The 56,989-nt window shown below is 39.4% G+C and overlaps 1 protein-coding gene across 4 annotated transcripts; it reads right to left on the bottom strand.

Moving 5' to 3' along the window:
- Nucleotides 1–939: 939 nt before the first annotated feature.
- On the bottom strand, nt 940–46,782 carry TBC1D9 (TBC1 domain family member 9). Of its 4 annotated transcripts, none has more exons than XM_062493935.1 (21): nt 46,656–46,782; nt 32,773–32,883; nt 28,158–28,276; nt 26,252–26,480; nt 25,002–25,263; nt 23,673–23,880; nt 20,724–20,930; nt 20,337–20,507; nt 19,741–19,891; nt 17,996–18,210; nt 16,460–16,577; nt 15,246–15,531; nt 14,399–14,528; nt 10,327–10,425; nt 10,127–10,195; nt 8,628–8,868; nt 5,353–5,418; nt 3,999–4,085; nt 3,011–3,096; nt 2,782–2,874; nt 940–1,814 (listed from the first exon to the last, which is right to left on the bottom strand). In XM_062493935.1, exons 1-21 carry the CDS (start codon nt 46,780–46,782, stop codon nt 1,092–1,094), a joined length of 3,798 nt encoding a protein of 1,265 aa, XP_062349919.1. In that variant the 3' UTR covers nt 940–1,091. The 4 variants fall into 4 exon arrangements, with proteins under 4 accessions (XP_062349919.1, XP_062349920.1, XP_062349922.1 ...); XM_062493936.1 differs by having other exon boundaries at nt 2,782–2,882; nt 3,022–3,096; XM_062493938.1 differs by lacking the exon at nt 3,011–3,096 and having other exon boundaries at nt 2,782–2,872; nt 3,986–4,085.
- Between the last annotated feature and the right edge of the window lie 10,207 nt (nt 46,783–56,989).

Here is a 56,989-nt window from a genome sequence, read left to right as displayed (position 1 = left end):
AACATTCAGTAACATTATCTTGCAAACTTTTTTTTCATTACTGCTGCTTTACACTGTAGTAAATAAAGACTTATGCAATACAGGTTTTTATTTTCTTAATCTAACAAGGATATAATAGGTTGGTGGTAAAGGTTAGTTTTAAGAACTAAGCTATATTTGCTGTAGATCCAGCATTAGAAGTAGATACATATATGTACTTCTTTTTTCTAAGTTTTTAAAAACAGACTTCAAATTTTGAAAAGAGACTCTACCAATCTGTTCTGGGACCTGCATATATTGTCTTTGGAGAGCACCAGCAAAGCTTCCAAGCCCAGTGGTTAGGAATACAGCCCTGGGCAGGATCATGCTGGAGATTTTCCTTTGATGGCCACAATTGGGAAAGGGATTTCTCTCTGCTGAACCCAGGGGAAGGCAAATGGGCAGAAACCATCACATTTATCCACATTTGCCTGATGTGGCAGCTAGGCTGGGATGGTCTTATCACTTTCACTTGAGCATACCAATCTCAGGCAGAGGAAGTTAGGAGCCAGGCAGGTGTCACTAAAATGTTCTTTCATATATTCAGAAAAGTAAAATCAAAGCATACATTCAAAGCCTCTTTGGAAAAAAACTATATGAAATAAAATTATGCTTCAAGGATGTTGCCTGGAACGGATTTTCACCTGAGGTCCTGTTCAGGTTGACAGTGTCCCTTTAAATTTTAGGTTCTTCCCATTTAGTTATTTTTCTTTCCAAGCATCAGATCTCTATATATGTCTATTTTAAAAATGCACATAAATATTGGCATTAAGATTACATTTAGAAATTAAGAACTAATCTTTACCATTATACACTGACAGCAATATTAGTAATACACACACTTCACTGACAAGCGTTATGTTTTTTTTCTGTATTTTGAATAAAATCTGCATGTGTAACATTTCCCACAGAAAGAGTGATTATACTTGAAGATAGTTATGTTTGCACACAGCATAACATAACATTTTCACATTAGTGAAAACAACTATGTTTTGAAAATACCAGGGCCTCTGCCAGGTACTCATAAACAGAGAATAGAAAGAAAAAAATGAAATAAAAAACCTGATTGCCTTTTATCCCGACATAGTAGAGATTTCATAGTCACTGGCCGAGGTTATTGGCTTTCCCCTCATTCTGACGTTCTTAGCATTAGTAATCCTAGCCATCATGGACACAGGCTTGTCAAAGTACCTGACCAGAGCTGGCTCAGTCAAAAGGGAGGCTAAAAATTGTTCAAAGGTGATGGCCCAGTCCCTGTCAATGCTCGTGCTCCTGCGGAGGGCAGGGGCGCGGCCGCTCCGCACCAGAACCGTGTCTTCCCCGATGTCCTCGCAGTGCAGCTTCTCCTCCTCGTGGGAGCCCGCGCTCAGCACCGAGTACGAGGACATGGAACTGTCGTCCTTCGTGTCGTCGTCGGAAATGAGCATGGAAGAGCAAGCTCCGTTGTCCCTGGGAGAAGAGTCTTCCAGCTTAATGTCTTCCATCTGCATGCCCAGGGCGCTGTCGGCGCCAGCAGCCTCCTCCTCGCTGGCCACCAGGCTGTCCCGGAAGGCCTTGTGCTGTTCCAGGGGGTACTGATGGGGCTCCTTCTTCTGGAACAGCTCGCTCTGAATGGCTTTGCTGCAGTTGTTGCTGCTGTCTGTGTCGCTGGGGGGCTGCATGCTGAAGAGCTTCCCAACCTCCCCGATCTCCAGGAGCAAGCTGGTCACGGCAGCCGTAGCGTGGTACAGGTCCTGCTCGTTGGGGTCCTCACTGAACATGTTGTACATTGTCTTGCACAGCTCAATGAACTGCCCCTAAACACAGGGGGAAGGAACATTAACAAGAGCAGGAAAAAAAACATAATCATGCTGACGTCTTCCAAATCAGTTTTAGAAGTCTGGGATTGAGGCAGGACACAAGAGTTTTTGTGACTAAAATGAAATTTGAAATAACCCAGGTGCAGTCTAGGAAGCATTTTCTATGACCGGGCAGTCAGATAAGTTACATCTCTCAAAGGTATTTAGAATAAATTATTGGATGTTTTGTCCAACACATCACAAGTAGAATTCTCTGCAGCCACAGGAGGGCAAAAGAGGATGAGCAGTGAGACACTTTACATTCATTTTGGTAGACTTTCTTGTAGGAACGATGCTAAGTATAACTAAGGGTTTGTTAAAACTGATGAGAAGTAATGAAAAATGAAGACCTGCAGCACTCCTTAGCTGACAGGAGTAATTTAGTCTTAGTCACTAAGACTTAGATACGAATCTTCTGAAATTCAAAACTGATGAATTAAATAGGAAGATTTGCTCAGGGCTACCCTCAAGTAAGAATTATTGTTCAAAAATCACCTATTCTAGGAAACAAACCTTCCCTACATGCTCTGGAGGAATCAGCTATCCAAAAATGGCTCTCCTCCTGTGGATCTAAGGGGATTGAGACTAGCACTACAAATTGCAAAACATAAAATACTACTTTCAGGTTATGCTTATTACAGATTAAGAGCTGGCTGGTGATATTCAGTGTCACATCCTTTGTCTAGAGATCAAAATATGTTTTACCATTCCTATATGTGTTTATCTCATTTTTGGGATGTTTTGGGAGCTGAATGCCAGTTAAAGTATTTTGTAAACAATAACCTTCTGCAATCAGCTGACTGCTACTCTGGAAAAAAACGTAACTGCTCAAAATAAAACCTTTGTTCAGTGTTAATACATTGAATATTTACAGATATATGAAGAAGGTTTAAATGCAATGAAAAATAAGTGTCAACAGAAGTACCTGATTCAGCTTGGGCAAGTCCTTTGTGTTTTTTGCTTTGGATTTATTCTCTTGACTCCACATTCTCAGGTAATTTCGATTCTCTTGTGAGCTCTTCTTGCCTATTGCCAACAAATTACCCAGAGATGGAGGGAAAAGTCCATGAAGAAACCTTAAATTATTACCTTTATTCCCCATTTTCAAAAGGAGTATCTTTACATGAAATGGAAGATGTAACTTACATGGAGACACCAAGCATACCTTTGTCTGTTTTCAGACTCACTGTAACAAACCCATCATCTACTCCATGTTTGTTCCTGCTGTCTAGGCCAACAACTAGGAAGTGGAGGGGCAGGGGAAGAGAGAGATCAGTGTGGGTTTAGACACAGACATTGTTTTCACATGTACAGTGCAAAATAACAAAATGTTCACAAATATTTACAAACTCTGTGAAAAAAGCAGAGTAAAAATTACAGGAATAAATGATGATTTTTGCTTATTCTTAAACCTGCCAATAAATTCTATTTAATTTATAACACTACTGAGGCTGGGACAATCTTAGATTTTGTCCACATAGAACAATGATTCACCCTTGCTAACACAGCACACCTCCTGGCATGATATATATTTGGTGATTATACTAGTGCATCTTCTGAGAGGCTTCAAGGCCTCTCAGGACTTGAAATTGCCATTTTCAGACTATTAACTCTTACCTGCATTTTCAAACAACTTTCCTTCCACTTATAACCTGAAGGATGGGCTATATTTTTCCTGAATCAGAAGGAAACTTCACATCAGGTATCACAAGAAAGAGAAAGCCATTTAAAGCAGCAGCGATGAGACACTGGCTCTCGTTAGGGCACGTAAGGTTTTAAACTGCTGAACAACATTTTGATGTATCTCTTGCTCTCAGTTTTTTTAGAATGTTTTAAGTTCTGATCCAAATACATTTTGAAAGACAATCTATTTATTCTTATTCTCCACAAAAGTACTTCTCCTACTACACACTTCTGGCATTCTTCTTCAAGTAGTTCTGCCATGCACAATTCAGGGGGACTCAGAGTGCACATGCCTTCACCTCTAAAGCCATCAACACATACACAAATGCTTCATAGTTCTTTTTACAGAGAATACTTTGCTAGCAAAGATTCATCCAATTAAAAAGTAGCTTCCTAAAAAGACAAGTTGATTGAAATGCATAACCTCACCTTCTCATGCCCAAGACAAAAGATGCCTACCATGTGTACAGTCTGGTGTGATGTCCTCAAAAAAGTACTGAGTAGCTTCAAAAGCAGAGTCTGGCTCTTCTTGCTCAGGGGATGGATCTAAGCAACACAGTAAGATTATTTAATTAAAAATTCCACCCTTTCATTAAAAACTGAAATATATTTTCATTGATACATTTAGAATGTCAATTTCTGGAAGTAAAAGTATGAGGGTGCCCTGGGCTAGGAATCATCTCTTTTTAACCCGCAGAAGATGAACAGCTGGACCTGAGTTATCTCCTTCCCAACATCCAATATTGTCCCACAAGGAGCTCTTTGCTTTCAGAGGCTGGCTTACCCATCTTCCCATGCCTACTTCCATTACTTTCTTCTGGGCAGCTCAGTGTGTCCTAAGCAGGGTTTGATCTCTTTCCCACCTGGAAACAGTGTGTCACCATTTGGTATGAGCCTACCAGTCCCTAGAGATGAGAAGCTGCATTCTTAAAAACAGGTGTTTTTTGTAATAGTTCAATTTCTTTTTAAATTGTAAGTATTTTTAGAAAGTATTTTAAGTACTTTTTCCCAGTTAGATTACTGAATCACTCAGGCCTACCTCCAAGCAAAGCCAACTGGGAACAATCAGCAATGATCAAAGCATAAAAAGATGAATGTCCCCTCAAAGTTTTTAGATATGCTTACCACAGCATGTAAATGTGAACAAGAATTAAACTATCCAAGCAGATGCAATGCTCTTAAGTGCAGGTTCAGTGACAACAGCAGTAAGGTCTTTATGGCATGTGTGTGACAAACCAGAGAGGACACAGTACAGTACAGCATTTTCAGAACTGTTCTGAGGTGTTTTCATCCCCTCTCCACCCTTAACTGCTTCTCTCACTTAGCTGAATCCAGGTTTGTACAGATCCCTGGAAAACAAATCTATGAAATGATCTGGAGCCTCCCTCTGCCAACAGTTGTGTCAGCCCAGAGGGGAAACCAAGAAAAAATCCTGGAGAAAGAAATGAGGAGCCAGGACATGCAGGAACATTTTAAACTAGCTTAATTTTCAAACTCTTAAATAGAGTGCACTATGTATGGTAAAATATGTTGAAGAACACTGGATTTATGCCTGGAGGGTATCACCAACCCCAGTTTAACAGGCAAGAGACACTTATATGTTTGTGGAGGGAGCAGTTGAGGGCTGTGAGAGTGCTTTCTGACTTTCCAAATCTATCTGGTTAGAGTAGAAGCTTCCTTATTTTACTGCTGCATAAACAGCTACAACAATTCCCACAGATTAATTTTTAATTGGGAAAGCCAATCATAAACAACTCTGCTCCAAATTCCTGTTCTCAGCAAAACAAGAGCTATTTTAACATCATTTACTTACCAGGCAAAACATGCATTTTATACAGTAGCTTCAGCTTCTCTGTAAGATCTCCATGGCATGCTGCACCTAAACAACATTACATGCAGTACATTACCAGGCAGCATTCCGTGCCATTTTATTTGTTATTGCCACAGTATTTTGGTTTAGAAGCTGCTACATTCACTCTGGGAAGTACTGTACCCCTTTACAGCTCAAGATCATAAGGCAGTCACTTGACTTCTATGATCATACAGTAAAAACAGTAAGAGAACCCAGACAAATCTACCCTGAATTTCGTACTTCAATCTTGGGTCCTTTATTAAATGCCTATTTTATAACACTCCATCTATGGTTATGGCATTATCACTCAGAAAGGCCTCCAGCTGGAACTTAACAAGACCTTTTTGTGTGGACTTTAAACTTTCTGATCTGAGGATCCAATAACAGCATCACATGTCTCAGAGCCATAAGATATTTACAAAGAAAAAAAAGAAGAGAGAGAAATTCAAGTAAACAGCATTTATCATAGCTTAGCCATGGGCTAAACTGATGTTCAGGCAATACTTTCTAGTGATTTTTCCACATCAACCCCTATTTGTTTCTGGACTACACTAGAATTAGCTGTATGAAATCCAAGAGGTCTATTGAAGCCCCTCCTTCCAATTAATTAAATGGACAGTAGTTAATTTTAAAAGAACCAAACAACCAATAATCAGACTTTTTCATATATCTCACTTGTTGTGACATGCCATCCATAAATAGATGAAGTAACTTTCAATAATTTGATTGTCCAGAGATTTATTTACCTTATAGGTGACCATGTCAACTTACCTCTGCTATGCAAACTACAAAGTGTGGTGTTGCTAGTACTAACAATCAGTCTCTTGAAAAGCTTAACACTCCAATAAATACAGGTGTTAAGCCAAAAAACTGAACATGTCTACATTAGCCATTTTGCTTTAACAAGGTCTTTTTTAAGCAAAAAAACCCCGTTGTGTTCCTATCTAGTGGATCACACCATGCAGATAATGTGTTCTCTTCTGGTAAAGGCAACATGAATTAACCAAGGGACAGAATAGGCTGCACTTCTACATCCTCCATCAACAGGGAACTGCAAAATAGGATTCAGGGCACAGGGTGACAGGTGTAGGCTTGTTCTTCTCTGTCCTCAGGTATGAAGAGAATTGAAAAAGCTCCATAGTTACTATTTGATATAAATCTGTGTGTGCTTACTGATGCACACTTTTCCTTCCTCTAATGTGTCCCTTTTCCTTGCTGCTCAAAATTAGGATGAGCATTGCCAGAAGGTCAAGGGAGGTGATCTTGCCCCTGAAAGGCTTGGAGAAGTGGTGAGGTTACCACTTTGCTTTTTGAATATCCTCTTGCATTCTGTGGCTGAAAAAAACATCTGCAAAAAAAAAAAAAACCCCACAACACAACAGAAACAACAACAACAACAACAAACAACAACAACAACAACAACAAAAACAAAAACAAAAAAACGACACACACAACAAAACAAAACAAAACCACTCAGGTACTCCTTGCAAGACACAGCTTTCATGGTGCTGACTTCAACAGGAGGCTGTGACAAGTAGTGCAGTCAGCAGCAGCCACTGGAGAAGTGGGAGAGCTGTGTGCTCTGAGAGTATTGCAAAAACATGATGGGAGGCAGGAGGGTACTTTGAATCCATGTAGAAATCTCTGTAGCTTACTTGGGTGTGCAGTCAACAACTGTCATGCTATAATCCAGTGTGCTACAGGAGTGTAGGGGAGCTTTGTAAAGAGTGGATAACCCAAAGAGTTCCTAACCAAGGCTGAAAAACCTCTTCTGAGCAGCACAACTCATTGGGAAAACCACTCCTACATTTGGACTATATATTACTGTGACAGGGCACAGAGTAAACATAAAGAATATGCCAGGTTGTTCCATCTTTGCTCAGCTGAGGCCCTAGAGGCACCTGAAGTAGGAAGTTCTTGAGCTATTTGTTGTAGGGACAATGAAAAAGAAATGGAATTATTAAAAGTCCTGGGTCATGGTGAAATATGCTCAAACAACTCCATTGTTCTTTTGTTGACTGTGTTGTCCTTCCTACCACTCATGTGCTTCTCAATGAAAAAAGGGGTCAGCAGGGTTGACTAACTTTTTAGGGAGAAAAAAAGGTTTTCAAATCCTAACACACTGGGCTTAGTTTCTGAAAAACATGAGTTTTCAGAATGAACATTTCTGACTGCTTTTCCCATTGAAGATTTTAGTTCAGTCATGCTGGCTTATAGCCCACATTTGTGCATTTTACATTCACGTCTGTTCACAGTGCTCAAGACTAGTCCTTGTTCTTATTACTTGTTATTGGTTCCAAAATATGCTGTCTCAGTCAAGAGCTGGTTAACTGTTATTAACAGCATCCTGTAAACGGGAAGAGCAGTTAATTCCTGGGTCCTCAAAAGGCCATGGAGTGTTACCTGACAAACAGTACCTCAAATACAAATCACTGCATCGTGGGAAACACTGGGATTTTTTGGGTGGCGTGAAGGGGAGGTGTGCAGCCAGTTTTACTGTCACAGCTATTTTGCTGTGAGAACAGGTGCTACTACATCTGTACAGAGGTTTTAATGCAAGGCTGCATTTGGAGCCCTAGTGCTTAAACATACTGTTACAAAGAATAGCTGAAAGCCAGACTGGGACACCTTTTCACTCTAAAAAAGGAAGAAAATGTAGAGCTGGAGTAAATTCCAGGTTGCCATGAAATGACACATGGTAGATGGTGAGATGTTAGTCACTTACAGCAAACAACCCCTGCTATGTTTGAAAAAAGGAATGGCCAGCTCCTGCCTCATTTTTGCTTCCTCACATTAATCCTGGGACTCGCAGTGTCGACTTTCAGGTCCTGAAATCTTGTTCTCAAGATTAAAAACACTCAGCCTTCCTCTCTCTGACCTGCACTTTCACTTTCTCCTTTTCAGGGGACTTCCAATCTGTTTTCTGCAGTCTTGGTTACTGATTTCAGAAGCAACAAGGTAGTACCTCACATTCTAACTATGCCTAGGGGAAATACACCATTAAGCATCCGTGTTGCAGTTAATTTTTGTGTTGAGAGTTAGCAGCCAGTGAAATCCTCAGATCCTAACAGATCTGTTCATGTGTCGTCCTTTTCCCAGTGTGATACACCACTGGCTAATGCAGGTTCACCTACTAAACCCCAGAGGGAACCACTGTCAGAGGCATGAGAAAATGAGCTGAACAGAAACAAACCACTTTGTCGTGTTAGTTTGAAAGTGCTGTGGATCCTCCTTACTTAATCCAGAGACGAATTCACGGAAGTTGATGAGCAGATCTCCATTTTCATCCAGCAGCCTGAACAAGCGGGCAGCCAAAATATCAGAGTGAGTTCCACAGGCCCAGGGGAAGAGGAGGGCAAACATGCCCTTGAACTGCTCAAAGTCAATGCGGTACTGCTCCAGGTACGGCAGGCTGGGGTCGTGCCGCTCCGTGGCGTTGCTGTTCCCTCCCCAGTAGCAGCTTGTCAGGTGTTCTGCCTGAACAGAAGGTAAACACCACGAGATTGTCAGCACCTCTGTCAACAATTCATCACTCTCCATGATAAAAAAATTCCAAACAGCTCTTCCACATGCATTCTTTAAACATGCAAGAAAACAGATACACTTCAATTTAGCCAGAGCCCTTCCACTACTGGAAGAGGTTTCTCTTCTAACCAGCATAAAAAAGTATCCCTCCATTAAAAAAAAAAAAAAAAAGATACAGCAAAACTATTTCCGCCTTCCAGGCAGTTGAGACACGAAATACCTGTTTTGGCCAGAGCTGTGACTTCACAGGCTTGTTGTGCTAAGTCACCCTCTACACCCTCTTCATGCAGTCAAGTCAGAAGTCTCATGAAATTTTATTTAATCTTTAATCATATGAAAATAAGTGTTTACTTGAAATATTTTTGTAGATTCTCAAAAATACTGAATAATGTACTATTCTTTCAGTCTTACTGAAGTCAGTGGAGATTGTGGAGCTGATTTTGGCAGAATCTAATTCAAAACAATTCAGAAGCTTAGAGAAAAAGATCCCAGCACTGCACAATGATCAACCAGGGAGGACTGTCTGACTTCATGCAAGACTGAAAGAAGGCACTGCAGGATTTGGACAACTTGGACCTGGCATTACAGATGGGAAATTAAAAGGAAATAAATTCTTTATCATATTAAAAATAAAGATCTCATTATAACAAAACAGAGGAATAATTTGTTTTAAGACATTGTGCATGAAGGTGAAGCTAACACATTTAAATGCTCACCTTTAATTCTGTGGATCTAATGGCACTGCTGTGCAACCAACTTAAGAAGACACATCATTTTGTGACATTAAATTCCCATGTAATACATTAAACAATGGCAAAAATCAGCTATTGTGATACAAAAGTATTAACTGTCTGAAATATAGAATAATTGTGATAAATTCCAAAACTTGGGTCAGGTAGAGAGAGACATGTTTAGCTTCTAATGACTGATCAAAAGCCTTCATCCAATTTTTCACTTTATTTTTTTATCAGTACATACTTTTTTCCATGGACAAATCAATTAATGAATTATACTTTTCCCAATGTTTTAAAAACTGCTTGAGTTTAGGGGTTTTTTTTGTATATCAATAATACAGCAGCTAATTCAAGTTTGTATCAAGATACCCAATAAAACTGACAGACTTGACCTGGTGCTTAGGAAAGACAGAGTCCCACATCAAAAAATGAACATTTACACTTCCTGGAGGCACATGATCTTCATTTAGCTTTACCTTGAAAAGTGCATATAGTTCCTCCAGTTCATCGATAGTAAAAGAAGTCTCTGTCACAATAGTTCGCACCTTTTGAAACACAACATTAACAGTTACAGATTTGAAATCCATGAAATCCATGAAAATCACTGAAAAGCTAAGCTAAACTTCAGAAACTGATCGAACTTATTATTTGCAAAGAAGATTATTTCAGTACTGACCACATTGCGTTTTGTAGTATCTTCGAGGGTTTGGATGACTTTCAGTCTTTGTTTGAATCTCATTTGTTCAATTAAATCTGCCCGGATACTTCCAAATTTCTTGAAAGAGAAAAAGTAGTACATTATTGTCTGTGTATTAATATTCAGAATATTTAGCTTGCCTTTAATCTATTAGGGAAATCAATTTAATTAGATGATGTACCACAAATGAAACTGCTGCTAACACATTTTTCTAACACACTACAAAAATTACAAAGACTTTAGGAACATATCACTAGATTTTATTTTTCCCAAGAACATATTTTAATTTGAAAGGTCCTTATTCAATTTCAATCTCTCTCATTTCAAACTATAATCTCAGTAGTTAGAAACTTCTCTTGGCAAATCTGTGAATAGATCATTTCATAAGTCCTCCTGCAGAGTTTTATTTTAGCTTGTCCTGTAATGTCTCATAATCATAACAGAAAGAGGATATTAAACTAACTGAATCTCTGATGGCTGAGACAGTACAGCAGTCCTTACATTCTGAGGATCTGAAACCAAGCAGCAAAAATATAATTTCCACTAGGATAACATTCTCTTTAATAACCAAGGTCTTATTTTCAGAAATTATTTTCATAATGCACGTAACAGTGTCAGGGAGCTCCTGCAAATACTACAAAAGCATCATAGGAGGAAAACCTAGTAGGAATAATATTCCATGTTTTCATATGCAGAGGAATGCCTAATCCCCAAGATTCATTTTTGTAGAAGTATCAGAAGCAGAAGTTTCTTGCCATCCAAAATCCACACACTTAGGAATGCACAGATGATCAGCAGGAACAATAATGCCAGACATCAGCTATAACACATGTAAAGCATAAAGGGGGTGGCACAAACACACTTTGATACAAGATGGATTTACAATTCCAGTGCAAATACATCTACATAAGTATAACTTTTTCATGTCTCCCCTGCCCCTGTTGTTCTCAGGCAGTGAAAAGTTACCAGGTTTGTGGGTGCTGGCCTTTCAGGCACTTGGCTTTGTGGTTTCTCACATAAACCTTTACTTTCCAGCTGGCATAAAAAGATTAGGAGAGAACCTCAGACTTTTTCCACAGGCTTTATTGTTGTCTGTGAAGGGGTCAGGTTACAAATCCAAAGATGGGGGATCACACGTGTAATTTTATAGGGTTTGGGGGGATCACAAGTAAACCAATAAAAAACAAGGTTAACACATTTTAGTCAACATTATCTTTCTTTGCTTGGGGGAACCAATTATAAAGAATCAAACCTAACCAATAATATTCTAAAAAGATAAGAGGAAGAGCTTACATTTTTTCTAGCATGAGTCATTCTAAGTAAGTTTTTCTTATCTCAGAGAAAGTGCCAGGGGGGCCTCACAAGGGTGTCTGCAGAGGGATTAGTCTCCTTTACACATAAGCAAGTCGTAATATGCTGGCACATTCTTGTAAAATGAAATTAATGCTAAAGCTGCATTTATCTATAAAGGTGTTCACCTGTATCCTGTACCTTGGCAGTAAAGAGGTGCTTCATGTACTTGTGATCATGTTGCAAATAAAGAAGTGTTTTGACAAAAACGGAATATAGATAAACATTCATGAATATCAATAATCACAGAGGTCACAAAACCTTGAAAAGACAGATCTTTTGTGACTCTGAGGCTACACCTATTCCAGTAATCAGAGTTTATTCACTGGTCTTGGGGCCAAATAAGTAGGTCTGTTCACATCCATAAAAACTAAAACTCACGTGGTCTACAAAAAAGGAAGGCTGCAGGTGATCACCTTCTGGGAATGGTCCTTTGTCCACGCTAAGTTTCAAATTGTACAAGGAGTTGTTGGAAGGATGTCACCTGTTCAAGGTCAAAACTGCATCAAACCATTCCACAGCAGAAACCTTTCCTTTCAATGTGAGCTCTTTATTCAAAATGGCCAAGATCTAGATACCACTGTACACACAGCTGAAGTGTTAAAGGCCTGTTTTTCTTCCTAATCAGCTAACACACAAATTAAATGAGATAAACATATAACAGCTCTGATTATGAGTCTACACTCCACAGACAGCTAGTGAGTTATGCACAGGCTTCTAAAACTGCAGTTATTATGCATTACTTCAGTCACTTCTACTATAATTATTATGTCACCGGGATCTATAGCTTCTGAATTAAATGCAAAACTGAATGAAAGGATAAGAGACTTCTTACTAAAAACTATTTCCAGTAAATTTAGAAAGTACTGGCAGTCTAAAATGTGCTTGTTATGTATAATCTCTTATTCAAAGATATTTTTTTCTTTGAAAGTAGAAAGTCTGCTTAGTATCATCACAGAGAGGGGTGCTAATCACTTATTTACTAATAAATTCCTCTGCATCACTTCAACTTTGACTGGAGACTTCTCATATATGCATCTGACATGACTGCCTAAGAGCTGGACAGTGTCAGAGCACGATGGAAAATAGGTCTTGATAAAAATTCAAATATTGTGCCTTTGCCAGTGCCATCAAGTTCTCAGACTCACCACATTTCCATGACAAATATCACAGAGCAGTCTGGAAGGGACAAAGTTTTTCCCTCTCCTTGGGGGTTGTGTGTGTATGTGTGAGGGAAGGCAAAGGTCTCCAAAAAACCCCATGTTTTCTTCAGCTGTAAGTCTTCCTATTATTTTTAAATGATAAATGTCTACAAGATTAAAAATAGATGGTTACCCAGCAAGTATTCTTAGCAGTTTAAATTCTAAAAAATAACAAAAATATGCTCATTTAGTTGAGACTTCATTCTTTGTAGCTGTAACAAAGCTATTAGTGAGTTCCCAGCCCTGAGTGCACATAACTAATGAAGAAACCTAACAGGTGTTAACAGATGCCCTAAAGATTTTCAATCTTAATAGTTTACTAAAGAATTGTTGGGTTTTTAAAAAATAAATTACTTAACAGAAATTCACTTGAGACTAATTCTTTCATTGCAACCAGCTCCTGGCTTTGCTCACAGTTCCTCACTCCCCATGCTACTTGTTTTGCTTAATTATATTGAAGTGCAGTTGGTTATTCACCTAGAAGGAAGTACAAGGTTCTGCGCTGCAGAAGTCAAGTTATTAATTTTAAAGCAGTTAAGCCAATGCAAGCAGTCTTCATGATGAGGAAAATGGAAAAATGCAAGGGAAACACAACTTCACATAAATGCCTTCCTGGCTATTCTGACATCTACCAAACATCCATCTACCCTGATGCACTTTTCCCTTCAGCACAGAATACACTAAGGACTGCCTACTTCCTCATTAAATGTGGCTGTGTTAAATCAAGGGGGGTTTAGGGGCACACAAAGTGCCTTTGAGAAAGCCATGCTACTGCTAAGTATAAATCCTGAATTAAAATTACTCATTCACCACACATGTCAATGGAAGGGAATAATGGAAATCAAGGAGAAAAAAATCTTTACAGTTTTTCCTTAATTTTTATAAAATATGGGTATGTCAGTGCAACCATAAGAGATATTTTAACTGACGTTTGCTTTTTTAAAATTTAAGAACAATTAAACCCGTCTACAGATTTTAGTCGGTTTTGCAGGCTTTGTCCTGTCCTTTAATAGGTATTAGTTATTACCAGCTCCTTTCACTTGAATTTTTTTTTTTTAGCTTTGGTGATAGTAGAGAATATAGTGGCCCATGGTCACAATCCAATCAGCACTTTCAGGACAAGGAAATGCAAAAGAAACAAAGTTTCACTGATAATAGAAAGGTCTTCTGAAATCATACATATTTCACTACTATTTCAGTTTGGAAAAAGCACAAAAAAGCTTAAATAAGAATTAACTCTTTTCAAGTTAAAAGTTCAGCCTTTTGTTTGTACATCACTTTTTGTCTGTGGGCTGCTCTCCTTTGAGACCTCAGACTTCTCTATGAAACAGCTCCAATTAAAAGTTTTGGTTAAAAGAAGAAGAGCCTTCACAGAGGAGTCTGCTTTTCTTTTTATGTTCTTTCTGTTTCAAGCAAAGCCAAACTACAAAGTATCAAATTCCTCTGTGAAGCAGAAGTTCTGGCGATTGGCAAGTTTCTGTTAAGAAATCTTATCCTACCTCATAGGAAGACCTGATTAACCTGAAGATATCCACCTCGGGATAAGGCTCTACGTCATCACTGAGCAGGGAGTGAAGATGAGGAATGGGAGGAAGAGTGCTGTCCTTATTAGTTACGCTGTCCAAATATCTGGTGGGGGGGGGGAAATGAGAAACCCAAAATAAATTTGCATGTCCTCCCTTCTGAGGGTTAACAGCATAAGAGTTACATATTGATTATTACATGTAAAAGTGATCAAGCCATTCTCTAGGAAGAGTTAAGGTTATGCTACTGAAATTTGTTAGGAAAAAATTCCAAAGTTCCAGCAGCATCTTGAAAACCAAACACTGCTACCAAGAACAAGAAAATCAGAGGTAACACTCAGCAGCATTAGTTCTGATTAAGTGACTCAAGCCACTCTATCTATCAACACCCTTTTTCACTGAAATCTATTTGTTCAATATCCTACCTAATTCTTCTGAGTCCTACTTAGTTTATTCCCAAAACAATTTTCCTTGACATCAGGGCTTTTTCTTAGTAACATTTTAAAGGTAGCAGGCTGAAGTAATGTAACTCATATAATCCACTAAAATAATGAATCAAGTTAAATTTCTATAACTAGGTTTGGGAAATTTATTTTAATGTCTCGAAAGAAGAATTTATATCAAGTTGCTCACTTAGCATTATTTTAAAACAATATAAGGAGTACCTTACATGGATGAAAGGGGACTATAAGCATGTAAAAGATTTACATATATGGTACTGGTTTAAATTTAGTATTTCAACGTAGAATATAACGCAGGAAAGCAAGCAAAAAAACCCCAACCAAACAAACATGAAGATACTTAAAAATTCTGTAATAAATACCTTCCCAAGACAGTCATGGCTTCTCCATCATCTTTACAGTTAAGCAGCTTGTCTACATTAGCTTCGAGGACAGCTAGTGCTAACTGAAATATCACCTTTATTCCTTCACAGAAGAAACAATCCACAACTACCACAGCACTTTCAAATGGCATTACACTGAGGAAAAGAGTGAGGAACCAGGACAGGGAGATGGTGGAGATTACACCCAAGTCCTGCATGCAGTCATAAAGCTGTGGAATGTAGTCACGAGCCAGCTCTTCAAAGACACCTTGATCCACCAATGCTCCTGTTGAAGATAAATAAGGTTGAATTAATTCAGGAGCAGCTGATACATTGCCATTTAGGGGAGGGGAAATAAAATCTATATATTCTATGTATATAAATAGAAAGCCTAAGAATAATTTGCACAGTGCTTATGAACATTTTCTCACTTTCAAATGAGTAACAGATTCCATTACACTACTGAGCTATACATACAAATAGAACTGTAATAAGTTCTCTGTTTTAATTACACACTCCAAAATAAATCAAAAAGGATTAATTTGGTCTAGTACCAGCAGAAGTTAGTGGCTCGATATTACCATTACTAATTGGAGTAAGACCTCAGCATCACCTGTTGAATGAGGCCAGGGTGCCTGTGAGGGTCTAGATTTCCTTCAAGAGAACCCCATATTATACATTCCCAAGCCATAACATCAGTGTTTTAACCAGGCCGGGAAGAATAATTTCATCAGGCTGAGTATCTCAAGTATTTGTGAGATACAGTAAAAAACAGATTCCATGATAAACTAAAGTCTCTCTCTTCCACATACACAAGGAAGCTCATCTGACAACAACAGCTTTCTGATACTTGTGCCCTTTCACATCAGAGGTACAGGCACAGAGACTTTTACCGCAAACTGCTAAAGCTCCTGTTTCTACCTTACCATAATCAGCTAACTGGATCATCTAAAACTCAAATTTTAGCCTCCCATCTGTTCTTAAAAATCTACTTTGCTTAAGCCCACTTCTGAATGCCATCTGATCCTAACTAAGTTATAAACTACTAACCATAAGATTACCTCTTTAGGAAATTGCCTTTATTCTCCTCAGCAAGCTGTCTTGTCACTAGCATGCACAGATGCACCTACCCATACATTTGTTTCAGTACAAATAACAGCAGTTAATTTGGCTATTTTATGTAATGTCATTTCAAAAATGTCCCCACAGCATACCAACAACTCTTGTGTTGTAGTAGTCAGGCAGCATACGCTCACACAGAGCCACCAGCAGCCAGAAAGCTTCCTCCTCTTTTGCATAAAGGAGGAGCACTGAAGTGACAATATTCATAGCCTAAAAGAAATGGAAATATAATTATTCAATATCTAGCACCATACCTGGGCAGTTAAGTGCTTAGGAAATTAGCTACATCTCCCCCTGCAGATCCCAGACTGTTCAAGTACTTCCCTGTAAAAACAGCAGTGTTTCCCAGAGCTCAAAGAAAGTCTTAAGAAAGCCTCAAATCACAAAAAACTGTAAAGTTTCTCTTTAGTTTTGTTGTTGTTGTTGCTTCACTGGGGTTATTTGGTGGGTTTTTTGGGTTGGTTGGTTTTGTGTTGCAAATTTTTTTTAAGAAATCAGATTTTTCTTTCTAATCAAGGGCTGACTCAGGTCTGCAAGCATCCCTATGCTATTCTTCCATCGGTGCTCTTGGGCAGTCTGGGTCTGGTGCAGCCCAAACACCACCCACAGCACTAGTGATGTGCTTGAATTCTCACTGTAGCTGAACCAAATCTCAATGTTATTAGTTACTGTGACAGCTTTAGGGACCAGAACTGAAATGTTGTTCTACTGCTCCTCTGTTAAATAATCTTTACAAATGTTGTAGCTATTACTTAGTACCACAGGTTTTACTAAATAATTTATGATGGCATCTGTTAGAACTGCTGTACTTACTCATGCTGTATCTAGAGGTCTTAACAGTCAGACATTAATCAAGCTTCTTAATACAAATTAATTTTGTTTTCCTCTTTGCAAAAGTATGTAAGAAGGTAAAAAAAGGCCCAGGTGATAAACCAAAATTACATAGTAAGAAAGAATGATTTAGGACCATAAACTGAAGTGACCTGAATTATCAGAACCATAAAACCACTCACTGAGGTCAACATTAACTCCACAGAAATATGTTTGGAATTCACAGTGATGTTATCTCCTAGGATGCTTTATTTTTTGCCAAGTGTTTGGGGTTTTTTTGCTTGGTTTTTTGGTTTGGTTTATTTTCATTGTTTTAGTGATGGTACGGCAGGAAAGAGGAAAGAGGTTCTGCAGGGTTATAACTATTACATTGAATAATAACGCATAATAAGATGGATAGATAAAAATGGATAAAAAATTTAAGGCTGAACACGAAGTGTTTTGGTTATGAGGGGATTCTTTGTTACTAACAAAAGAACCTTTCTTCTGGGCCCATTGCCATTTTCAGCTCTGTTAACATCTGTCTACTTTCTAGATTGATGAGCAGAAAATATCCTTACAGAAAACATCTCTCAATGTGTGCTGCTAATGCTGCTGTTAGAGCAGGTCCTTGTGTGACATCCCTCTGGCCTCAGCATTCCTGCCTCTCTGCAGCACTGAGGCGTGAGCTCCCAGCAACATCCACACCTCAGTGTGTTTCACACAGCCAAATCCTTGAACGCATGACTGAAGAAACAAGACTGCAAGGGAACAACTGGAATTCCAGAAATTGAAGGAGTGCAAGGCATTTCAATTACCTGACAATATCCTATGTTTGGATTTCTGAAAGCATAAGCTGTCAGGACTCTCCTTAAAGCAGCAATACCCATCTCGTTCTGGAATGCAGGGTGTTCTGGAAGGGAGCGGTGCAGATCCCTCTCTATCTCTTCTGTAGCAAGATTGTATTTTCCCATTGATTTCTCCACTAGGTCCTCATAATAGCCAGGATGAGTGGCCATTTCATTAATGGCTCCTAGGAGTAGGAGAAGAGTATTAAAACCAGGAGAAAATGGAAGGTTTAGCAGGCACAGTATTCCAACATGATGATCTACTCCCCTTCCATTCCTAATATCACCAAGAACTTCGAAAGCAAATATGAAAATATTCTTTTTTTAAAGGTGGAAAAAAAAGTATATGCTTTGGTGATTATCACCCCTTCATGTCTTCTCTATTTTTATAATGAGGTTAAAATCTCTCTCAACCAGAACAAAACAGGAGGCATGAAGAACAAACCAACTGTGCAGTCACATGGTATCATGAGCTCCCTCTGCAGCTGGCTGTGGGTTTAGTTATCCTAAATAACTCAAAACCTGTCTCTGAGAAAGCTACTTGCCCTGAGGACTGAGTAGATTAATGTTTGGCTGCAGAGAGTATGATACATAAGCCAAAAACAAGAGACAGAAACTCTTGAGCTCTATTCCCACTTCTGACAATGACTCTGTCATCTTGGGCAGGGCACTCAGCCTTAGGGATACCACTACCTGCTCATAGAGCTGCTGTGAGATTTCACTACTGACTTTACAGCTTCTTCAGAAACAAAAATCAACTGTCAGTAGCACAAAGTAATCTACATAGATAACATGAATTATAGATACACAGTGAAAATTAGTCCAAACTAGCTAAGAAATCAAGGACACAAAACAGGACACAAAACAGAGCTGCTCATTCCTGTGTGTGTCTTCTGAAAACTTTCCCTTAGTGCCCAGCAGCAAAGAGAAAATGTACATGACTAGGGAAGAAATAGAAAGCAAACCTGAAAGCACCATTAGGTCATCAGATAAAGGCTCATATCATAAACATATGTGTTCATATCATAAGTGGTTTGGGTAGCTGTGGCAAATATCTTGGGGAGGGTACAACTAAAGAAAGTATATGGTGGTAGGCTATGAAGAAAGCCTGAGGAAGGATTGATTTCCATATAACTAGTAATAAAATTCTTCAACTTCAAAAAAACCAAAACTTTAAGTGGGCACAGATCTAGAGAATCCATTATGGCACAGAATCCAGACAAATATTTCCTCACCATTTTTCACATAATAGAAGCACCTAATAAAATGTTAAGAGTAGCTTTTTTTTTAATTACCATCAAAAAAAAAAAAGGACAGTGGTTTCATGCAACATGCCTAAACTTTGGAATTCCTTGCAGCAATTGCTATGAAGGCCAAAAGCTTAACTGGATCCAGAAATTATTAAATAAGTGGGAATTAGGCTTGCTGGTGGTTGCTGAACATCTAGAAGGCCCCTAAACTACTGGCTTTTGGTTACAGAGTGTGTGTTCTGCTTTTTATATGTTCTTCCCTAATTATGTGAGCCTGTTTGAGAAAGGGTATTTGCCGGTCAGAACAGAAATCTTGCCTAAACTTGTCTTGTGCTAACAAGCACAGCCTTACTTACTCCAAACACTTTCCAGCACTTATTATGTGCACCTTTAATCATTTTTAAATTCCTTTCTTCCCTCATGCTTTTGCTTATATCCCACAGACACGTTCAAAGGAAAACCTACCTGAAAAGAGCAGCCAAAGTTCCCCTCTCATGCTTTCTGGAATGCCCTTTAGCACAAGGTCTCTTGTTTTCTCTGTACGATACATACACACCCCCTGGCCATATTCAGCAAAGTGAATCTTCCAGGCCTGTTCCTTCAGGAACTCCTTGGCCTAAAAGCAAAGAAATGCAGGCAAAAAGATGCAGCTTCTCTTTCTAACACTCTGACCCACTAAAATCTTGAGTGCTAAAAAGCCTGTAATATCCTAACCTTCCAAGTGAGCAGGAAATAACTTGGCTACAGTCCAGTTACCTTCTTAATGGGCTGCCTCCTCCCATTTCCTAGTTTCTATGCCAGTAGACCTTGCTGTTAAGAGAAGCAGTTATACTTAAGAGCTGGAATTCAACCTCCCCTTGAATTACATCCAACTTTGCTTCTATGTAGCAAAGTTATTTGTCTTGGTAAAACATGTTCCAGCCTTTACTTCTGTGAAAAATACTGCTTCTTCTTAACTGTCTGGCAGAATGAAATTCTTCTGGGTTAGTAACATGGGTTTTAAGGCAAACATAATTTAACAGCCTTTTCAGTCAGGTGGAGCACTCAGAGGTGTATTTTACCAGCTTGGGGTTGAACTCCTCAGGTGACCTGCGCCGATACATTGTCATCAGAGCTTGAGTTGCTGTTGGAATGCCATTATCATTGAGGTTGAATTGTCGCTCTCCCTCTGACTCAGAGCTCAGGCTTTTGTGAGGGCTGGCAGAAATTAAACTACTTGACCTTGTAAACACCTGTAGAAAGCAGACACAAGCAATAAAGATGACCCAGTGTCTGGACCTCTCACTTCACTTTACTTAAAAATTTATACATGCTAACAAAAACATATGGCAGCAGAAATTAAACCAGTAGAGAGTAGTGCAACAGCTTCACAAAAACTTAAAGGTGTTTCCCCTCCCCACACCAGTTAAAATCTACTCCTAGTAAATTATTCATGTTCCTTCACATACCTCATCATCTGAGCTGATATAGCTTCCAGAAATATTTTTATCCAAGTATATTTTTGAAGTGGTTTGTTGCAGAAAGTCTGAGATCCTTTGTACAAGGAAGTCTCTGTCTTTCAAGTTGGCAAAGAGGAATGTCATTCTGTTTTTCGTGCTGATAGACAGGGGGCTAGGCAGCACACTGGAGCTGTCTGCCTTTTCCACTATTGTCACCTAGGAAAAAACAGTTGCTACAGCTTAAGACCTTTAGTTATTCAAGCTTCTTGGTCTAAGAAACCATCTTAACACAATAAACCCATGCTCCTTCCACCCTTATATCAAATCTTTATGGGCACCCCTTTGCCAGAAAACATGGGTTTCATGCAAAGGTTTATAAGCCTGAAAGATGATGGCTGTAATCCCTCAAACAACTGGTTTCAGTACATTTTCCATCAAAACTCCTCTGCACTACTTAGCTGATTTTTCTCAGGCCATATTTTAAAAGAATCAGTAAAACAAAATTTCATCTGTGGGAAACAAATTTATCAGCTTTTTTGTAGGACTTCCAAATCCCTCTCCTGCCTCCTAACATTGTCAGCACAGATTGAATCTACAGAAACCTTGGCCTACCCTTTACTGACAATACATGAGAGTAGATATTTTTTGAGATGATGCTCCTCTACAACTGTATTATAGTTGCATGCTTTGAAAACTGTTGCATAGTGTTATTCTAACTGTATTTTCACAATACACAGGAACTTGCAACAAAGGCAAATTAACCCCATGTTGTGCCTTACAAAGGAAAATATCTAACCCTGTGAGGTGGAGGCTTCTGTTTGGTCTTCAGTCAGGGACATGGTCACTCATCTAACTGAGCTCCAACCTGTGAACAGTACTCATACCACAATCTACTGAGAACAGGGAACTAGTTCCCTGAGGTTTTGGTAAAGCACATCAACACAAAGAAATCTCAGGGATAAGTCACACATACACTGTTGATGAATTCTATAACAGCAGTGTGTCCTAAACATTAACCTTAAAACCATATCAATCCATCAAGTTTGTGCATTTCATCCATTGAAAATAACATAAATCACAACTGTACATACTTTTAACCACTGCTTTCACAACTTTAGATGATTCCTTAGGTAACGAAAACTGACTTACTGCCTTCAGAATAGAAAGTGGCACACTGAATTTTGCTAGGACTTTTACTTTTGCTCCTTTAACCCTTTTAAAAACAGAAATCAATGGTAAGACATGAGCACTATAATATGAATAGCTCTCTAGATAAATGGATAGGGAAACCATTTTTCATGCATTCTCTTTGAAGACTTAATGACTGCAGTGCACTGCTCAGGTGCTAAACCACTTCTCCCCTCTTCCTTCTATTTTTCTGTTAACTACAAATCTACTAGTTATTTGTTAACTTAATGTGCTTCACTAATAGCATATTGAAGTAAGCTAGAGTGTTCCCTATGTTTTCTGTTCCACTTAAAAACTGTTTGAGCACAGTCAGCACAAAAGACAGACAAGTTCTAAAGGCATGGGATAGACATAAGAGCAAGCTTAAATATATCTCTGCTGTAATGAGAGCTGATATCCACTTATTTCCTACTCAACAGAGACACACACACATCTGAAGTGCTTTGTCTTGGAGAGGGCACCTGCTGAAGCTGCAGTGAGTAGTGCAGTCAGCCACTGAAAAATATCTTTCTCCATCATAATTTGTGAATCAATGTTTTGCTACTGTCATCTGTCAAAACACCTCCAGGATATTACAGAACACTGGAATTAACCTAGGGCTTAAGCCAAGGCTTTAGTTAAATAAAAAGCTTTCCTTTAATTACTAATGGTACTGATCAGTTGTTCTGAGGACTGGCACTACCCCCTGGTTTACAGCTCTCCTTGCTGCTGCTGAGACTTGAAGATGTTCACACAGAAGCACTTATTCCATCAGCTACTTCTGTCTCTTAAAGCTTTAGAGCTGCTCTGAATCCCATGCTGCTGTGACTGTGGCTATCAAAAGCAGTTGCTGAATCTGCATCCAGGAAAAGAGGTCCTTTTAAATGAAGACTTTGATTCCTCTTCCACCACTTGACCTGCAGGACTGCCATTCCCTTTGATTTTCAGACAAACAGTGCAACCATAATTGAATGCTTCATCCCAAATAAACGAAGTTGTTGCAACAAGCTGCTGAGAAGCTGTTCTTCAAAATTTCTGAACAAGTAATGATGTGTGTGGGAAAACAATGCCTTGACATATTCTGTGGTTTTTCAGTCAAGCCTAACTGTCCTTGGTCACATCAGCTTTGCTACTACTTCCAAAACTTACTTAACACAGTTTTCCATTAACCCACAAATCAAGTCAACATAAATACTCCCCAACATAATTATTTTTTTTATTGCATCAAAGAAACTCTTCTTACTGATGATCTACCTTAAGTTACTGGATTTAAAAAGGGAAACACACCAATTTGAAAAATACTGACAAAATATTTTCCATGTAAAAGAATAAACAATTACAAGTCTGTGTGAAGAGGCAATCCAAAACTTTAGGATTATGAATCTTTTTACAACTGACAAAAGCAAATTTTAATCTGACAGATTCTTAGCAGAATTCCCACTCATCAATCTAGGAAGTTTCACCCTCCACTCCTCCCTGTGAGGCACAAAAACATGTAAAACTGGGCTGTAAATCAGAACACAAGTTATGAGAGAGGAAGAGCTCAAAAGGGCTATGAAAACTGATGGAAAAAACTCTTTGTGAATTTTAGTAGCAGGAACTGTGAACTAAGATCCACAGACATTAAATATTACCTAGAACTCATCAGAATGGCATGGTCACAAGAGATTAAAAGCATGAAAAGAGGCTTTTCTCCAGAAACAATCAACAAAAACAAACAGAAAAACAAATAATAGTAAAAAAAAAAAAAAACAAACACCAAAACAGAAAAAAATCAGTACAAATATTTACCTCTCGAAGAGGGATAATAAGGCTGCACAAGTTCTCTTCTTTACTAGTAAAGCAAATGTAGTTTGTAGAAACAAACATCTGACCCAAAATATGCATTTTGTTGAATGGAGTCCAAAGAGTACAGTCTGTGTGTCCATCTAATTTCTCATCCTTGGGAAGTCGGAACAATGCACGGTATCTCTCGCTCTTAGCTCTGGCATCAAGATCCCTAAAAAAAACCCACAGAAGGAGTTTGGTTTAGGGAACATATAGTACATTTAAGGATTTATTTTATGCAAATCATTGCAAGTTACCTGCAACATAACAGCTAAGCAAGGAGTGTACAGCAAAAAGTTGGAAATAATTTGTATATGGTGGAGATACAGTCTTCCCCTTTGGAAGGTTCTAAAACTACATGAAAAAAAACCATCTGCCATGAATGACTCAGACATTCATCCTTACGTCTCAGAGAGGAAAGACTGAGTGTGCTTTTCATACTCAGCTCTACTTTCTGAGAATATATATGATTTCTGAGAATCCATTTTTTGCTAATAGTGATAAAAAAATGCTTCTTTGAGACTTATTTTTAACGTTATAGAATCCTTAAGAGTCCAGTCAATCCTTAGAGTTTGTTAACAATTTCAAGACTTAGTCTTGATAATGCATTCAGTGCAAAACACTCAACAGTAAGGACAAACAAATGATGTAATGCATGTCAGATGTCAATAAGTAATGAGAAATTTAAACAAGCACTGGCTGTAATTCTGTATGGCACACTAACATGAACAACATATAAAGAAAAACACGAAAAAGAAACTAACAAGCTGAAGTATGATATAAAAGAAGAAATATTTTCTAGAAAATTTTTCATCCCTTGGAATTTTATGTCAATTTTTGCATTGCTGTTACCTAAACTACATTCTAGATAGAATTAATAATCTAGAGTAGTTTCTCAATTCCAGTGATAAGACCAAGTATGAATATTAGGCACAATTCTTAATAACACATGAATCACTTTATTAGTTTCCTCTACTGACATAAAATAGCCTTACAACAGATAACAAAATGTGGCCAGTGTCAGGAGAGACACTAAAGAGCTTCTGAACAAATGAGCATTTGGCTCAAGTAAGTTTATTTTTTCAACATGTTTGTATTCAAGCATTTTCCATTTTCTATTTCATCAAGAAACCAATTAAATATATTTAAATAATTATTCACATTTTACCACTGGAATCAATCATTCCTTTTGGAGTAGCAGTAAACGGCCACAACATTAGAAAACTCTTGGACAAAATCCTGCAAGTAAAAGGACTGAGGAGGAACAAATGAGTAAGAACCAGTGCTACCTACCGTTTCAGAGCAGATACTTTTTTGGGGGATTTCTTTTTCAGTTTGGGTAATGACCTGTCTTGTTCAAATCCTTCATTGTCCAAAAGCTGTCGCATAGCTATATTGGCAAGCTGTTCCATTAGCTTAAATGTCTCAGTTATATTAAGGAATACTGAGAAGAAATGTTCACTTGACCTTGTGCTCACTTTGATCATATCAGGGAAGAGCAGTGTGGCATTCTTCTCCAGCTGAGTGATATCAACCCAACGAATAACTAACTTTGCTGCACAGGAGCAAACAAAAAAAGCAAGATTCAGTACAAAAATGAGCACATTCAGGAACTTTTAGCTTCCTCTTCCTATATAAAATGAATTCAGCTGAATTTTTCTTGCATCTTGAAAAGCTGGGAACACAGCATAAATAGACCAAGTTTGTACAAACAAACCACTATCACCTGACAAACAGCAGATAAAAGAGTTTAAATATAATTTACTTTATTTACAGAACACCACACAAGCATTACAAAGCTAGGTGAGCTGATATGACTTATCATCGTCACTGCACTTGATCAGACTCTGATGTCCTCTTTTCCTATGGAAGCAAAGCAACACAGTCTAAACACATCAGACAGGCTTGTGTTATTTTTACACAGTAAAAAGTTTCAAATATTACAGCCATGACAGAACCTTAGCTTTTCCCCCAACACCAATGCAGGTGGTGTCCTTAAAGCAGAGACTAAATCCCAGGACTGATCCACTGCCCAAAACCAAACACTGCTGAATTGTTCATCTCCACCATGCTTTGAATTAACTCCCTGTAGAGTAGACTGGTTGCACCCACACTATGGGTGCAACTCTTTATTCTGAGTTTCCTCTGAAACCTTTCTGATGTTCTGGTGCTGCACAAATGTAGATGTGTCTTTTAAGGTTGCAAAGTCTGCAGAGTAGTACTTGAGGATTGTGTAAGAGCAGAAGAGAAAGACTGGCATGATCTTGTCCCTATTCCATTCTGGGCATAGCTCCTGAGGTGAACCATGTCCCTAGACAATGCCAAGTACTGCTTTACAGTGAACTACTTTGAGAAAGACCAAAAAAAATCAAGGGAACAAGCACACAGTTAAGCAGTGTGCCAAATCAGGGAATTGTTCCCTGCTTCCCTTTTCCTCAGCAGTGTCTTTTTACCCTCAGTGATCAGCACGTGACAAGTAACAACTACAAGACATTTCCTAACAATTATTAGATGCACAAATTACCTTTCCACTGAAAACATACCTTCCCTGCCCATGAGAAAAGAGTAAAAGCAAAGGTGATTAATGCTGAGATACACCCAGCCCTGACGGGGAACTTTCCCCTTCCAGTAACTGCAGGAGTAATAGTTCACCAATTTCTCTTCCTCTGGCATCCCAAACAGCTTGTGAAATTTCACTATGGCTTCCTTGAATTTTTCGGTGTCGTCATCCTCTTTGATGCCATTGATTTTGTTGTACTCAGCAATGATGCCCTGGTAGGGAATGAAAAAAGGACACATCCTGTTAGTGGCCATGGGCTCTCAGATGTCCTAATTTCCACTGTTGTCCAGGCCACAGGCCACAATGGTTATTGCAGTGCCAAGAAAGTCTTTCAGTGAGCTCTTATTTTTCTGCTCACTCTCTGGCTTACGTAGTTATTTACTTTATTCTGATGAATAAAGGTTTTGATCTTACCCCCTACCATGCCTATGTCAAAAGCAAACACTTGCCAGTACCTTGTTTTAAATTAACCAGCCTAATCCAAATATTCTTAAGAGCCCTGTGAAGAATCTATAATCAGTAGTATTTTCCTTTTTCTTCCTGGAGAGACAGACATAGGACTTCACATTAAATTTTTCTTAAGGGAAGGAAAAAAGTAAAAGGGAGAAAAAGAACTGTTGTTCTTTAGGGAAGATTTAAAATTACTTCTATGACCCATCTTATTTGACCTTTAGCATAGGGGGAGAGCAAAAGGGGGAGGTGGGGTAAGAAGAAGAGCAAAAGGGGGAGGTGGGGGAAGAAGAAAAATAAAAAAAAGGAAATCTTCAACTAAATTAACTAATAGGATGGAAAAAAAATTCCCACTTTCAGGTGCAGATAACCTTAATGAAATTTGAAGAGGCAAACAGGTAAAAAGATGCTTTTTGATATTTTTAAAGACTATGGTTCCTTCTGTTCCGAAGCTCTGTTTTGTTTGATTATTTTCCCAGTCTTCTTTAGCAATCATCTCTACTGTCTTTTATATCAAAGTTATAAAATTTTTTGTCTTTTTATGACTTTTTGCCTTCAACTTGCTCTGTATTTACATGAAGAGCAGACTACAAGACAGAGAACCATTGTTCACATTTAGTGTTCATCCAGCTCTAAGAACTAACTATTTCCCCAAGGATTATATTTCAAAACACAGATGTCTTCACATATAAGGTATTTCCATGACCATCTATAGCCCTCATACCTGATTCACTGGGAATACAAGCAACTGTGGGATTCATAAGAGAGCTGACTTTTGTATGAAATGTTAAAAGAGAAATTAGACAAAGCCAATACTTTGAACACACACTAGTAAAGAGTAATTTTGCTTACAATCTTTGAACAACCTATTCATTTTCAGATAATTATTAGTATGAAAAAAGTACTTTGTGCCAGTATGGCTATTATCTGTCCGACAAAGAGAAAAAGAAATTCTGAGAAAACCAACACTCCCACTTGCTACCAAGAAAACAAATCCATGAACCAGCAGCCCTTAACACCTATATGAAGTGTAAATGCCACTACTACAAGATTTAGCTATGCAGAAGAGGGGGAGGAGACAGTATGAGTGCATTAAAAAAATTAAATTAAGCCTTACAAAGCAATAACAGCTGCACAGACAATTATCAGAGTTTAAGACAGTAAACAGTGCAATTAATTTTAGAACTTACAATGTCTTAAGCCCTGCCTATATATTTATATGTTTTTTTTTTTTTTTAAAAATCACACTGCTGTAAGCTACGTGCACTATTCCCAGTTTTCCAGATTTTTATACACATACTGCTACTTAGCATCTGGTATTCCTTCAAAAAGGCAGAGCAGCCTGGGGAACACCAGCTCCAATTTGTTTCCAATTCACAACAGTTTCCTTCTATGGTCATATTTATCATTATCAACACTTCTAGTAATTAATACACTACCTGTATTTTTCCTCTGACAAATGTATTTATGTCATTCTCATTTTCAAAGATTGAAAGAGTTTGCAACAAATTCTGTTCCAGCCATTCCCAGTGTTCAGTGATTTCCTTCCTTGAGCAACCTATATAAAAAGCCCAAACAAACAAACCAGAAGTCACAAAATAAATAATTCAGCACTGTCAATGTGCCTTTAATCATAAACAAAAACCTCTTAAGAAAACTTGCCAGTAAGTGGAGATGCAATGTTTCACTACATGCTGTCCTCCTGGAAATTCCGAAATTTACTCCCATTGTATTTAATTTAGCAGCTCTAATGAAGGCAACAGAATGCAACATTCTGTGCAACTTCCAGGGGAATGTCACAATTCTGATTGTAGTACAGATACATAAATATACATAAATCATGTTGCAGAACAGCCTACATATGGAATCAATATTTCAGAACCACAAATGATTGCGACTCCTGCTTCTCCTTAAAACTACTGGATGCAACCAGACCTTTCTAGAACTCAGGAGGTGGTCTGAACACTATTTCTTGGTGGCTTTAACACTGCTGTAAAAAGCAATGATGAAATGCATGAGCTATGTATAAAAAACTAAACTTCATGAGAAAAATTGCTTAGTTCATAAAAGCAGTGGCAAGCAGTGCAGGCACACTATCATGATGAACTATTTCCTAAAGCTGTCTCTTTCTGGTTTGTGGTTCATCAATTATTTTTCATCATTTCTTCTGAAACTGCTTTGGCTGATTATTCTCAACCCATAGCAATACATCTCTTTTTTTTCCTCGGTGCTTTTTGTCTCCATTATCTCACTGCATACTCTCCCTTCACCCCAGTTGTCAACAATTCATCATCACAGGCTAAGTGTTTCTCTTTGCTTTGCTCAGTCAGTATTAAAATACATATCTGTTGCAAAGTTTTAAACTATGGGTTATTTTATCTCTGTTACTGTAAAGTTTTTGCCTATCTCAGCATATTAAAAGCATTCATCATTATCCCATCATTGGCCTCTTAGGTAAATTAAGTAATAGCTCTGACTCTCAGGGAAGGGGAAGAAACCCAGTTTAACAGCTGAAACACTGCACTTCAACTTACCCTCAAGACTAGCAGGAAATAAAAATGAAAATAGCTACAACATAGCAACTTGCATGAAAATGCTTATAACTACCATAACCACAAAAACCCTACAGCAGTCCTATACCTGAAAAACACACAAAGCCACTGTAAGAATGACTGATTTTATAGCTGGAGAAAGACCTAAAAGGTTGCTCATTTCCAAACAGTTTAGATATAGCACTATTTTTGCCTGACACTGAGCTCCAGCAGACTGGGGGGGATAGTGGCAGGGCTACTACAACATTGAAAGGTTGATTGTATACAACATTTTACATTCCTTGGCCATCAGCTGTTCTTGAAAAGTAACTAGAAAACAATTCTCCTCTATAATTCAACAGACAGAACTCTATGCTGCGACACCTTTAACCCAACACTGCACTGGAGAAAGGGCTGTTAACAAGATTTCTCCCCAGAGCTGTAAGGCTACAGATTCACCAGCCAGAATCCTCATAGGCCCTAGATCAGTAGAGTTAATATCCAAGAAAATTCAAATCCAAATCTGTCTAAATAGTAATTTTATAGCAGACAAACCCCCCTGGATTACTTTCACCCTCAAAATACTCTTGCAATGAGCAAGACCAAATAAACAAATCATAAAACAATCTCATTTCTTCAAGTCATTCTGTACAGCTACTTACTGAAAATGGAGATTATTTCCTTATTGAACACAGAGAAAAAGACAATTTCTGTAAAGATAAGAGATTACAAGTACCAAATAACCAGCAGTCTACCCTTACAGAACAGGGAGGGACAATGCAGAACAAATCACAGTTGCATAGCTAAATGCAGCCAAAGCCCTTAGTAACCTGTATAGTTTTAACAGCTCTTGATCAGTTCAGAAAGGAACTGCTTTAGCTGCAAATTCATAAAATAACCACAGCACAGAGCCTTAGGGAGTTACTGGGCTGCTCAGTTTCAAGGTTGCACAGATAAATTATTTGCTCTCTAGAATTTTACCTCCCTGTAAGATCCACACTATTCCCTTCCCTCAACTGACAAGACTATGCTAATGCAGTCTTTTAATTTAACCAAAACAACTAAGCCATCAACCAGGTATTAGGAGACTAAAAATCCAAGAAACACTCCATAAAATTGAATCACAGATATATACATTAACTACATTAGCAATTTAAATTAGGGCTAAGATTAATAATTGAATAGCATGCTCATTAATACTAGTTTAAATGTAGACACAGTACTGTACTTCTACATAAAATCCACAATATATTTCTCAGAAGAAAAACAAAATTCTCACAGTTCAACAGTACCACAAATTTCTACATGTATGGTACATTTATTTATTCTGGGGTCACAACTCATAACTCTGCCTTCCATTCTATGCCCCTGCTTATCTTGAAGACACACTGTAGATATAAAATTACAGACATTATCTATAGGTGTCATGCAAAAAAAATCTAAAGAGAAGTCACGTGGCCTATTTCCAAAGTCTTAAAAATAACTTCTGAATACATGCACAGTATAAGGGGTCTTTGAAGAAACACTATGTTTCGGGAGCTTTTGATACACTATTTTCTTTGAAAGGGAGTCTGCAAATAGGAAGAAAACTTGTGTCCTCAGCTGCCCCCTTTCAGGTTTATGGGATGGAGGTGGTTACTAATGCACTGACATGTGGATGAAAGTAAATAAACATACAGGCAAGTACTTTCACCTTCTTTCTCTACTGAAAGCTGACATGAATTACTAATGGTCACAGCAGAGTAGATGACAGTAAAAAGCACACTGTTAAATGCAGATTTGGGAACAACCTTCATAATATTGAAAACTTTGTCAATATCTGGTTTTAGTATTAGCAATCACTAAAGGTAAATTAAGTTACATGAATTTTAAAATCTCCAGGGAGTTGGTACTAATGGATGTAGAGGGGAAAAAGGTTGTTTGAACTGATGACTTCTTTCAGGTCTGATACTACCAAAAATAGTAAGAAATACTTGTGCTAATAGGAGCTATTAGCAAAACTTCATGTTAGATTCAGAAGGTGACACAGCTTTGATATCACCTTTGCCAGACACAGAAATCATACGCTCCTAAGAACAGAGCCTGGCTTGAACTAAAATTATTATATCTATAGCAAACCTTTGTCTGTTCTTCCTTCTCTTCCCTTCCCAAGAGGGCATTTGTCTGGAGGAAAAGTCATCCAAATAATCTAAATGTCAAATTTCACTGGGAGAATGGGCACTAATGAAGTGGCACAGTTAGTAGAGAAGAAGCCTACAGCATCATTAACCAGTATTTCTGAGTGTCAGGCAACAGTGGGGGTGCTGGAGGTTACCAGGCCATTAAAGAGATTATAGGCATTTATGCACTTCTCATTTGTTCTCTCCTCTCAGTTCTCTTCCAATTTAACAGACTTTTGGCTGTTACCAAAAACTCTGCTGCCAGTGAAACTTTTGAGATGCAGGAGCTGCTCTGAAAAGTTTCCATTTGCTAAGACTGAAAAGCAATACTATCAAACCAATGATCTGACCTGACAAGCTTGGCCAATCAAAGCTAAATGACCTGGATCTTCTGCATTTAACTCCAGACATTACTTTCCCAGACAGCAGACAAAAACAGAGACTAACTCCATTCTGTTTTATGTAATTTGCAATAGGTACCTGACCACAGAAATAAGCATTTACTACAGGATCTGATACAGGCAAACATCCTATTTAATGTACAAAAATATCAACTCAGTTGTTTTCACTACTATAATGACAAAATGAGCAGTCTTACTGCTAGATCTGTCCAAGTTAGAGCATTAAAGACCAAAACTCTTAAAAGCTGTTGCATCTATGTGAGAACATACACTTCTGTAGTTAGCTTTAACCTAGCTGCTATCTTGCTAAATTCTAAGTACATCTTATTTAGAAAGACCACACACTGTCTGAAATAAACATCCAGGGGGTAGGGCATCCCTGACACCTAGATGGTATTTATCCTGGAGGAGACAGGAAATGTCTCACTGCTTGCTATTCAGTACTCACGTGAGTGCTGAGGCTGCACTTTTTTCCTGGTTACCACTGCAAGGGAAGCCAGGTGCCCTGTCTGGGTAACTGGGATGTTATAATCCAGGTACTCCTCCCACCATCCTCTTTAGAGACACCCCATCACCCAGGAATGCTGCACTTTGGAAGTGCTGTAGGAGTGAGCCCTGGGCATGGAGAAGAGCATGCAGGAAGGAGGAATGGGTGCTGCTGCTCTGGGAATACCTTTGGGAGAAGAAAAGTGGAAAAAAACAAATGTGTTGTCCCTTCTCCATGGCCATTTCTGGTTTCATTCAGTCATTGTGCATAACACACCCCCCCCATGCTGGCATTCAAGGTCTGACTATCAGAAACTCTGGTGCCACTGAATTTTACCAGTACAGCAGGTTTTCATCCTGACCCATTTATCTGTCCTAAGATGACTGTTCTCAGCAGGGAGGATGCTCTCTTATTATGTTATGTGACACAGTATCCAGGAAGAATAAAAATCCACATGTCAGTGTATTTGTCCTTACCACAGGCAATGGTCCAGTAGACCAAGGAGTCTGGTGCTTGGTAGAGGATTCGATATGGTGCCACTCTGGCACTGGAGTCCAACACAACATCAAGAGTACCCACAAGGAGACCTGTGGAAGAGGAAATTCTGATCAATACACAGTGATGGAAAGTTCAAGATCCCACAGGAGAAGGCTCTGCAGCCCCACTCCATTACACCCTCCACAGCAAAGTGCAGATCTACATATTCATCATCACGCTTGTTTTCTCATGTTGTAAAGAGGAAGAGTGACTTAACAGGGAAACATCTTCAGCCTAAAGAAGACTTCAACTCTTTAATGCACATCAATGCTAGCATAAAGACAGGCAAATCAAAGCAAAGCAGAAGGTAGTTGTGTTATAAAAACATGTTTAAAAGTCATTTAGTTCTTTCCTGTGCTTCATATACTGCTGGAGTCCTGCATAGTAGAAAACCTTCTCCAGCATCAACAGGAAAACCCAGACAGTACATCCTATAAGGGTTCAAAACTTGAATGTCAGCTAGGTAAAACTAAAGACTTCCAGCAAAAATAATTGTGCTACTTAACAGTCTGATTATTTAGGGTAGGAAGGATCAAAATGCCTTAAGAGTCAAGCTGTTTTTCAGATAAAAGGATACTGAGGAAAGACAAAGACATACTGTTTTCCAGAAGTAGCTTTGAAAATTCTTTGGTACTGAGAGAGCCACCAACAGTTGCATACCAAAAGCTACTTCCTAACTATATTTCCACAAATTCTAAATCCTATTTTTATAATAAACTACACATAAAACAAAACTCTATCCCCCCAAACTCTCTGCAAGAAGGACCTATTTATTTTTAAACTATTAAAAACATAAAAGTTTTCCCCCTTTTCATCTCCACAAAGAATTTTCATCTCCCCTGCAGAGATGTCAGATTTAAATTTTCATGTTGAACTTCTCAGCTAATTGTTTCAATTGTATGAAAAAAAATTGAAATACATAAACTCGAATGAACTTTCAGAGATTTTTTTTTAAAATATTTATTAGGGTAGAAATTAGGTGGTTTTTTTAAACAGCTGAAACAAACTGCATGCAGCAAAAACATTTGAAAACTCTCCTGTTAAAAGTTCTCTTCTCCTTTCAAGTCTTGTGTGTTCATCTTTTACTGTCATAGCTTTATTAGTTCCTTATTTTGCTCTGCTGTAACTGGTATACACAATTCTGCTTCCCTTGCTGTTCTTTCAGATTTGTGCTGTGCATCATAAACATATAAAAGCAGTGCCCTTTTTCCATCTCAGTAAATCCCTCAAATCTGAACTGAAACTGATACAAAGAAATACCTCACCTATCAGTGATTTTGTATTTCTCCCATTCTATCTCTTATTTGTATTCTGTTTTACACAGATCTTCTCAGGTCAGATCAACTGTAGTCTCTTTCTGCTCAATGAATTAATAACATGCACCACTTCTAAATCCAAGAATTCTTCAACACATGAGAAACGAGTCTGGGCACAACATCAAGCCATTAGTAAGGTGTGCTACAAAGTTATCTGACAATCACAGGATACAAATACGAAATATGAATGTAAAATATCCCAATGTACATTAGCCTCACTAGGTTTAGCTGCCCCTCATCTCTCACACATTTTGATTACTGCTTGTACACTGACAAGCTGCCTCTGAACAATTCTCCACCAGCCCTTCCAGATACATCATGGTTCCTTTCAAACTCAGGAGAATGAAGTGGGTTAAAATGCACCCTTAATTGTTTTCTCCTCTCCATGCAGTAAGGCCCTGGCCCAGAAAGCACTGTTGGCTGCTAGGGGGTATGGGCCTCCACAAAGCACATGTCACTTCAACCAAGGGCAAAATCCTAAAACATGTAAAGCTGCCAGTACTGCTCAACTGGAGTGGGGACCAAGCCAGTTCATCATCTGGGCTTGCTGCAAATACAGCAGGAATCTTTTCTTTGTGCTTTTCATCTTCACATGACTACTGACAGTAATAAATATGCAATAGGCATGATGTAATATCTAAATAAAGTTGTACGCTGGCCAAATGCAATCTTCTCTGAGATACAGAAACACTGTTCATTCCCTGTATTCTTTAAAAATACACTTGTTTCTTTCCTCCTGGTCTACGTCCAAATTCACTGGCACATGGCTTGTCCTGCCAAACAATTCTACCCCTAGTTTTTGGAGTGCTGTAAAATCTAGGACGTGCAGGTAAAATCAGGAAGTCAGAACAAACCTACTGACTTGTATAGCAGCATGAGGTTCAAAGGAAATTCCCATCCTACCTTCTTCTTCCCTGGATATGGTAGACAGGAGAGGAACATCCCCCTGTGCCACCAAACACTGTAAGACAGAGCAAGGTATTTAAGAAATGTGGAAAGCACTATGAGAAAAACCACCAAGAAAAGAGAGAAGCCAGCAGTGACTGAAACAATAGATGGGAGGTAGGAAAGGAAAAGAAAACAAAGAATACTTTCCAATGGTGCAGTAAGTAGGAGCTGGTCAGGGGCTTTTCAGTAAACAGGTTGAAAAAATAACCATCTATTGAGGTTAAAGAAAGAAAATTGACAGAATTCCAGAAGATCACATGGAAATTTAAATCTGAGCTTCCCGAGATAATTGCAACTGACAGTTTACCAGTAACATTTTACTTGCATCATGCCATAGCTGTTTTGAGAGATGATACATGTGATATTAAAAAAAAAAGTGTGTTTTTATAACATGAAAACATGTACAATCATGCAGCTGAGCCTGCTTGTTCTCCTTCATGAACTGTTCCTTTTTGTGTTGTTAGGTCAGTAATGGTTGTTTTGGGCTTGGGTATTTGTTGTTTGGTTGGGTTTTTTTGCAATGCAGACATGTGATGCAACCAGAATGAAATCACAGCAGTTCATACTGATAATCTGTTTGAGGATTTTCTACACGAAGTAGAAATGAAAATTAAAAAAAAAAAAAAAGAGAGAGAGAATTTTAATACTGTTCATGAATTCTTCATGTAGCAAGTACCTTTTCAGACATGATTAAGTAACTGAGTTTCTATAGAAACAGAACAGGCAACAAAGAATCATATTCCTTAGATTAGACTGGCCTTTGGGCAAGAGCCAGTGAATTACCCAGGCATCAAATCACATGACTACACCAACTGCAAATGTTTTCCCATTATTTCATCAGGTTTCTGACTGCATAATGAAATAACGGGAGAAGTTTCCAATGTAAGAATACTAAATCTGCAAGCCCTTGTTGAAGCAATAGTTTTTCATGAGAGAAGGTTTAAAGCACATGATAGAATTTATAGGATTAGCATCTGGCTAGTTGATGGGAGCCCCAGTTCTAAAGGCATTCAAGCATGAGTAACCATTCAGGTACAAACAGTCCCATCTCACACACACACGTGCCAAATTTCTAGAGCAACCACACCTATACATGGGGCAGGAGGGGGAAAGGGAGGAATACTGCCTTTTTTAAAAGGCATTTAATAAATTTTAATCTAGTCAGGTTCCTCTTTCGCCAACCTGAATTCTAAAGCGGAGGTCCAGAAGATTGATCAGTATTCCCTTTCTTTTCTGTAAAACATAGGCATTAGCAGAGGAAAAATAATGATATGTAATATCTGGAACCAGGGAATACAGAGCTACAGCTCGCTGTGAGCCTGGGCAATTGCTCTTGCATCTTGTTCCTGGAAGGACATACAATGCACTAGAGGGAATTACTGGAAAAGGTGTTCAGATACCCCATGCACTTTGTGCTGAAGGAAGAAATCACACTACATTTTACTTATCTGACCACATTCAGTGGTGGCTCACACTTAGTCACAAGCTGGAGGGGGAGCTTATAACCCTTGCAGAAAGCACAGACTAGTAGTTTTTATTAATTAATTAATTTATGATGTGCTCTGCTTGTATCCTTACAACAAAATCCATTTTCAACCTGTTTTTTTTTTTTTTTTTTTTGCTAGAACAGATTATGACCATATGAAGCCTAACCTCCTCCATAACACAGACCCCCATCACAAATTATTCCTATCTCACCAAAGGGTATTTTTCAGAAAGGTAGGTCATCTTGGTTTGAAAGCAAAGCCAATAGCTTCATCCAATTGAGATGCTTCCAAGCACCACTGCAGTCCTTGCTCCTTGGAGACCAGTATTCCAGATTGCTTACAGTCCAGACTGATTACAAACTACCCACAAACAGTAATGAAATCAAGCCATGACTTGTAGAATCAACCTGGTGCATTTTTCAGCACACCTCAGAGTACACAGACTTGAACACCTGTCCTAAGTCACAGTATCTGTGACTATTTGGATAGCCATGGTACAGATTTTTGCTGCAGGAATACTTCTCTCACTTCCTTTTCTTTCTTTTATCTTTCATAATAACTTGCAAGTGTCTTTGTAAAACATAAATCACTGGTGTTTTTAAAGGAAAAGCAAGTTAACGCACTGTAAACATGAACAAACTCTTTATTAGCAAAGGATTTTCTTATGACAAACACTAACCCTCTTCCACAGAAAGACATGTTTTCATTTAAAAACAAAAAGACTGAGTAGTCTTTATCACCCTTCTACAGTCTCCCTTACAGCAGTATTATATTTGAGAGCCTTTGTGTTTTACCTGCTCAAAGTAAATTGGATTACATATTCAAGAGTGAGGATCTGGATTATCTATTACCTCTAGTGCACCTTATTGAAACACTGAAAATCCAATGAATTATAATAAATAACGACACTTCAAGGCTTAAGAATTACAAGCAGCCATGGCTTTGTTGCACAGCAAGAACCAAAAAGCTTGGGATGGAATCAGTGATGCTCCCTAGTCATCTCTAGCCTCAGAGTAGAGGGGTTTTCAGCACATTCCAGGGACCTGTGACAAATCCATTCTTCAGTGACACAGGCAACTTGTGTCACACCTTGCCGGGAGCTGGAGGAGGTCACCCTGGAGTTGGTGCCACTGCCTGCTGTGCCTTCCCTTCCCTCAGTTTGCCAGAGTGCAAACATATGTTACTCACACAGCTCCTGGGAGGAAAAGCCCTGCCCCGTCTCATCCTCCTTCCAGGCTGACATGAATCCGTACCTCAAAATACCTTTCGTTAGAAGATTTTTATAGAAAAAAGTCTAAACAAAGAGCATACATGTTTTTAGCACACAGAGTAAATGTAAAATAATACCCTGCAAAAGAGCTGAGATATAACACAGGTCAGACTGTGACTCTTGGAGTCAAGCTCATGACCTATCACTCAGTCTCATGGATGTCAGCAGCCTATTTGTGTAGGAGCTCAACACCACAACCAGGAAAACCTGCAATGTCACACGTGTCACAAGCAAGAACTTTTCAAAACAGGCACTGTGACATCCAACGCAGAGCCAGAAACGTACTTCTTACAAGGTCCTCAGTATTTAAAGAACACTGATGACTCCTCTTTCCTCTAAAGTAAGATGGACACATAACAAGCTCTGGTCATAAACCTGAAGCACCCACAGCATCTATTTAGATTGTAGATGTCAGCTGATTTTCAAGAAATCTTCAGTCAATAGGGTTGATTTAAGTCACAATTGCACCCTAAGCATTCAGTTTTATATTGATTTAATGGACAATAAATAAACTCTTCCTAAAGTTTAAGTGTTGCTTACTGAGCTATAAAAACAATAACTCATAACAACACGTAGCTGAAGCATACAGCACAAGGTATTGCTTTTCATAGTCATGAGAATGAATCCTCACTGCTCCATTCTTTCTCAAGGCAGTTTGTGTGATTAGCTCTCTCATTTGTTATTACAGGATGAGATCATCCCAATACTTGCCTGTCAAAACTCAGCCTGGAGCAACAACCTGAACTCCATGGGTAATACTATGGACAAATCCTTTTTAAAATGGAGGGTCAACTCTACTTGATTTAATTTCAAGGAAAGCCTATATAAATTGAAAATATTATACACCACACAAAAATAATTGTAATAATACTGGCAATAACACCCACAAAAGTAAGAATATAACCTCTTCATTGTGAACACTGCCCTTAAAACTTTATGAAGGGCTACACTTTTTAAATAGGAGGTCATTCACATAAACGAAGGTAAAATGACCTCTAAAGACTTAATTCCTAACTGCCTTCCCATGTGGCTTATATGGGCATCTAATGTGGTACCAAGAAAACCAAATTCTTCCTCTGAATTTACAACAATTAATATACCTTAATTAACTAATAAATTAATAATTATATCTATTTCTTAAACATACATATATTTCTTAAATAGTTAAGAAATTAGGATTCGTTAAGTTTTCCCCAATGTCTGCCTTTTCTGCTCTCTCTTCCTAACAACACAGTTCTATAGACCACTGATTTGTCCTGCCACCCTTTCATTTGCACAGGAGTGTTCAAACACATTCAATGAAACTGACTTCGAGGAAGAATTGTCACTCTACTGACATTTAGTAAGAAAAGCAGCAAAATAGCATTTACTTTCTCTGTCTTCAATCTGATGAAAACAAATGAGAAAAGACTGAAAAACTAACCACTAATATTTTTTTAAAAAAGCTTGGGAAGGCTAGAGCGCTATCCAGCTTGATTACCAAGGGATAAAGCAGCAATAAACAATAAAGCTTTCATCCACTCTTCAAGTTTAACAATTGTGATTGAATCAGATTATATCCCAAATATGTTAATTTGTAAGGGATTATCTGTACTTGTTAAGGTGTCCAAATAACTCATGACCATCTCTGTAAAAAATCTATATCCTAACTTGCACCTAAATCTGGTTTGGTTTAGACTTTCAGCTTTTACAACTTTTGGTAACTTCTGCTAAGCTGAAGCTCACAGAAAGAGATGAGCACTGACAGGACATGTCACAGTTACAAGTATGTGAAGGCTTACAGTTCAGAGAAAACTGATATTTAGACAAAACCCCAAACAACTTATCTCACACTACTGAAAAATAGAAAATTTTTGCTACATATCAATCACACCAGACTATTCGAAATAATGGAGAATCAGTGAGAAAAATACAGATGAAGTTATCAAATGCCTTCTAGGTGTGATAGAAACAAATATTCATAAGTTTGTAAAAAACACTTAGGAAAAGCATAAACAAGTATCACAGACCAAAACAGCAGAGAAGTTACTGAACCTCACTCACAAGTAATTATTTTTAAGTATCCCATTCTGTCAGAGTAGCATAAACAAACTGAATTTCATCCAGCAGATCACATCCAACAGGAAATTTTAAATCTGTATCTGCACCAACATAAAATTCAGATAAACTGCGTAAGATGAAAGAACAAATCAAGTAAGTATGAGCAAATTAAGAAAAACAAAACAGAAAAAACCTCCAAACATCACCACTGCTAATTTAGTAAATATTTCCATGAACCGAATCTAGTAAATGAAATTGCTTGAGGACTGAAGTGGGCACAGTAAACTCAGCTTGAACTCAGAAGGAACAGTCCTGAAGCATTTAGTTTGAAATACAAACTAAATCTGAAAAGAAGCAAGAGCTTCAGAAAAAGAGAATTTTAAATTCTCACAGTTCTGACAGAATACCTGCAGATAGATCAGATTTCAATAAACTATCAGAGGAGGCACTTTACCAGGGAAATGAACAATGCTGAACAAAAGATCCCAATAATGCTGGCTGATAAAATACTGGAAAAACCAGAGGGGAAGAACAAGAAAGACTGTGAGGAAGGAACAGTAAAATTCAAAACATTTAAAGTCTACTAGCTGAAACCAAGATTAATGCTGTGGTAGAAATTCAGACACCCCTATCTGGAAACCAGGAAAAAAACCAATCACAAATCCAGCATAGAAAATACAACCTTTACTTTGGAAAGAAAATAAATGGAAAGATTTGGAAGAAGTCTTCTAGAGCCTAAGATCACCTAAGCACCAGATTTAAAGTCAAAATGCATGTGTCATTTACATTAATCAGTCAACAGAAGTAGGATTAGGGGTCAATGAGAGAAAGAAAATTTCCAGTCAAATGCTCACAGCTCTTTACACATATTGTATCATCATAATCACATTGTATCGTCATACTTTCTCAAAATCAATGGCAGAGAAAACTGCTGTCTATTACAGGAAAAGCCAGATGAAGTGTGACACTGTGAAGGATAAAAACAAGTAGATTCTGCCTATATCAAATATTTACAAGAAGAAATACTGTATGAGAATACACATGCTCAAACTAAGTTCCAAAGGCATTTCAGTATAGGCTAGCATACTTCATGGAACCTTTTTTTTTGTACTGCAGCCATCTAATTGAAACTATCACGGGCCCAAACCTCCGTGAAATATGATATATTCTTACAAGGATGCATACCTGCTACTTCTTCTATACCTTCCAGGGACCAAAGAATAATAACAAAAACTCTCCAAGCAATACAAACTCTGGTATCGTGCAGAAAATTAGTACCTATGCCTAGACACTGCTTACTGTCTTGCGATCCTGTGCAACATTTCCAGCAGGTTTCCTACAGAGATCTCAGGAGAAATAGCAGGCCACCCTGGAATTCCAGGTGTCAAACAGTAACATTATTTCAAAGGCAAAAATGGCAAAAGGCAGCTCAGCTCATCAGCCTGGGTGGGCCGCATTACTCAGCGTAGGAGATAAAGCATCATTCAGGGAAAGTCTTTGACCAAGAAATTTCAGAGGAAAGAAGGCAAAGCTACACCCAGCAACATCCCAGGCACTGTGTCTCTAGAGCCAACAGTGCCCTGCTACAAGAGCTGGAGATGGAGAGAAGCACTGGGCAGGAAGCGAGGAACTGGGAAAAGCATCTGGGAATTCAACAGAAAGGCTGTGAATCGGTCTGGGGAATCAAACACCAATTCAGCCCTAGACATCTGCATGTTCCTTGAAGTGGAAATGCGCCGGTGTGGAGAAGTAAACGCACCCACAGTAGATCCTAAGGAGCAGCTCAGAGCATCAGAGTAGACTTGGTGTAGTGACAAATGAAAGCAGATCAGAAGAGACCAGCTTCCACTCCGTGTGCCTAAACAATCGTGGAAAGCTGATGGATAGATAGGCTGCCCACCCCTATCCATTATGCTAATTGCATGCATTTTGATAAAGACTGTATTTCAAGTTTCAGACAGCACATTCTTTCTACTCAAGTCTAACAAGCAAAACCCCAAATACTTGAGTCAACAAGGGCAGAAAGTGTCAAGTTAGTTAAAATACAGACCACATTTTATTCAGGCAGATGATCAACTGCCCAAAAGCTTTCCTAAATCTTAAACATAAACAGGTTTTCAAGTAATGTCTTCCTCAACTGTCTGAACTGAGAGGCTGTGAGCAAAACAGAATCTTAGCTCCAAACATGAAATACTAATTGTGCTGCCCAGCAAGGCCGCAGAAAAGCCTTTTAAGTTAGAACACTGTCACAGTGCTAAAAATTATATTAATCTGACATTGATATGTCACATCAGCCAGCAGAGCTCAGAACCTCTCCTTTTTGCCTTTCCAATGTGGAAAATAAATGACAGCTCCTTTTGTAAAAATATCTGGGGAGAAGTAGTATTTCATCAGATCCTTTTATCACCAGAAGTCAGCAAATTTCCATCTGTTCTCTTCTGCTTAAACATTTGAATCATTCTTGGCAACATCCCATGGACTTACAACTCCTACTGCATCTCTCACACAGGCACTGTCCCAGCTGTAAGAACATATACCCTAATTGCAAAATAATTCACTTCTAAAAACAGTTCTTGCTAGGAACAACTTATTTCCCTTGGGATTCAAAGATCTCCCAATAACATTTTAAACAAAGTCACTTAGAATTTCATCTCTACTTCACACACACAAATGTACACAGGCAAAAGGAGCACAGTAGGCACCAGCTAATTGTACCAGAGCCTCAGTCTCTCCTCCTGTAAGCTCCAAGTGAATACATTGCTCTGCCATCCATTACCAGGTACAATAATTCCTTACTATAAAGTCTTGAAGCAGAAGAGCTCAGCAAACACCATCACAGTATAGCAGAAAGCAGTTAAGAGACATTTCTAAACCTATTTGTTGCATCTGAATGCAAAATACACTTAATAGCATGAGCATTTTAGTTGTTCATAAAGTTTATTACATGTTCAAGATCTTTCCATCCATAAAAGTAATGCTGTCATACACGGCACAGTGCCCAAATGATGGTAGAGATTTGGGTTCATGTTCTGTCCAAATGCCTCTGCTACAGCTGATGCAGGCTGCTGTGTAAATAAATACACCACATTCCTCTGGAGAAGGAATTATTTCATACAGGCCAAACTACCAGGCCACCCAGGGAAGCAAGAAGAATGTGAGGAAAGAAAATACTTTTTTCCCTGTTGGTGAAAAAAAGGAAGATGAAACACCCAACCAAAGGTCACACAGAAGGAAAATACGGGCATGGCATTATGTGCAAGGCATGAAACAATTCAATTACAGAGAAAGCTCATCAACCATCAAATACTTTTAAAGCAGAAAAGTACATTTTTGGTGTTGTCCTGGAAGATTAATGCAGTGATGCAAGATAATGTGAATTTGTAGAACAGCTATGAAAATCCAATTTAAAATCCAATTTACAATCTTTCCTATTTACTTCTTGTTAAATAGGAAAATAAAACCCAGACAACCCTTCAATTAAAGCATGCTTACAAAGAAAAGTCCCACTGATGTGACTAGTAATGACATTGACACAATAATTTAAACTAGTCCAGACCCTAATTCAGTATTAGAATGGATCCACACTGCTTATTAGAAAAGCTGTATCTCTGAAGTAAACTACAGATCTAATACACCTTGTTCTGTGGACTTGCTAATCAGCACTGCCCTAAACCATTAAAAGATCATCATCATTCTCCTAACTTGTTACAATACAATATAGTGCAGAAAATGTCTCCAATGTCCAAACAAGTACTTAAATTAGTGTCTCTTTGTTCATCTGCTACATGAACCAAGGCCAAGAAGAGAGAACCAGTGTAAAAAGGGTAGATTTTTCACACCTTCCCACAAAGTGACTGATATTCCTTTACCTGCAAAGCACTGAGGCACTCAAGAGTGAATCCAGGAGAACAGATACCTCGAGTATTCTGCTCCAACATAAAGCCAACAAGAAGTACTTTCACCCACCCCCAAAGCTACATAAGATACTTGGCTTTAGATGAGACATGCCAAAAGAAGTTTGCCATGATCACAGACACAGAGAAGGGCATTACAGTTAACCCTGATCAGTTTGCTGATGACAGTTTCACAGCAAACCTAGACTGGAGGGCAATGCCAGAGAATCAATGCTTCTCATTGTCTAGCCACTGCTTAAGTTACATGGTGAAGCCATCTAATGTCATCATACCCACAGTCTCATCAATTTGAAAGCCAGTTCTCATTCTACAGTTCAAGACGAATGACTTCAAGAATCAATAATGAGGGAGTATAAGTCAGCAGAAGTTGGATCACAAAAAAGAGAAAAAAAAGGACAGCTGTATTTACATCCTCTCTTGCAAATATGAATTGAGATCATCCCTAGCACAATTAAAAATTTTGTATACAGTATTTCTAGTCAACTTCAAGGACACAGACATATAAGTTGGTTTCCCACAAAGCAATCAGGCCAAATTTTATACCATATTCCTGGGTGGCTAACTTCTTAGATTATATCTGAGCAAATTTCAGCATTATGTCACTACACAAAGGGTAATTAAGGAGATAAAAAACCCAACCCACCACACAAAAAGTTCTTTTTTTCCCCCCCGTATACTTTTGATCAGGTAACCTTCACCTTTTTTCACAAGGTCAGTATCATCTAGAGAGCTTTAAAAAGGGTCATCCTAAATGCTATAATTACTGCATATTATGTATCCTGTTTACCATGTCAGCAGATTTATTCTTTAACTGAGGATCAGCTAGATCCCTCAATACCCTGCATTTAACCAATCTTTCCTACCAAGAACAATCCACTGGCTTTCTCCATCTTTCTTGACCCTCAATTGACAGACCAGAGCTGTTAAAAGAACCAGCAGAAAACTCCAGTATTTCCATGAAAAAAACCAAAACAAAAAACCTAAGTTCTACTTATTACTGTGCCTGTCACATTGGGAGTGGCTTGGAGACTACACCCAACACTCACCCTTCCTCTCCCACTTTTTGTTGACCTCGGTGTCACAAACCCTTGCCATTTTAGCACATAGTCTGATAAGTTCCCATACATTCCTTCAAACACTGCCAACTCTAATAAATTAGGTAATTACAGGGATTTGATTAGTTCTGGTTTTGGCAACATACAGGAAAAAGCTACAGCTTTTTACCAACGTCGGTACAAACGAACAAAACCCCTGGAAATGGACTTGTTGCTACTACCTCAATGCCACAGCAGCTGCAATTCCAGGCAAAGTAAAGGCTAGTAAGGGCTACATGGAAAGCACATTCCATAATACTCACTATGCAGACTTCATTCACATATTAAAATATTGGATAGAGAGCACAAATATTTAAATTCCAAAAGGCAGGGGGTAACGCAGAAACAAAGAACTATTTCTCTATTTTGAACTTCTACCAAATGCTGCAGGCTTATCTGGCCTCCACAAAAAAAAAAAAAAATAAAAAAAAAAATAAAAGGAGTGCACATTTATGAATCCTAATTCCATTCAAGGACAGAATCTTCCAAAAGTGTTTTCTCCACCTGCAAAGTGGCATGGTGATACCAATCAGACAACTACACATTGAATTGCAAGAAGACTTAGGTATGTATGCACTGTGCAAACAGGTTGAAGAACAGAACCCTAAACTCTCAAGCTGTTTCCCCAATAACTGAGGAATGACTGGAAAATTGATGGCTATCTCAAACCATCTCCAATTTAAAGATAACAAAGCCAGAAGGGGAGAAGAATGCCTTGTCAGACTTTGAGAGGCCAGGGGGTAATCCACGAAAGGAGGGCCTGAGGAAGATTTTTCAGTAAGCAGAGCAAGGGTGAACTTCTGAAGCAAAACACGTTTTCTATGGATTTGTCAATACTGTACACAGTTCAAAAGATTATTTTAAAAATTTAGAAATCTACAGCCAACGTGGTGTGGCTTGTGGTCACTTCCCACACAAGAACAACGTAGTTTATCAACACACAATGCTGACTGAAGATCTCAGCAGCCTACATGAAAAGACACTTCACAGCAGTGCCTTAGTTTAGATTATGAAGTGTTTACAAGTCCACAGAGCATTGAAGGGCTGAAGAAACACTTAGTCTCACAGTAAACACGTACTGGACCTTGAACCAAACACAGATGCAGTCCATGTGTTTATCTTGCTTAGCCTGAAGTACTAATTGTCATGGAAGTGTGTAAAGAAGAAAGCACAGGTTCCAGGAGAACGAGCTTTGTTATTCTGTACCAATTCAAGAAGTACTAGTGGAAACACCACTGGGCCGTGTATCTCCAATCCCATATAAATACAAATATATTGCCTAAGAAAGGGCGGAAGACCTCGACGAATGTATACGCACAGTATGATTAAGACCCAGATGAGAATCTTAATGACGAGCACGACCCAAACCTCTGCAAAAGCGTCTCCAGCTGCCAGCAGTCGGAAACAAAGCATTCAAGAAACACACTTCACAAGGACATATGGAGAAGCCTAAGCAAATCCGTTCTCTTCGTAAACCTCTGAGTTACAACGCCGTCTTAATTAATTTAGGCACGCTCGCTGAAGAATTTTCAGCAAGCAAATCCTCCCGGAACCAAGTCACACCCCGATGCGCGGAGCCATCGGTCACCGCCGCTCTCCCTCCCACACCAGGCTGCTGCGCGGAAATCCGCGTGGGAGCCTCGGCGCATCCCCGGCGCGGGACGGGATCGGGGAGCGCCGCTGCAGCCGCGCCCCGGCCCCGGAGGGACCCCGGGAGCCGCCGAGGGCCCGGGCCCGGCCCCGCCGCGCTTACCTGCCAGCCCCCCGCCGCCGCCATCGCCGCCGTGCCCCTTCCTCCTCTGCAGGATGAAATAGGGGTTGGCCCGCTCCGTCACCCACAGCGCGTTGGCCAGCAGCACCTCCTCGGGGTTCACCCACATGCTCCCGGCGCGCACGGCAGCGGGCCCGGCGGGCTGAGGGGTGCCTCAGGCGCGCACCGGCCGCCACCATGCCCGGACGGCGCAGCCCCGCGGGCACCGGCGGGCACCGGGCGGAGGCGGCAGCGGCAGCCGCATGGCCCCCGCCGCCTAGCCGAGCTCCGCCGGGCGCCGAGGGGCGGCTGCTGCGGCCCGGGGCGGCGGCAGCTCCCGCCGCAGCGGTGACATCAACGCCGTGCCCTGCCCGGCCCCTCCGCGCTGCCGCTCGCACAAAGCCCGCGGGACGGCCGCGCGCCCGCGCCGTGCGCGCCGCCGAGCGCTCCTCCCGCCCCGCCGGGAGCGCGCCGCGCGCCCCCGCACCCGAGCGCGGGCGCGGCGGCGGCGAGGCCGCGCCCGGCATCGCTCCGCGGGGACACTGCGGGCAGGAGGCGCGGGCTCGGAGCAGCCCTGCCCGGGAGCGCTCGGGGTGCCGGGACACCACGAGCCGGACCCGAGCCGGCAATGCGCGCTCGCAGCCCCGAGAGCCAAACGTGACCTGGGCTGCATCCAGAGCACCGCGGGCAGCAGAGGAGGGAGGGGACAGGAGGGGAGGGGATGCTGCCCCTCTGACCCTCTGCCCCGGCGAGACCTCGCCTGAAGTGCTGCATGCAGGTCTGCAGACAGTCTGAGAGAGTTCTGGCTGCTCATCCTACAGAAGAGAAGGCTCGGGGAGACCTTACAGCACCTTCGAGTACCTGAACGGGCTACAGGAGAGCTGGAGAGGGACCTTTCGACAGGACAAGGAGTGATGGCTTCAAACTGCAAGAGGGTAGATTAGACAGCAGGAATAAACTCTTCAGGAGGAAGGTGGAGAGGCAATGGGCACAGGTTGCCCGGAGAAGCTGTGGATGCCTCATCCCTTAAAGTGCTCAAGGCCAGATTGGGATGGTGCTGGCCTTGTGGGAGGAGTTCCTGCCCATGGCAGGGGGTTGGAAACAGATGATCTTCAAGGTGCTGTCCAACCTAAATCATTCTAAGATTCCCCTTTTAACTGCCTGCCTTGAAAGCTTTGGCCTTCTCATCATGTGGTTCAGAGGATTTTGTAAAATTGGGTGTTAAAATGAAGGGCAGGCTCTGGTCTCAACCAGAAGGAAGCCATCCACCAGAGGAGGGGACACTGCCCTCTTGCCACAGCCCCTTTTCTGTACCTGTTCTCTGCCATGTCCCACACCACGTCGGAAATTCACCTCTGCTGCTGAAGACCACCTTGTGCCTACTGCTAAAGGTGAGGGTAATTCTGGAGGACCTGAAGAGCCCTCGAATAAAGCATACTCAAAGGGAACACTAGCGTGCACAGATAACACAATTTCTACCCTTGTATCTCTGAATGTTATTTGGTTTCCAAGTTGTCAGGAAAGGACCAGACACACTGACCTCCCTTTAGATGTAAAACCACTACTTTCCAATCAGATATGTATCTTTGTTTTAAACATGTTGATAAGGCTCAATTAAGCCCCAAGGACAACATAAAGCCACGTTCTGGCCACAAACTGCTCAAGCAGGCTGTACTTTATAGCAGAGTCTAGCCTTTCGTCAACTGGTGCTGGCATGGAGCTGGTAACCAGTGTCCATCATGTGAAGACAAACATGGGAGAAATGGGAGAAATGACTCTTCCTCTGAGGCAGCAGACTCATGTGGTTGTTACCGTGCAGGTAACAAGTTCAGGAGGGGGAGGTGACTGTCCCTGATCTGAGCCAGTTCTGCTCTCAGTTCCACTGCACCATGGAGAAGGTTCATCTTCGTTTTGTGATGAGCTCACCAAACCCCCGGATCCTGTCCCCCTGGGCTGCTGCTGGGAAGGATGGAGGGGTTGGGGGAAAAAAAGGGGGTTTTAAGGGCTTATTTTACTTCTCATTGTCCTCTTTTGACTGTCTTAGTAATAAATTCACTTTGTACCTCTAAGCTCAGCCTGTTTTTCCCTTGGAGTATTTTCTCCCAATCCTTATCTATTCTCTTGAGCCCATCATTAATTTTTTTCTCTTTCCTCTGTCCTGCTGTGGCAGGGGAGGGTTAATGGGTGAGTACCTGGCATTTGGCCAGTGTCACACCATGACAGGAGCAAAATAATGAACTTCTGGTCAGTCCCTTGAATTATAATAGGGATTTAGAAAAATCTGAAATGGAAATAAAATAATATTTTCCCCTGTATGTTTTATAATATTTTGTTGGAAAAACTGTACAAAGTTGGAACTTCAGAGTGGTTTTAACATTGAATGGGGCTGCTTAAAGTTGTTTGTGCCACTAGATTTAAAACTATAATGCATGTCATTCAATTTTGAAAAATAAAGAAATCAGGAGCAGACAGCAATACAAACTGAGGAGTTATTTCATATAACATATGAAAAACCTCCCAGAGAAGAATATAAACATGATTGTAGAAGGACAATCGTTCTGTGTAATATCATCACACTAATGGACATTAACATTACTTACACATGAAAAAGATGAAATAAACCAGACATTTTGTTATTTTTTCCCAGAAGACCTTCCTAGAACAGATTTCTTTATTGGACATGGACAACTAGTATTGGCTAGTGGCTCAAGACAGACATTCAGTTGACTAGGAGCAAAGTTAAAATATCAAAATTTTGGAAGATTATCTTTGAGAAATGCACAACTTACTTAGGTTAGTAAAACAGGCGTATATATTCAGGAGAAACAAACTCTATGCAGGCTTTCAGTCTGGATGAGGAACCTCCCTTTCCAAGAAAGGTTAAATAAAACAGTTTCATATTCTGAGATGAACTTTTATTTTAATTCTCTACAATTATGACAGCTCTTCTTCAGTATGCTACTTACTACTTTTTCTCCCATTGTGAATGACTGCTTTATTAGGCTTTTTTTGGTGTGTGTGTGTCAAGTTCCACTCTTCTTTCTTAGGAAGTGGACAACTTGTTATGAGTTGGTTAAAAAATGTTTCCCTCTATTTAGATCCCCTTAGGTGTGATCTTGACCCCTTTACTCTTTATAAAGCCCTGTTGGTGTTCCAGGTTCTCCATGGGTCAGGCAGGTGGCTGTCCACAGCCCACACACCTTTTTGAGGACTACCCTGCTTCCCGAGGTGTGTTGGATAAGACTCTCAGTTTTCAGCTCTCCTTCATGTCTATACCATCCTGTGAACTCTGATAATTTCTGGAGTGTAGGTGTCGGAGGTAGACTCTGTATGTTATAACAGAGCTTTACCAGTTTTAGTTTTGTTTTAACAGAAGCATTCTTTGCTTGTTTGGATAATTTATTCCTTTTTTTGACACAGCACTGCACTGGGAACACTTTGAGCATTTTATCCAAAATCCCCATTCAGAAAAGCTGTCCAAAGCAGTGGTCACTCTTTTGGTTATAACTGACACCCTTTGCCTTATGTTTGGCTTATGGACACAAGCACTAGGCTAGAGTGGTCTGTCTGAGTTCTGATATTGCAGTGACCTTACATCACTATTTATCTTGTGTCGTTCAGAAAAATTGTCATAAAGTTTCTTTGGCACGGAATTAATCATGTAGAATATTAAAATTATACAGGGACTCCTACCAGCTTTCCCATGCTCTATTATCCCCTTATTCTCCAATATCTCTGCGGGTTTGTTTTACACCCCAATGTTATGACCAAGCTAATTTCATATACAATCAGTCATTACAATTAAAATTTCTTTGGTAAAAACCAGACATATGATACTAACCCTACTATTTCTATTGTCCACAGCTTTCACCCTGCCAAAATAGATGCAAATTTTGTTTAACAGGACCTACTTCCACAAGACTGTGCAAGAGCAATTATATTCTCAGCCTGGAATTATTTGTTAACACTGTGGCAGATTAATTATTTTGTTATTGTAACAAAGTTCAGTGATAGACTAACCAGTCCACAGTTTGTTATGTCTAAGTAGTTAATTAATGCAGTTGCTTGTTTCTAAATGTGGAAACTGCATCACTATACAGATAAATGTATGAATTTCAACATCTGCTATATTCCAGTGGAATGAAAATAGAAAAGCTTTAAGAATGAAAACTCCAAAGAACTTATTACATTTCCTGTGATAACAAAGCTGACAATGAAAAAGCTGAGAAGAAAAACAGTTCTTTGAATATGCCTTAGGAGACTACATGCAGCTGAGCCAATGTTACTAACATAGATAGAAATCCAGTAAACATTTGATGGCAGCTGATATTTTAATGTAACAGTGCCCTAAAATAGGCACAGTTACCATGTTTCAGTGCGATGCTAGGCAAAAAAGAAAAGAAACCAACCCAAAAAAAACCCCAAAAAAACTAAAACCAAACCAAACAAAAAAAAACAAAAACAAAAACACAACACAACAAAAAACCCAGGAGGTACACATCTTGGTAACAGCAGAACTAGCCCTCTTTCTGAAATTCAGTGATCCAAATTAATCTTACACCTTCCTTTTGGCACCTTCTGGAGCCACCAGCAACCAGGCAGATGAGAAGTCACCAAACCAGTTCAGCCAACAGCTTCCTTGGCAATGTTTCTTTAGCATGACATGAGTGAGAATGTTTGAAGACAAATACTGGCAAGGAATAAAGTTTCTTTCAAAGATTTTGATGGTTTCATTACATGTTCTTGTAATTAACAGCTTTAACCAGTTGGAGATGACAGATTTCTTGAAGAACAACATAAGTTATGTTGGACAACAGAGAAATGCTGGACTTAATTTGGCTTCAAGAGCATTAATACTCAGTAATTACTTAACCCAGAATGCCTTCATTAATTACTTATTCCATGTATCCGAATTTAAATACTTTGATATGTGTCATAAGACTTAATTAACATTGCCCATTCATAAAGTGGTTAGGTTTTTTTATCCTTATGTTCAGAATAAATTTTGTTTACCCTCTGATGATGTTCCTTGCTTCTCTATACACAGATTTTGTTAGCTGTATTATCCTAAAATAGAGTGCACATCTGTTGTGAAATAATTTAGAGAAGCAACACTCCATCAAAAATGAGGAATAAACCTACCTGCTAAAACAAGTAAAATCCAGGATACTGGTCTGTCCATTTAAACATTTGTGTATTAAGGGATTTACAGAGTTAAGTCAATTTGAAGTTATTTATTAGGGTACAGTTGAATAATCATTACCTTAAGTGTTTCACAAGTTATTGTGCTGTTTGTTTTTCTTTGATTTTACCCATTTTATCTGATCTTTCTTTTTAAGTGTCTGAGATGTTATCTACTTGTTTACAAAATGTATGAGTATGTGGCATACACCAAAGGAACTCATAATGCAACTCCAGTGCAATCAGTGAAGCTAGATTCCTCCTCGGTGTTTCTTTCTGTAGCTATATACTTTTAAAATTATTATGTGGCAGCTGGTATCTGAATTGACACTTAAAAACTTCTGTTACATGTTCATGAAGGAACTAGATGTTTGCTGAAATGCTGATAAAATATGCTTGGTTTGACATCTAAATTATGGGTAATAAACTGTTCACCACTTACTTGCCTGCTTATTGAAAATAATATGACAGCACCAAGATTAGTTAGGATAGTGAAATATGAAGAGCTGAATTCTTTTGAAAGTATTGCATCATTTGCAGTGGAATACATTAACAATAAATAATGTCATTGTACTTGGTCTAATTTAGAAGAGGATTGCCATTGCAGTAGTTCCACACAGCCTTGCAAAAATCCAAATAAATGAATTGGTTTCTGCTAATTTCCTGAACAAGAAAAAGAACACTGACCTGTTTCCTCATCCTTCTCCTCCTTCTTCACTGACCTCAGCACCCACAATTTGTTTCACTCACTCTTTTCTCTAGCTGCAATTGTGCAGTTGAGGTTTTTTCCCTGTCTTAAACCTCTCACCCCAGAGGTGCTGCCGCTGTGGCTGAGGGGTTTTACTTTGGCCAGCAGCAGATCCATGTTAGAGCTGGCTGGCATTGCCTCCATCAGACACAGGGGAAGCTTCTGGCACCTTCTCACTTCTCACCCCGCTATACAAAACTAATACAGGAGCTCTCTGAAACCTAAAAGAAGAAAGAATGCGAGTTTTTTACTGTTATCATTGGCTTTGTAGATCAAAGAACCCTGATATATTTCAGCATTCACCAAAAAGGAGGCTTTGAAATGCACATCTGTAACTTTGGGATGAGGTGGTACCCAGTGTGATGTCTACTGGTAAATCTGCAGTTTCTTAGGAAGTTTGCAAGAGAATATTCAGGTGGAGGGAGCAAAAAAAGCCTTTGATTATCAGAGGAAGGAAAAAGGAATGAATCGATTTTTTCAAGTAGCATGGAAGGCCCACTCTGCTTATGCTCAAAACAAACAAAAACTTCAGCTGCCCCCCCCCCCCCCCCATTGTAATTCAGTCCTATCCCATCTCCATTCAACTTCTGGAATTAACTTTCCTCCTTCACACGAGGTAGCTGAGGGAAAATGAGTCAGAAAAAGCCTGGTCACAGGTGTATTGTTTCAAGTGGGTGCTGGCTGCCTCCTGGGCTACCTCCTGGGCTACCTCGAGTTGCAGAGGTCGCTACGGGGGGACATTGCCATGACCTGCTGGATATTAAGGAGGGGATTTAGTCACAACTCACCCCTCAGCCTTTTTGTTAATTCTGATCATTCTCACCTCTTGATTCCCAGCTGCAAAATTTGGTATTTCTTCATTAGAATCCTCTTTACTTTCTTCCAACCCCCTCTTCTCCCTGTAAGCAGAAGAGAGTGGTAGTTCATTTTGGTATTAGAGTAGTGTGTCTACCCAAAAGAATACAGCAACCAACACCATGGATGCAATTTCTGCCCAGCTCCTGGCTGAATACCAGCACAATATCATTGTGCAGGTTTCAGAAAAGTACAGTAGTCGGCTGTTTGAACAAAAAAATACAAAATTAGTGGTAAACTTCAGAGTGCAACTCACAGCTTCCTCTCCCCTTGGAGGAAATTTCTGCTCTGGGTTCTGGGCAATCACTTTATATTTGTTTGTGATTGTGTTGTGGCTCCTATGGAAGGAGTTGCTCTGTGCTACCTGTCCCCAGGGAACTGAATGGGAAGAATTTAGAGAGGGAATAAGGGACCAATAGGTTCTGGTAAGAATACGGAATATTCCCTCCAGGAATATTTGCAAATGATTCATCAGTCATTTATAACCATTTCCCTTCTATCACACTACTTAGGAAAATCTATCCACAGTAAATCAGATTCTGCAGCTGACTACACGTATAGGCACTACTTTTCTACAAAAAATTATATTTTGGATCTTTTCAGGTGGATATTCCAAGTGGTGTGGAGCTCGAAAACCAAGTGGAATTTTGTGAAATTTTCCTCTTTGGTTAAAAACAGCCACTGAGAGCAGACAAGGAAAATATCAGAAACCTGTTGAGAAAGTCACACAGCCAACAACTCATGCACATGCAGAGCTATGGCAGTAGGATTACAACTTCACTGGAAATTGAGCTACCAAATGGGCTACTCCAAGAGTTTCCAACAAAATTAATATTTTATTTTGCTCTTCATTTGATTTGCAAATCACATGGACTGTTACATCCAAGATGGTCTTGATAACAGCATTTCTAGGGATTTGTGTCATTTTGTTAAATGCCTTATAGGAATTCTGACATCTTTTTACTCTTCTCTGCTGTCTTACCTTGATGTAGAAGAAAAGACATGTGAAAGTTGATCTGTTCCAGAACATAAACTTCTGTTAAACGTGTGCTGTTTTCAGCTAGGGTGAAGTTAATTTTCTTCATATCAGATGGTAGGGGGCTATGTTTTGGACAACATGTCAGGAATTTTAAAACAGTTGTTGTTCTAAAAACTTGATACATTTTTTCTCAGTTCAGAGATCAACATATCACAGGTATGCTAGAAATCAAAAGTCTGGAAGATGTATGTCTGCATGAAGGGCTTTATTTGTAATTTTAGGGATGGAAATTTGTGTTAGAGAAGGCCTTTAGAACACCACACAAATGAAATCTGCTGTACCAGAGAGGATCATACCTGTACTTAATACTGCATGTGCTTAAATCTGTTCCTAAATCTTCTAGAAATCTAGTATACTTGATAGATACACTCCCAGCTGAACTCCCATCCTGTTTGCCACTGCACATGAAGCTACCTATAGAACCTTATATATTGATTTAAACTATAATTTCACACATTACACTTGAGGGGGTGTAGACACCCACAAACAAGCTTTGTGGTAAGGATTTTGAGCTTATGAAAATTTTAATAAATTACTTCAGTGTTACTTTTTAATTTTCATAACACGAACTTTCGTAAATTATAGATATATATTTTATTTATCCGTGTGCATTTATTTATAGACAATGTGTAAGAAGCATTTGCCAATACTGAAGTGTGACAGTCAGTACCCAGTGAATCATCTGCCAATTTCATTTTCAAATGAAAATATCAGTATACATACAGCACTAGATAAACAAGCCAGCAAGCCCAGTCACAGTGCTGAAGCAGCCACCCTGGGAACAAACAAAACAAAACCAAACCAAACAAAACAAAACAAACCCCCCCAAAATTATATGGGATAATAAACCATCCCCAAGACATATCTGTCATTTTGTTCTGCTTGTAATCAGCACAGTTCTCGTCCTTGCTACTTTGTTCTGCCTCCCCAGGAAAAGCCAGATCCCAGTCCTGTTTCTGATGATGGAGAAGTCCTGCTGATGCAACCCAGTGGTTACACAACCATAGTTACAGGGGGCTTGTCTTCCTTTGGGTTTCTTTGTTGATTAAGCCACAGTAAATCACAAAATTTTAACAAGCCAACAAAACCATTTCTTTGACAGGCTGTGAGCTGCTGATCTCTCTCCATCCCACTCCTCCTGGCTGCCCACCAAGCAGCTGCTGAGAATCTGGGATCAGTGTTTCTGTCTCCACACAGAATGCCTACTTTTACTGGCAACAGTGGCAGTCTGGATGCTCAGACAGTTTCTCCACCAGCCTCCTTACCATCACACAGCCAGCCTCTGATACAAGGGCTGTTTGGAGCTGGAGCTAGACCTAGCATAGCCTAAATGCCTGTAAGCTGAACAGCACCAGGTTAATTCAGTTCACTACTTGCCTGCTTTCCAGACATCTAAAAAGGTCCTAATATCTTCCCACAGTTCCTCTCTAAGGCAAAACTAGACTTTCCCCTATGCATGGCACTGGACCAAAACATTTTAGTATAAAGCTCCAGGGTACCTACTCATGCACATATGCAGAAAGAGCAAAAGAGCTCCAAAAACCTGATGGAGGTTCATATCTTATCTAGTTACAAATATGCAAAATATTTTCAGTTACTGGTGGTAAGTCATCACTTGTTAGCATCAGAAGTCAGGGAAAGAAACCTGTGCCTTGGAGCCATTGTGTAACCTGTGCCAGGATTAAGAGAGGAAGATTAATAATTTCTTCAACCCATTCTTGGCTACTATGAAATGAAAGTGAAAGAGGGATGAGAGAAATGAAAGAAGAACACAGAAAGAAATGGCTTGAAGTTGAAGGGAAAAGAAGAGAAAAGTATATGTAAATACAGAAATAGAGGCAGAAAAAGACACAACTAATAGGAATGTATGGAAGAAGGGATGGAGAAGAACCAAAGGGAAGAAATTACAGGACTGAGGCAGCACATCAAATTGTCACAGTGTTTTAATATTGGCAGAGTTATCAGTGCCTTGCTATCTGTTTTTTTTTGCATCACAGGAGAATTCAGTCAACAAAAATATGCTGGCAATTCATGTCAAGGTATCTGCAGTCAGCTCTGCCAGACCCTGACAAGTGCAGGTGATGAGCAGAAAGCAAGGCACTAGCACAGGCACACATCTGTCTCCTTTTGCAGCTCCTCTGGGCAACCTGGTTTTGTTAGGGGTGGTTTCTGTGTGGCTGTCTCTACCAACATCAGTTGGAGGCAAATCTCAGTACTTTGGCTAGGATTACATAGACCCACAGCATCAAAGGAGTGCCACTGTCCTCTCTACAACTGCATTATTTTCCTTCATCTCCATCACAATGGGATGTGAGCAGGGTCAGACTTGCTCCACCACAGCAGAATGAAGTTGGCTACTTTAACTGAACGATTTCAAGGTAAGAAAAAAAAACTCCAAAACACAAAAACCACCAAAACACTATGAATGGCTTCAGAAGAGAGGCTGCTTCACACAGAAAAACTTCTCCCCATTAATCCTGCTGCGTAGCATCAGACCAATTTGAGTGGCATAAT

The sequence above is a fragment of the Cinclus cinclus genome, chromosome 5 (genome assembly GCF_963662255.1).
Source record: "Cinclus cinclus chromosome 5, bCinCin1.1, whole genome shotgun sequence".
NCBI classification, from domain to species: Eukaryota; Metazoa; Chordata; class Aves; order Passeriformes; family Cinclidae; genus Cinclus; species Cinclus cinclus.
This window is presented reverse-complemented; position numbering and strand designations above follow the sequence as displayed.

Excerpts from the sequence above, each read along its gene's own strand:
- TBC1D9 (XM_062493935.1), bottom strand. The coding sequence starts at position 46,782 with ATGTGGGTGAACCCCGAGGAGGTGCTGCTGGCCAACGCGCTGTGGGTG. Across the intron at positions 19,892-20,336 it reads AGGAGTTCAACCCCAAGCTG|GCCAAGGAGTTCCTGAAGGA; the intron begins GTAAAATACACC and ends CTTTGCTTTTAG. Across the intron at positions 8,869-10,126 it reads AACTATATGCACTTTTCAAG|GCAGAACACCTGACAAGCTG; the intron begins GTAAAGCTAAAT and ends CCTTCTGTTCAG.